The 72089-nt window shown below is 43.8% G+C and overlaps 2 long non-coding RNA genes across 2 annotated transcripts; one reads left to right on the top strand and one right to left on the bottom strand.

Moving 5' to 3' along the window:
• Nucleotides 1-31635: 31635 nt before the first annotated feature.
• LOC143514645 (uncharacterized) lies at nt 31636-34748 on the top strand. The gene is made up of 2 exons (XR_013130934.1): nt 31636-31789; nt 32768-34748. It is a non-coding gene; the product is annotated as an uncharacterized LOC143514645 (long non-coding RNA).
• Nucleotides 34749-48443: 13695 nt separating this feature from the next.
• LOC143514644 (uncharacterized) lies at nt 48444-53818 on the bottom strand. The gene is made up of 3 exons (XR_013130933.1): nt 53625-53818; nt 50436-50651; nt 48444-50084 (listed from the first exon to the last, which is right to left on the bottom strand). It is a non-coding gene; the product is annotated as an uncharacterized LOC143514644 (long non-coding RNA).
• Nucleotides 53819-72089: the final 18271 nt, after the last annotated feature.

Here is a 72089-nt window from a genome sequence, read left to right as displayed (position 1 = left end):
TATGGTCCTGGGTTATATGGTCTGTTCTTACCTCTGAGTGAGGTGTGAATTAAATTATGTGTGTGTGTGTGTGTGTGTGTGTGTGTGTGTGTGTGTGTGTGTGTGTTGCATATCCTGTCTGCATGCACCATTTGAGGTCACCTAAATACAGACCAAAGCACATAATGAATTTATTGACACAACCCAACTCTTACCTACAGTGGGCCCACCATCCTATGCTGGTCATGTTAACCTGCACAGCTGCTACTTGCTCAGTCCTATCGTCCACCTGTCTGTTTACCTCCACCCCTCTTCCCACACTGGAGACTGGTGGAGTCATAGTGGAGTCTGTCTGCAGTCCACTGTCAGAGCACAGACTCAGAGCGCAGCTGCAGGAAGACATGGTGGGCAAGAACGGCAGCCATGTTGCAGGAGGAGCTGCAACTTTCTCCCTCTCTCTCTTGCATTCTCTCTTTCTCTCCTTCTCTCTCTCTCTTTTGCATTCTCTTTTTCTCCCTCTCTCTAGCATTCTTTCTCTCTCTCTCTCTCTCTCTCTCTTGCATTCTCTCTCTCTCTTTTGCATTCTCTCTTTCTCTCTCTCTCTCTCTCTCTCTTCGCTCTCTCTAGCATGTTTTCTATCCTCCAAGCTTTTACAAATTCAAAAAATATGAAAAAGAAAAAAAAATATGTAAATAGTCCAATATATTTAAATATACGTTTTTTTAATAATCAGTGGCATATCAAGCTGAAAGACCATTAAATCTCTCCATTTTACTTGTTTTGATGCCAACCAATGTATCGAGGTAATCTATGTCATCTAAAGTTTCTTCATATAATCATAGTCAATGGAAACACAACTTAAGTTGCATTTATTTCTGCTGAAATTTTACAGAGCAATTGAATGGAAACCTTCCTATCTCTGTACAATGTTTTTTAAAGAACTGGTTATAGTGCAAACTCTTATTGTGGGTCCTGAGGAAGTATGGAATAGTAAAGAAGCCCTTCTTGCTTTCAGTGATGGGGAAATAACATTGGCTACACAATGAAACATGAAATCAGCATTATTAGTGTCACGTAGGGCTACGCCCCCCTCTCCTTGCTGTCACTCTGGTGTCTCTGTTCCCTGTGTCTGTGTTATTCCTTGCCAGTTTATCCCGCCCTGCTTGTCTGTTGCCCTGGTTTCCCTCTATCTGCCACGCCTGTGTCGTTATCATCCTCAGCTGTGTCTTGTTAGTTCCGTGTACTTGTAGTCCCTGTGTTTTCCTAGCCCCTGGTCGGTTATTCGTTCTCTAGTGGTTCGTTCTCTGTAATAAATCTCGCTCTTCTCAGCATTTGTGTCCGTCTCCATGCTCCGCAGCGCGTGCTGCATTACAGTCAGTAATCAAATGTACCTGACGAAATTAAATTTACTATAAAGAAGGAACATTACAATGCAAAACAGTCTCTCGCCAAATGCCCGATGATGAAAGGATAAAAGGAAAAGCCCATTTCTGCTTATTTGTTTTCTTTGCTCACTTTGCAGTCTATTACACATTAAGCAGGATAGTCTCTAGTATCTATTGGAAGAGGTGTGATCAGTTTTACATGGAGGAAGCCAAAGGAGCCAAAGAGACTTTTCTCACTGTTTCACTGAACACCACCAGACCATCAGAATGAAGGATTTGTCATTTGCAGGCTCAAGGCATTTGAGTGCTAATGGACATTACATTAATCTAGAACAGCGGATTGCTATAGCAGCAATGAAAGCAGGAAACTTAAAGCTTTTGATGACCTTCCCCATGAACACTGGGATCTTTGGGCTGACTAATGTGGTAGTGTGAGAGTTAACAGAAGAAGAAGTGACCAGGACAGAAGGAACAAAGTGAACTACCAGAGGGGCATTAACAGAGCTTCACAAGAACCGTGAAGCATGTATACCATGGAACCAGAGTAGGTGCCACAGTACATAGCAGGACAAGCCAATTCCCCCCCCCCCCCCCCCCCCCCCCAAGGAACGTACCATCTGCTATTAGCCAAATAGCAGAGGTCACTGACCAAACTGCCAGTGGCTAGAAGAGTCAGGCTTGAAGGACAGAGAATAGAAATAGCAGCACAAGACCTCACACGGAGACCAGGGGGATATCACCCCAGACAACCCTGAAGATGGAAACTGAGCAAAGGAGCCCTTGTGAGAATCCAGCACCTAGTATCAGGGTGCCAAACGCTGGCAGGAAAAGCAACCAGCATGTGTCAGAGATCATGTACAGACACACATCCAGACGAGCTACACACCCTCAAGTCCAAATAGAAGAGGCCTCAAAGAGGGTTGGAAAACAGAGAGCTCTGATCCTGGGGGACCTCCATATCCAGACAGGTAAACAAGTTCTGACAAACACACCAGACACAGTGATTGTAAATAAATATAAATGACAGTGTTATTAGCTGTGGCAGTCCCATGCGATGGAAAAGTCCCCAGGAATACAAGGGGCTAGAGAAATACCAGCAACTGAAAAAGACAAGGAAAGGAAATGTGAGAATAAAAGAATGTAGAGGGGGAAGATCTTGGGTGGTGATAGGAGCACTTGGAGAGATGTGGAGATGGAGACATGGAGAGATGGAGAAATGGAGTGATGGAGAGATGGAGTGATAGAGAGATAGGGAGATGTGGAGATGGACTGATGGAGATATGGACAGATGGACTGATGGGTAGATGGAGTGATGAAGTGATGGAGAGATGGGGAGATGGAGAGATGTAGAGAAGGGAAGACGGCTTCCCAGGAACACTGACCTCAGTCTAGAAGAACACCATCACAGGCACAGTGAAAATATTGAAATACTGCACAGACCTCTGATAGACTGTGATACACACACACACACACACACACACACACACACAAACACACACATACACACGCTTACCTCTGTAACATGATTGAAAATTGCAAGTCACTCTGGATAACAGTGTCTAGCAAATGCAGTAAAGGTGTGTGTAAGGGTGTTTGAAACTGTGGTCTTTTTATATTCTCTCTGAAATCCTTTAACGAGCTGTGGCTGTCAGCAGCACTGTCAGAACTGCACCTGTTTTACTGTGTATGAAAATATTTTAGAAAAGAGTATTCAATTGTATAATATTTATAGTATAGAAGCAAATTAATGCTTTCTCAAATTTGAGCTTTAGCAAAATATCCTGATACCATGTGTCACTTTCTGTTCACAACCTTTCTTTACTTTTTTCCCTCTTCCTCTCTTTTAGGTGGTTGTGTGAGTTTAAAGTAACCTCTGTCTTTCAGATCTCTCTGTGCCGACTGGAGTTAATTGCAGTAGGCGATGTTCTGGGAGTCTGGTTAATAAGGCTGTGTAAAGTGAGCTGAAGGTGCAGGTGCGTATTTGCAGATCTGGATGGAGGGATTATTACATTAACATCTCCAACCAAACCATGGGACTGAAACCTTCCATGGGATCGCGGACTGGTAAAGCACCGATAACAATAATATGACATGATACATAAAACCCCACCTGGCGCCTCTACAGAAAGAGATGTGTGGCACAGCAAGAAGAGTCCCCACCCGGGAGCAGGACACACACACAGTCTAACTGCAACTCCACACTTCTGTCCACTATACAAGACCTCGGGGCTCTGGGGCATGATGGCAATTCAGTTTCATTTGCATTTGTCTGTCAGAAAGCGACGTCGCATACGTGTAACGGCTGGACAGTGAGGCTTAAGGACCTGACACCAAAGAATTACAGATTGAGTGCATGAATAGACTGAGCCTGTGTGGATGGATGTGGGTAGATCATTTCACATATGGAGTGAAGACCAACACTGGTTAAAACCCGATAAGCTGAATACTCATATGACAGCAGCCAGTGCAGCTTTGCAAATCGTATATGTGTAAAACATGTGCAACTTTCACCCTGTGCAGTCTGTTCTTCCAATAACCAGTTCTTTCTGCAGTATTAGCTATGCCATTATAATTAACATTACAACTGTTTGTTTGCAACTGGCTGTACAGGAAACAGGTGCACTGATGAATAGGAAATGAAGTAAATTTATCCAAACTGAAAGTGTGTTGTATCACAGTAAAATGCACTGCGTAAGAAGTGTTAATCTCATAATTGGGGATGAGGAGTGGGGGTTCAGTGGGTTATCTGAGATGGTTTAATGAGGTGTTGTGGAACTCCATGGAGACAGGTGGAAGGAGGCCACAGAACTGCTGCGGGCAGTGAATGCTTCTGTAATTGCATGATTCACAGGAGAAATGAAATCTGTCAAATCAATGTCCTGTAGAGACAGACAGAAAGATCATTACAGGAGGAGCTCACCTGACAAGGAGTGATGTGAATGTGTCAAACCACACACTCACTCACACACACACACACACACACACACACACACACACACACACACACACACACACACACACACACACACACACAGGTTCACGGAGATGTGGTTGCCAGCAGTTATTGATCAGCGTTATCAGGGTCATCTTACTGCAGGAGTGTATTGCTATAACACCCTCCTCTCAATGTAGTCACACCAAATTACACACAGTCTGTGTCCTGCCTGCTTTCCCCTCCTGCCCCACTGCACACTGAAACCAGTGTGTTTCACAGTAATAATACTTTAATATGAATATTCTATCATACTGAAACCAGTGTGTTTCACAGTAATAATACTTTAATATGAATATTCTAACATACTGAAACCAGTGTGTTTCACAGTAATAATACTTTAATATGAATATTCTAACATACTGAAACCAGTGTGTTTCACAGTAATAATACTTTAATATGAATATTCTAACATACTGAAACCAGTGTGTTTCACAGTAATAATACTTTAATATAAATATTCTATCATACTGAAGCCAGTCCCAAAACTCTCTTAGCTATTATGTGTTTTCTTAACATGTACTGAAAGTTCTTGATCATGGCAGCATAAGCAGAGATGTTGAGGTGTGGAATAACCTCGCGCTTTCTGAACCTCCATTGACCTGTTGGGGTGCGAGGCCATCTCTGTCACCTCCTGAGGTTCACACTGGTGGTGTCCCAGTGTGAAGGAGACCTCTGATTCCAAACTCATCCCTTGCATCCTGACAGCATGGCATGTTCCTGGGGGTTTTTGTTTTTCCACACTGCATTTGAAGAAGTTTCTTCTCATCCGCTTTATGTTAGATGACGTCTTCTGGCTGCAGAGTAGTCTGAAGGTTTAGAGTTATTTTTCTCAGCTGCTACAGACACAAGGCTATTTGTAACCACATGGAAACACAGAGATAATTCACAGAATTGAAAGAAAACATCATAATAAACGTTTTGTGTGGGACATGACAAAGCCTAATAGATACTGTTGATAGCTGTCAAACCAGGTCAATATGGTCTACAATCTATAATCCAACCTAAATTTTCTGGTCATGTTCATGATTACCAAACCGTTTGAGAAAGCTGTTTGTAAATGTACCTAAGGGTAATTTTAGATGATTGACCTTGCTGTGTATGGTAATGTGAAATGTCTGAAAACAAACGTAGCACATAAAGATAGTGCCAGTGCCCCCAGCAGGTGGCGCCTCCCAGGTGAAATGCTCCTTTAGCTGAGGGTGTTATTCCTGTCAGCACCAACCGCAGTGTTAAAAGAGCGAGCAGGAGAGATCTGAGGCAGTGTTGTCCTCTGCATACCCCCCCCCCCCCCCCCCCAAAGTGCTCCAGGGTGGAGAAGACCACTGCAGTTGAGTGTCCAATCTGTGACATGGGAAGGAAATTGTGGGAACTAGGATAAAGTCCATAATGGAGAGTTCTGTGCCTGTGTAGTCAATGGATGATGTGTTGTCATAGTTACCAGAAGTTTTGTTGAAGGTAATGGTGTAGTTACAGGCACGACGTTGTAGACATGGGTGTAGAACTGGAACAATGGACATGGTGTTGCTGTGCAGATATTTACATTCATCAGCATGGCGTTCATGAGTATGACTGTTCATCTGATCCTGACAAAAGACATTTTGAACACTGCCCTGACAATTAGAGTGGGTAGTCAACATCTGATGTAACATCATTATGCTACTTGGACAAAGTAAGCCAAGCAGATGTGTCTGTGTGTGTGTGTGTGTGTGTGTGTGTGTGTGTGTGTGTGTGTGTGTGTGTGTGTGTGTGTGTGTGTGCGTGTGTGTGTGTGTGTGTGTGTGTGTAACTCTTCTCTGTGCTGTTGTTTTAGGTGATGAGTTATAGCCTAAATGTCAAGGCTTCCAGTGAGGCTCCCATGTAATAAATAACCTTTACAAAGGCATCCACACACACACACACACACACACACACACTCACAGAGCGAACCACACACACTCACAGAAGTGTGAATTCGATGTTGAACAGAGCAACTCTCTCAGGCAGAGTAAGGCGCAGGTATCTGCACACTGGGCTGTTTTGTGGAGTTAACGCTAATTGAGGTCTTGGCATTGCTATGACAGCAACAGAGACCATGATATCCATTAGCGCTGATCCTTTTCATTCTCGGTAGCGCGGAGCACAGAAATGAGCAGGACCTCCCACAACCACTACCTTTCCCTCCTCTCATACTCTTCCATTTCTCTCTCTATCTCTCTCTCTCTCTCTCTCTCATTTCTCTCTCGTCTGTTTCTCTTTGTCTCTGTTCTACAGCCCCTTGGCCCAGCCTCAGGTTTGTCTCCCTTCTCGTGAGGTCTGCAGGGTCCTCTTGGGTAACATGAACACCTTATCTGCCCTTCAGAAAATAAAGTCAGGGGGACTTCCTCACTGTTCCTGCCCCCCCCTCTCCCCCACCCCCCTCCCGCTCGATGGGCATCGATTGCCCCTCAAGCCTGACGCCAGCACCAGGAGAGCAGTGGTAAGAGGAAACCCTGGCCCTGTTGGGACAGCAGCGGAGACATGAATAGCCTCTTTTAACCAGTAGATATGGTTAATGTATTCACTATTGATGGAGTGAGAGAACACGAGTAGCTTCAGCTTTACTTAACACAAAACATCAATCCAGGAGGGCACAGGGGAGAGGACAGAGACAGACAGACAAGTAGATAGACAGATAGGTGGAATGGTAAAGGTAGACATGTTTTCTTCTGTTAAAAAATATTCTGTTATATATATTTTTTGTTATATTTTTAACTTGATTTACTGTAAATGAAAGATGTTTAAACTCAATTTAATGAATTATAGTTCATTATAGTACGTTTATCTGTGTAGACAGCATGTGAAGGATAAACAAATGAAGATCAGCACAGTCGTTAGTGCTGTAGTAGGCTCGTCCTGCCTTAGGCCTCACGCCTTAGGCTCGGATCTCACGCAAGGGCCTGAAAGAGCTTTGTCTCAGTGAACTTCTCACCACCGGGTCCCTTCCAGCTCAGAGCCATGCTGATGAAGGACTCAGAGATAAGATCATCGCCACACAGCCCTGTGATGAAGAAAGTTCATTGTGAAAACGTAAGCAAATCACCAGCTGCAGTTGAATTTCTCAAGTTGAAGTTCTCACAGTCAATGCCCAAAAATCACAGCGTAAAAGATAATGCCATTGTCACGGTAGGTCGGCCAGGAGGCCGCCTACACACACTCCCTCGGTCACACGCACGCCCACAACCACACGAAGCACACCCACTCAGTCTCAGTCACTCCCACCTTCCCGATCACCAGAATACTGACAGGTGTCACTAATCAACTGGGGTGTATATATTTCCACAGGTTGCGCCATTCAGTGCTGCGCATTCACCGTGCTACCCAGCCTCGCTACGTGGGAGAATCAGACCTGCTTCGTGTCTTTGCATTCGTTCTCGTTATCATTTATTCTGCCTCTTTCGTTGCTCTTTTGTTCATGTTTATTCTGCCATGTGGCCTGAGTTTTTCAGTTTAATCATGGATAATAAAACCGATCACCCTCAGCCTCTGCCTCCTGCTGCATCTGTCCCAACGTCACAGAATGTGCAGCCGGTTGCAGCAGGAGCAGAAGAGCTATCTCAGGAGCAGAAGAGATATTGGCTTTACAGGGCAGAACAATCGGCAAGCAACAGCAGGAGATAGAGGAGTGCGGAATCTGATGCATATGATGTCGAGCTGTTTGCAGAGCCTCACATCCCAGGCAAGGACACCCTCATCCTTGGAGCTAGAGGAAGAGAGGGTCCACTATGCACCACCGGAGCCCTACAACGGTGACCCCAAGTGTGAGGGCTTCCTAATACAGTGCGGACTCTATTTCACATACCGTCCGAGGCTGAGCGATAAGCAGAGGGTAGCCTACCTTGTTTCCCGTCTGACCGGTAAGGCGTTGGACTGGGGAGCTGCTATGATGAAAAGCGAGTCGCCCCTCCTGTCTACTTACGACTCCTTCGTCGCAGCGTTGCGGGAGGTGTTCCATCATCCGCAGCAAGGCAGCACCTGCGGGCAGAGCCTGCTAAAACTCCAGTAGGGTACACGTCCTGTTGCGGAGTACGCCCTGGACTTCCGCATGCTGGCAGCCAGCACAGGCTGGAACGACGTAGCGTTGGTGGACGTCTTTATAGCCAGCCTGCGACCGGAGTTGCGGGCTGAGCTAGCGTGCAGACAGGAGGGGCAGAGCTTCAATCAGGTGGTCCGGTTGGCGATCACCTAAGACCATCTCATCCAAGAGAGAGGCGGTCACATGCTGCAAGGTCCAGCTCCAGGGAGCCCCTCACAGGAGAGTCCGAAAGAAAGCCAGAAGACGGAGCTCATGCAGATCGGGGAGACGACAGCAGCCAGGGAGCCCGCTCACCCGAGCGGTGGCAGAGCCCGGGTGAGTAACTCCTTGGTTGGGAAATTGCTCTCCATCTGCGCCGTGGTTTCTTACAAGGGCTGTTCTGTGGGGGTTTCTGCCCTAGTGGACTCGGGAGCGTCGGGGAACCTAATGGACCGGACCCTGGCGGAGTGTCTCGGCGTGCCCCTCAAACCTCTGGAGGAACCGAGGCGTGTGCATGCACTGGATGGCCAGCCTGTGGGCGGGGGGTTAATACAGTATCGCACAGCATCCCTTCGTCTCACTATCCAAGGTCACACAGAGCACATTTCGTTTCATGTTTTGTCTCATTTACGCTATTCCATCACACTCGGTTTGCCCTGGCTCCGTTTGCACAACCCTCATATAAGGTGGTCCTCTGGTCGTATACTCCGCTGGTCTGCCCCGGTTAGGCGCGCCTACCGTAGAGCCCCTGTTAGGCTGTTGACCACCAGTGTTGAGAGCCCTAACATCGCTAGCCCCCAAGCGATCCCCAGCCAATACCAGGACCTCCAGGAGGTGTTCAGCGCCGAAAGGGCAGCCAAGCTACCACCCCACCGTCCCTGGGATTGCACCATCACCCTTAAGGAAGGCACGACTCCCCCTAAAGGCAGAGTGTATCCGTTATCTCAGGAGGAGAACAAGATCATGGAGCAGTATGTCAGGGAGGCCTTAGCGCAGGGCTACATCACTCCGTCCACCTCGCCCGCCAGTGTTTTCTTCGTAAAGAAGAAAGACGGTGGCCTGAGGCCATGCGTGGATTATCGAGGGCTCAATTCCCTCTTAGTGGGCTACTCCTACCCTCTGCCTCTGGTGCCATTGGCGCTGGAGCAGCAGCGGTCTGCGAGTGTGTTCACTAAGCTTGATCTGCGCAGCGCCTACAACCTCATACGCGTGCGCGAGGAGGATGAATGAAAGACGGCGTTTAGCACGACCACTGGTCATTACCAGTACCGGGTCTTGCCTTACGGCTTGGCTTCGGCACCGTCGTTCTTCCAGGCGTACATCAACGAGGTCCTACGCGAGTACTTGAATAAATGCGTCGTCGCTTATATCAATGACATCCTCGTTTATTCACCCTCTATGAACCAACATCGCTTTAAAAAGCACAGCTCTCCTAAGCCGATCGCTTTCTTTTCAAAGAAGCTGAGCTCCGTGGAGAGGAATTACGGGGTAGGTGACCGTGAGCTACTGGCGATGAAACTAGCCTTCGAGGAGTGGAGGCATTGGTTAGAGGGAGCGAGACATCCCTTCAGCGTTATCACGGAGCATAAAAATCTGGAATACCTGAAAACCACCAAGAGAATGAACGCGCGTCAGGCCCGCTGGTCTTTATTCTTCTCGAGGTTTCGTTTTCAGGTCACCTACCTCCCCGGGGAGAAGAACACACGAGCCAATGCCCTCTCTCGGTCCTTTCCCGAGAGCAAGGAGTCCACGGAGGAGGAACCCATACTCCCTGCGGAGTGCTTCCTCAGTGCTGTGGAGTGGGAGATCGACAGGGCGATCTCTGCGGCCAACCCGCATGTTCCCCCGGCACAACGCACTCCCCTCATCAGCTGGGCTCATTCGTCTCTAGGCACAGGACATCCCCGGTCCACCCGTACATCATAGGTGCTGGGAGCCCGCTATTGGTGGCCCGGTATGCATCGAGACGTTGTGCTTCACGTCGCGATGTGCGCGGAGTGCGCACGAAGCAAGGTGCCGTGCACTCCTCCTGCTGGCAAGCTACTGCCGCTCCCTGTCCCCAAGCAGCCCTGGACGCACATAGCTGTGGACTTCGTCACAGACCTGCCTGTGTCGGAAGGTAACAACACCATCCTTGCCATCATAGACAGGTTTTCCAAGATGGTGAGGTTCGTAGCACTTCCAGGATTGCCAACAGCGTGGGAGACAGCGGAGGTGCTGCTCCGCGAGGTGTTTCGGCTGTATGGACTCCCCGAAGACATCGTCTCCGATCGAGGACCACAATTCACCTCTCGGGTCTGGAAGGAGTTCCTCGCGAAGCTGAACATCACAGTTAGTCTGATGTCGGGCTACCACCCACAGGCTAATGGGCAAGTAAAGAGCGCAAACCAAGAGCTGGGACGGTTTCTGCATGCCTATTGCAGTGAGTATCCTGACACCTGGAGTTCACTGCTCATGTGGGCTGAGTATGTGCAAGACTCCTTGGTTCAGTCCAGCACCGGAGTAACACCCTTTGAGTGCGTTCTAGGTAGACAGCCGGCTCTGTATCCCTGGAATGCTGCCACATCCGACCAACCGATTGTGGAGGACTGGTGCAGGAGAAGCGAGCTAGTGTGGGCTGATACTCACCGTAAGCTCCAGGCGGCCGTGAGATGCTTCAAAGCGTCTTCAGACCGACGGAGGAGCGAAGCCCCGGAGTACCGTGCAGGGCATAAGGTGTGGGTGTCAACCAGCGATGGTCGTCTCGGACCGCGGGGTAAGCTGGCTGACCGCTATGTGGGGCCCTACGTCATTGTCCGACGCATTAACCCCGTTACCTACCAGCTTCGTCTGCCGGGGGACAGAAGAGTGTCCAGAGCTTTCCATGTGTCAGCCCTGAAGCCATACCAGGAGGGTCCTCTGAGTGCTGAGGCGAGACCGAGACCGCCGTCTCCGTTACAGCTGTCCGACGGACCTGCGCACCACGTCTGGAGGTTGCTGAACTCTTGGCACCAGGGTGGAGCACTGCAATATCTGGTTGACTGGGAGGGCTACGGTCCTGAGGAGTGGTCGTGGGTTCCGGCTTCTCAGGTATTGGACCCCTCCATGCTCGCCTCCTTCCATCGAGAGCATCCCAGTCTTCCCGCTCCGCGCCGTCCGGGACGCCCGAGGGAAGTCCGGCTGGAGGGACCCTTGGGAGGGGTTCTGTCACGGTAGGTCGGCCGCCTACACACACTCCCTCGGTCACACGCACGGCCACAACCACATGAAGCACACCCTCTCAGTCTCAGTCACTCCCACCTTCCCGATCACCAGAATACTGACAGGTGTCACTAATCAACTGGGTTGTATTTATTTCCACAGGTCGCGCCGTTCAGTGCTGCGCATTCACTGTGCTACCCAGCCTCGCTACGTGGGAGAAACAGACCTGCTTCGTGTCTTTGCATTCGTTCTCGTTATCTTTTATTCTGCCTCTTTCGTTGCTCTTTTGTTCATGTTTATTCTGCCGTGTGGCCTGAGTTTTTCAGTTTAATCATGGATAATAAAACCGATCACCCTCAGCCTCTGCTGCATCTGTCCCAACGTCACAGCCATGTAACATTACATCATTAAAATGACAGTGTAACAGAAGATAATGCCATGTAACATTACATCATTATAATGACACACAGTGTTATAGAAGACAATGCCATGTAACATTACATCATTAAAATTATACAGTGTAACAAAAGATAATGCCATGTAACATTACATCATTAAAATGACACATCGTGTTATAGAAGACAATGCCATGTAACATTACATCATTAAAAATATACAGTGTATAATTATAATTATACAAATTATACACCATAGTATCACACACTACCATACATGTATATACACCAACACCTACACAGCACTTGGGGTGGAGGGGTGGGAAGGCCTTCCTTCACCCGTTTCCTGCTCCGTGCCGGGGCGGGGGTGGGTCGCTAGCGCTGGGCTGGGCTGGGGGCATCCTGGGGCTGCTGCCGATCCTTGCTGGTCCAGCCATTTGCCCCCGCCGCAGAGAGTGTGTTAGTTTGGATGAATGTGTGTTTTTGTCCTTGTCTCTGTTTGTATAGGTAGATGAATGAGTATGTGATGGGGGGGGGGGGGGGGGTATGGGGACCTGTGTATATATTGGGGTGAATGTGTGAGTACATGTGTGGGGGTATATATGTCCGCAAGAGTGTATATAGGTGTGGGTGAATGTGTGGGGAAATGTATGTTGAAGTGAATGTACATGTGTGTGTAGGTGTATATATGTGAGGGTCTACATGAGGGTGAGTTTGGGTGTGTGTGTGTGTGTATACGTATGTGTATAAGGATGGGTGTAGGTCAGGGGTGGGCAATTAATTTTTACAAGGGGCCACATGAGAAACCTGAATTGTGTCAGAGGACCACACAAACGAAAATGACATAATTGCGGTGGCTCCGCCCACCTCGCGCGAACTTCAGCAAACGACGGAGCCGTTTATACTTGCCACATTCCTTCTGCACTTGTCACATTCTGTGCAATGTTGTCCGAAACGATATGATTCCCCTCAAAAACAGGGGAAGGAACATTTACCTGACCAATTTTAATGTTGCTTTGTGTTTCATGTTTGAAAAATGTTTGAAATTGTAACTACTTCGTTTCACAACAAATATCTGTCTGACTGAACAGTTCTCTTGTATTATGTTAACAAATACGAGCCTCTTGTAATTCCAGGACGAAACATGAGAGAACAAGAAGACGTTAAGTTCGGGAGTTTTGAAAATAAACAACCATTAAATAATGTGATTAAAAACGAATCATTTCGAGTATATGTATAAATATTTAACTTAATTTAACTTAGATTTAACGTGCTGGGAAATATTGAAATGGACCTTGAAAGTGACGTTCAAGTGCTTTAATTCTACCTTATAAAGGTGTATGAACCCTGCAAACATGACTTTGTTCATTGCGCTGAGGCGCGGCACACGCGCGCGAAGTTACAAAATTCAAGAGGTGCACGACCTCGCGAATCGACAGCACGCGAGGCCACCGTAATTACGTCATTTTCGCCGCACGGACCCTCGCACCGCGTCAAGTATAAACCAGGCTTAAACCTAGCTTTAAAGCACTTCTACGGCACTTTCAAGGTCCATTTCAATATTTCCCAGCTGACTCAGGTTTTCTCTAAGCTCGGGATCTGGAACGGAAAACCCTGAGTTTTCGTTAGCTCTGAGTTTACTTACCCGATTTCGTCACTGAATCCGCTTTCTGGAATACCCCCCTGTTCAGTCAGCTATTAGTTGTGAATCGAAATACACTTACAATTTCAAGCATTTTCAAGTACTTTAGCTTAAATTCCAGCACTTTTCAAACCTGGAACACAATGCAACATCAAAATTCGTCACGTAAATGTTCCGCTGTTAGTGCAGGTTCGCACAAGGTGGGCGGAGTCGAGCGCTACGGTCAATCACGAAAGTATAACTTTACAGTTTAACTTGTCGCTGATCACCTACAGTGTTTCTCGCATCCTGGGGGGGGGGCTCTGTTTCCTCTGGTTCCCCTGGACCTGCAGTCCTTGGCTGGGGGGCGCTGTCCGGGGTCTCCCTTTCCCGCCTGCTGGGGCGGGCATGCGGGGGTCACTGGGAAGTGCGGCCCTGGGATTCCACAGCTCCTGGGGGGATTCCCAGGTCTTTCTCTGCCTGCCTCTGGCCTCTGGGGGAATGTTGTCACAGCTTTCTATCCTTGCTGGCAAGTACATTCTGTACATGTATCCTATGTTGCACTTTTGTGTTGCACATAAACACACATTCATACATACATATACATCACAGTCATTTGTGTCTTGGGTACACCTTCTGCTCTACTTTGCAGTGGTCATTTGAGTTGGTTGTTTTTTTATATATATTTACTTTTTTAAATAAATTTTTTATTTTTTATATGTATATGTGTATATGTGTGTGTATATACTGTATATGTATATATTTGTATATATGTATATATGTATGTATATGTATTTTTTCCCCGCCCTTCTGTCTTTTCCCTTTTTATTCTCTCTATCCCTCTTTTTTCCCCTCTTTTCTATATTCTATCCTCTCATGGTCCACCTAACCCCAATAATTGTCATCACTTGGCACTATATGTGACGGGCAGGGTGAGCGAAAATAAATGGAAGCGATCACGCCAAGTCTCAGGGAAATAGGATGGTTTAATATGTAAAGTGCGCAAACCAAAACCCGTGAACTGATCCGAATTAAGGATATAATAACCAGCAGTCAACTGGTACAAAGACAAGACATATATAGACGAACAAACGACCCTCAGGTGAGACGGATCGCGGGCTCCGCCCACCTGAGGGACGAACACAACGCCACACCCACAGGACAAGCTGCTGCTGTAGACGGGGGCGACCAGTAGGGGGCCACCGTACCGTGACAGATCCCCCCTCCAAGCCGCACTCCCCTCCACCGGCTGTGCGGCCTACAGCAGCAGCACACAAAACAAAGGGGCAGGCAGGCAGGGACAAGGGACACACCCCCTGTAGTCCCGGAGCTGAAACACAAAACACAAACAGGTTAGCTCACCTACCTGGGCGGGACCTTGGACCGACTGGGCCGTCAACAAGACAAAACCACGCCCCGGTCGGTCACAGGGCCCTCACGCCCTAACCGGCCTTAAGCCGCATAGCCCCACAGGTGCGAGGACGGCGGGCCACGGCTCCGTGTCCGTCCGGGGTGTATGTGTGCAGGTTACCTCCCTGGGGCGTGGCCAAGTCACCTCCTGGACCTACCTCCTCCCGGAGCTGACCCCTGCCTTCTGCTAGGGGCCACCCCAGCCTCCTGGGGAGTCAGCCCCAGCCGGGGCCTGACTTTACGAGGTGGACTCCTCCACCAAACCCAGGAGCGCCAGAGACCGAGGCCCAGAGCGCCCTTATCGCGGGCTGGGGAACAGCCCCCAAGGGCCTCCTGGTCACCCCGAGCAGGAGGGAGGGTCTCCATCTTCAGCAGGAGCTCTTCGGACCAGAGCCCTATCGTCCCCAAACATCCGGGGGCCCCAGCCCTCTAGGGAGGGGCTCTTTCCGACCGGGCTCCGGTCACCCCACGACATAAGGGGGCTCCTGCCAGTTGGAGACCCCCACAAGGTCCAGGACTGCCACGATCCACCGCCAGGGAGAAGCACCTGCACATAACACACAAAATGCACACACACACCCACACACACCAACACAAAACACATACGCGCACTTACCCTGACCATCTCGGCACCCCGCATCCGGGGGGAGGGGTCTCCATCTCAGCAGGAGGGGACACCAAACAACTCACCTGATGCATCAGGAGAGGGGCCCCTACCGGCTCCGGAGAACACCCTCGACTCCCTGGTCAGGGCCTCCCTTAGGAGCTACGCCCTCCGTGCCATATTCCGTGGCACGGGACCACCACTGGTCCACCCCCAACACACATTCAGGGGGAGGAGCATGTGTGGAATTACACACAACATAATCACGGGCACGCAAGAACAACACACACGCAAAGACTAGACAAACAAAAAACAGTGTACAAACAACGAATGAACGGAACTCTTACATGCGCGCTCGGTATGTTGTGACGTGCCGCTCAGATTCGCAGTCGCTCCCCCACACAAAACACAAGACGACAGGGGAGCGAGGCAACAGTGACGAGCGGCACCCGGGTCACACACGAAACACTAAACACAAAACGCCACGAGCACGCACACAGGTCCACACGCCCGTTCACATGTACACTTCACCCACACAACATGAAGAGTTTTACAGGGAAGACGCCCTGGTCCTCGCCGTGCAACACACAAAACAAACGCACGGCGAAACTCTTCAGACAGACAAACGACGGACATGAAGAGCTGTTTCAGGGCAGACTGCCCTGGTCCTCGCCGTGCTACGCACACACAAAACACAACACAAAAGCACGGCGGAGCTCTTCAAACAAAACACCACGCAGACAAACACTTACCACGAGACATGACCACGAACGAAGGAGAAAGCAAAGGAGACTGGCGGCTTCCGAAGGTGGCTGGTTATTCTGTGACGGGCAGGGTGAGCGAAAATAAATGGAAGCGATCACGCCAAGTCTCAGGGAAATAGGATGGTTTAATATGTAAAGTGCGCAAACCAAAACCCGTGAACTGATCCGAATTAAGGATATAATAACCAGCAGTCAACTGGTACAAAGACAAGACATATATAGACGAACAAACGACCCTCAGGTGAGACGGATCGCGGGCTCCGCCCACCTGAGGGACGAACACAACGCCACACCCACAGGACAAGCTGCTGCTGTAGACGGGGGCGACCAGTAGGGGGCCGCCGTACCGTGACACTATATATATATATATTATACACTATATATAATATATATTATACAGAATTGTTATTATTTGATTTATTATTTGATATAAAAACAAAGTTGTCCTCCAAAGATGGGAGGGGGGGGGGGGGTAGAGGTGGGACCAATAAAAATAAAAAAAATTATACAGTGTAACAAAAGATAATGCCATGTAACATTACATCAATTCTTGGACCGTTACTATTCAACCTATATATGCTTCCGTTACCACACATCATTAATAAACATGGTATTAGTTATCATCAATATGCAGATGACACTCAACTTTATATTTCGCTAGAACCTAAAGCCCTAAAATCAATTTGCTCACTGTTTGACTGCATAGATGATATACAGACATGGATGTCTGACAATTTTCTGCAGTTAAATAAACAGAAGACAGAGGTTCTTGTCCTTGGCAGTGATTCACAAAGGAATGATGTCCAGACTTATTTAAATCAAATGAATCTGAATGCCAGACAATGTGTTAAGAACCTGGGCGTCACCTTTGATAATGAGCTCAGCTTCAAATCACACATCATGACTACATGCAAGACAACTTACTTTCATCTTCGAAACATCGCTAAGGTCCGAGATATGCTCTCTCCTGCTGACAGTGAAAAATTTGTCCATGCATTTATCACATCAAGGCTAGATTATTGTAACGCTGTTCTATCTGCTCTTCCAAAGAGCTCTATTTCGCACCTACAGCGAGTTCAGAACGCGGCTGCAAGGGTTCTGACCCGCAGGAGAAAGAGGGATCATATTACACCTGCACTCCACTCACTGCACTGGTTACCTGTCAGCTTTAGAATAGATTTTAAAGTTCTAGTCATGGTTTTTAAATGTCTTCATGGTCTTGCCCCTCTTTACCTGAGTGAAATGATGGTTAGGTATGTTCCAGTCAGGTCTCTCAGGTCTTCAAATAGTAATCTACTGGTGATTCCTAAAAGTCGATTAAAGATTGGTGAGGGTGCTTTTAGCCACTATGGCCCAAAGCTCTTGAATTCTCTTTCTGAAGAGCTCAGAGGCATTTCATCCCTGCATAGTTTTAAGAGCAGTCTCAAAACATTCCTGTTTAGATCTGCTTTTAGTTAAGAAACTCTATCTTAATAGTTTTATCTTATTTACTTTACTTTTTATTATCTTATTTACTTTACTTTTTTACTTTTTATGTTATTTTAATGTTTTTATCTTTAATTTCCTTTAACATTTTCTTTTTGTCTTTTTGTCTTATCTCCTTTTAATGTTTCTTTGTATTTATACTGTAAAGCACTGAGTTGTCAGGGTTGGACCCAGGACCGTTCCTCCGGTCGCCACAAGGAGGAGCCCGCGAGCTAGACCTGGGGGCAATCAGGCACAATAGGCTGCAGGTGTTTGCAGCCTACTTAAGGCGAGCAACTTCAGCAGTCCTTTGCAGAAGTTGTTAGTTGTATTCACGCTCGCAGCCTAAGCCAGTTACTCTTGCCTTTGTGCAGTGGATACGTTTCTCTGTTTACTTCTGTTTCTCCCCTGAGTGTTCTCAGGTTTTGTCTCTCGTACGTTCTGTTTGTTTCTTCCCTCTCTGTTCTATGTCGGTTTGTCTACCAGTGTTCTGGTGGACAGGCTGACAGGTAACCTGGTAGAAGCTTAGGTCTTGCCTACCTAAGCTTCATCTATTTTATTTCTCCTTTTGACACGTTGAGCCGTTCTCCGTGTGATTTTCGTTTTCCCGTTTTTCCTTAGACGCGTTGTATTCCGTTCCGTGTGTTTTTGTTTGTTTACTTACCTGGTCTATACACACGTCGAGTTTCTCCGTGTAGTTCTTCTGTTCTCTCTGGGTTTTTTGTTTTCGTTTTCCCGCAGTCGCGGAGGTTTCAGTTTGGCTGTTTTTTGCCGTTTTGCTTTTCGTGGGTTTGCACTTGAGTCCTACACTCCTCGAAACCAGCGCGACACCACCGTGTTCGGGGGTGCCTCGTTACAGAACAACTTCAGCCAGTTATGGACTCAGCTAACCCAGCTGCCGACGAGATGCGGAATGCCCTCGCCATACAAGGGCAGGCTATCGGCAGGCACGAGCTAGCATTACAAGAGATACACACGCAGCTCCAGGCTATCGCCCTCGCAGTTCAAAAGCCCGATCAGCCTGTTGCGGCTCCCAGCCCTCTCGTTTCCTCTGGGGCTGTCGGGCTGCCTGCCGACTCCCGTGCTGAACACGCTTTGCCCGCTCCGGCGCGTTACAGCGGGGATCCCGACGAATGTAGGGGGTTTTTATTGCAGTGCTCCCTGATCTTTGAGCAGCAGCCATCCCGTTTTCCCACCGAACGTGCCAAGGTGGCCTATGTCATGGCGTTGCTGTCAGGGAAAGCGCTGCGGTGGGCTACACCGGTGTGGGAGAACCAACCGGACATCTGTTCCTCTTTTGAGTGATTCTCTCGGGCTATGCGGCAGATGTTCTTTCATCCGGCTTGTGGGGGTATGGTCGCGTCTAAACTGTTGCGTTTACGGCAGGGCAGATAAACGGTGGCAGAATACTCTCTAGACTTCCGCACACTGGTGGCAGAGAGTGATTGGGGTTCAGAGGCGCTGGGGGCTATTTTACATAGAGGGATTGAGTGAAGAGATAAAGGACGAACTGTCCCTCAGAGAGCCACCCAGTGGTCTGGACGATGCTATAGAACTCACCATTAGGTTGGATAACCGGTTACGGGATCGTAAACAACACCGCCGATTGTTCGCACCACCCAGCACTAAGTCAGTGTCTCCTGTGCGCAACGTAACACTCAAATGGGTGGTGAACGTAACACTCGTCTGAAAATAAATTCTCCGGTTTACAATATAGTCTCCCGTTAAAATTTTTTTGGCATTTGGGTCCGTATCCAGTTAATCAGGAATGTGATTGGGTCCGGACAGGACGGCGTCCATTTGATGATACCTGCTCTAGAAAAACCCCTCTCGGTGTCCGCTGTGGATGGCAGGTTGCTCACTTCAGGGGATATAACCCACCAAACCGTCCCTCTAACAGTGACTATAGGGAACCATCATGAAACCCTCACCCCTTATGTCATCGCTGCGCCCAAACTGCAGCTGATTTTGGGGTTTCCCTGGCTCCAACGCCACAACCCTGACATTGATTGGCTCAATTTATCTATCAACCGTTGGAGCAAAGTGTGCGAACAGTCGTGCTTGGCGCCCCACTGCAGTAAACCCGGGGAAAGCCAAGAAAAAATAGCAGGCTTGGAGAAAGTCCCTGCTGTTTACCACGACCTTAAAAACGTTTTTAGCAAGCGCAAAGCAGGCTTCCTACCCCCGCATAGAGCCTGCGACATTGCCATCAACCTCTTACCTGGTACCACTCCCCCTAGGGGTCGTTTGTTTTCCTTGGCGTTGCCTGAACGCAAGGCTATGGAGTCCTACATTCAGGAAGCGCTCGCTGCTGGTACCATCCGTCCCTCTACCTCTCCCGCAGGTGCCGGGTTCTTCTTTGTAGGGAAAAAGGATGGGGGCGTCCGCCCTTGCATAGATTACAGGGGACTAAATAAGATCACCATCAAAGACCGCCACCCCTTGCCGCTCATGTCCTCCGCCTTCGAGGCCCTTCAACGGGCGACGGTCTTCACTAAGTTAGACCTTAGAAGTGCGTACAATCTGTTGCGAGTCAGAGAAGGCGACGAATGGAAAACCGCCTTCAATACACCCTCTGGGCATTACGAGTATTTAGTCAGACCCTCCAGAAAGTTGCGATGTTGCGATTTGCAACTTCAACGCAACTTCAAGCAAACCCCACGAATTCAGGGCAGTGTTGCAACTTCAGCCAATCACCGCAACTTTCCCGCAAATTTGACCAATCACTGATGTCGTCTTGATGTGACGTCGACAAACTCCCGCCTTACTTCCGTATATACGTTCAAGAGGAGCAGACTGAAAGCAGCATGAGCGACGAAAATAACGGCAAAAAGATCGGGAAAAGCAGTATCCCGGTACACTACATGAAAGCGGGGATAAACTGTCCAGATCCGACCCGCGAATTGATTATCTATGACCCCCTGGATGATATTTAATTACTATTAGAACCTGCCCGCATGCCACAGCCGCCCGATGGTGTTTTGCACGCATAAACACTACATTCCCCACAATGCAACGGTAGCCCGCGAAGTCACTGCAGCGCACGCAAGCGGCGAGGGTCTGAGATAAAGTTTATAAGTTTAAACTTTAAACTGAGATAAAGTTTAAAGTCAGAGATAAAGTTTATTTATCTCTGATCCATATCTATGAGTTACTAGTTCGCTCTGGCGCCAACCACTGGCGATCGATCTCGATATAATACTTAATTTGTGTCCATTTTACAGGCCGCCCGGTAACAACTTATGTTCGCTAACCCCGCCCGTCAACAATTAATGTTCGCCACGCCCTCCAGGTTCAAATCTCACTCCAAGCGATCTTGAAAAGTTGCCAACCCTGAATAAATAGGTAAATAGATCATTAAAATGGACTACTAAATAGAGGAAACCATACAACATTTACTCCCTATTGTAATGTACTCACAAAAAAGCAAAAACACACCGCAACTTCCATCGCAATTTTTTTGAAAAACACCCGCAACATCAAACATTTTAGCCCGCAACAATCACAAAAAAGGCCCGCGAAATCCTGGTGGGACTGATTTAGTCATGCCGTTTGGGCTCATGAACGCACCCGCGGCTTTCCAGCGGTTTGTAAACGGTGTCCTTAGAGAGGCTCTGGATGATTACGCCTACGTCTACCTTTACGATATTTTAATATATAGCTATACCGTCCAAGAACACCAGCAACACGTACGCCGCGTCCTCCAGTTGTTACTAGAGAACCATCTCTATGTAAAACTGGAGAAGTCCCTGTTCCACGTCTCCGAGGTAGCCTTCTTGGGGTTCATCGTTGCCAAGGGTCAACTGGCTATGGAACCCGCCAAAATCAAAGCTGTAACTCAATGGCCCGTGCCCACGTCCGTTCGTTTAGTCCAACGCTTCCTGGGATTTGCCCATTTTTACAGGCGGTTTATTAGGGGTTTTGGCTCTCTTGCTGCTCCGCTCTCTGCCCTCACTAGCAAGAAATTGGGGAAGTTCACCTGGACCCCGGAAGCCCAGAAGGCGTTTGAGACACTGAAGGGTCTTTTTACCAGTGCTCCGGTGCTACGGGTTCCTGATCCTGAGCTCCCTTTCATTGTCGAAACCGACGCCTCTGATTTGGGCGCTGGGGCTGTTCTCTCACAGAGGGTCGGGGACCCTCCTAAGCTGCATCCCTGCGCCTATTTTTCACACCGGTTCACCCCTACGGAGAGGCGGTATGACGTAGGGGACAAAGAACTCCTGGCCGTTAAAATGGCTTTAGAGGAGTGGCGGCACTGGTTGGAGGGAGCCCGCCACCCTTTCCTGGTTTGGTCGGCCCACAAAAACCTGACATATCTCCAGCAGGCCAAGCGCCTCAACGCCAGACAGGCCAGATGGGCTCTGTTTTTTAGTCGCTTTGATTTTACTTTGTCATACCGTCCTGGCTCTAAGAACACAAAGCCCGACGCTTTGTCTCGTCAGTGGGAGCCGCCTCTCATTGACTGTCCGCCTGAAACTGTGCTTCCCCCAGGAGTAGTTGTTGCACCCATCCGGTGGGGAATCGAAAAGACAGTTCAGGACGAACTCGCCAACGAACCCGGCCCTAGCGGTGTTCCTCCTGGCTGTCTCTATGTTCCCTCGACCGCCCGGCGTAAGGTTCTCTTGTGGGGACACACCGAACGTTACGCGGCACACCCCGGTGCTAGGCGGACCACCGAACTAATAAAGAGAAGGTTTTGGTGGCCCGCAATGGATCAGGAGATCCGTGACTTCGTGGCCTCCTGCGAGGTGTGTAACCGAAGCAAGGCGCCTCATAGCAAGCCCAGGGGGCTGTTGCATCCTTTACCCACGCCCTCCAGACCGTGGTCTCATATCGCCTTAGACTTCGTCACCGGGCGTCCGTCCTCTAAGGGGTTAACCACCATTCTAGTAGTTGTCGACAGCCCGGGAGACCGCGTCTCTCTTGCTGCTTCACATCGTCCGCAACTATGGGTTTCCTCAAGACGTGGTGTCCGATAGAGGACCCCAGTTCGCTAGCAGCTTCTGGAAGGCGTTCCTGACCCTCCTCGGCGCTTCCGCTAGCCTGTCTTCAGGTTTCCACCCCCAGTCTAACGGTCAGACCGAGCGTGTTAACCAGGACCTGGAGCAGACCCTCAGGTGCCTGGCATCCGCTAACCCTGCGTCCTGGGCCGACCACCTGTTGTGGGCTGAGTACGCCCACAACACGCTGTGGCATTCGGCTCTGGGCATGTCGCCCTTTGAGTGCTTATTCGGGTATGCCCCTCCGCTGTTTGCTGATCACGAGCAGGCCGTGGCTGTGCCTTCCGCTAGGGCTCAGTTCCGGCGCTGCCGCAAGGCTTGGTCGCGTGCCCGCTCGGCCCTGTTGAAGGCCTCCTCTGCCTATTGCCGCAGCGCCAACAGGCATCGTCTCCCGGCGCTGTCTTTCCGTCCTGGTCAGTGGGTGTGGTTGGCGGCGGGTAACTTGCCGGTTCGGGGTGGCACCAAGAAACTGGCTCCTCGCTTCCTGGGCCCGTTTAAGGTCGACCGTCACATCAACCCGGTCACCTACCGTTTGGTCCTCCCTCCGTCCATGCGTGTCCACCCGGTGTTTCACGTGTCCCATCTCCGGCCGTACTTGTGTGGTTCTTCTCCCGCCCCGGCTCCTCCTGCGCCTCGTATGGTTGGTGGGGGTCCGGTTTATACGGTGCGGCGTCTTTTGGACGTCCGTCGGGTCAGGGGGCGGGACCAATTCCTGGTGGATTGGGAGGGTTACGGGCCTGAAGAGCGGTCTTGGGTTCCCAGGGCACGCATCCTGGATCCTTCCCTGATAGCTGCCTTCTATCGCGACAGGGCTGTTGCCCTGGGCCCGCGGGGTCTCGGGCCTAGGGGGGGGGGGGGGGGGGGGGGGTTCTGTCAGGGTTGGACCCAGGACCGTTCCTCCGGTCGCCACAAGGAGGAGCCCGCGAGCTAGACCTGGGGGCAATCAGGCACAATAGGCTGCAGGTGTTTGCAGCCTACTTAAGGCGAGCAGTGGATACGTTTCTCTGTTTACTTCTGTTTCTCCCCTGAGTGTTCTCAGGTTTTGTCTCTCGTACGTTCTGTTTGTTTCTTCCCTCTCTGTTCTATGTCGGTTTGTCTACCAGTGTTCTGGTGGACAGGCTGACAGGTAACCTGGTAGAAGCTTAGGTCTTGCCTACCTAAGCTTTATCTATTTTATTTCTCCTTTTGACTCGTTGAGCCGTTCTCCGTGTGATTTTCGTTTTCCCGTTTTTCCTTAGACGCGTTGTATTCCGTTCCGCGTGTTTTTGTTTGTTTACTTACCTGGTCTATACACACGTCGAGTTTCTCCGTGTAGTTCTTCTGTTCCCTCTGGGTTTTTTGTTTTCGTTTTCCCGCAGTCGCGGAGGTTTCAGTTTGGCTGTTTTTTGCCGTTTTGCTTTTCGTGGGTTTGCACTTGAGTCCTACACTCCTCGAAACCAGCGTGACACCACCGTGTTCGGGGGTGCCTCGTTACATGAGTTACATGTATGTATGAAAGGTGCTATACAAATAAAGATTATTATTATTATCATTAAAATTATACAGTGTAACAAGACAATGCCATGTAAAATTACATCATTATAATGACACACAGTGTTACAGAAGACAATGTCATGTAACCATGAATATGACACACAGTGTTACAGGAGACAATGCCATGTAACATTGCAACATTATGACACAGTGTCACATGGTGTAACAGAAAACCATCACCGTGGCTGCTTACACACAGTGGCCCAGTTACCTATTCTCTTTCCTCCTGCCAGTTACAAGTGGCAAGTGTTCTGTTCCCTAGTGTGTGTTTCCTCTCTCCCAAAACTTTATTGTCTCACGGTAATGACCATCTTATTAACTCTCTTCTCTTTTATGGCCAAGGTTCCTGCAGAGATGTTAAAGGGTCTTCTCTGAATTAGCTGGGAGCTGAAAAGTTTCTCTTATTGAGAGAAACTCTTCTATGCTTATTGCACTGTCTACATATACTGGATTGAAAATGTGACATCTCATTCGAGATTCTGCCAGCTGCTTGTGTGTGTGTGTGTGTGTGTGTGTGTGTGTGTGTGTGTGTGTGTGTGTGTGTGTGTGTGTGTGTGTGTGTGTGTTTTATGTCCCCAGCCTTGGATGCAAGTCACTGTGACACCGGCAGGCACATCACTGAGCCAAGGAAGTGATGTAACTGCTGACTGTATTAACAAATTCTTAGGCAAACTAGAGACTGCCCACAGGGGTCGGATCCATGTGACAGACAGGTGAATGGATGATGGCTGGTGTAAGAGACTTTGCTGACTGAGCGACAGAGAAAAACACGCAACCAAGTCATGCTAATGTGCTGCTAATATACTTTTCTTTCCTTTATTTAATATTAAATTCTTTTTGGACAGTTTTTGCCATAGTAGCCATATGCACAACTTGATCCCAAACTTTCTTAAAATTACCAGTTCAGCCCATTACGCAGATTGAAACAGGCCTAAGGAATGTACATCTCCAGACCAGAGTGAGACAGGCCTAAGGAACGCACACCTCCAGACCAGAGTGAGACAGGCCTAAGGGACACACACCTCCAGACCAGAGTGAGACAGGCCTAAGGAACACACACCTCCAGACCAGAGTGAGACAGGCCTAAGGAACACACACCTCCAGACCAGAGTGAGACAGGCCTAAGGAACACACACCTCCAGACCAGAGTAAGTGAAATGGCTGAAACTCTGAATGAGACTGTGTGTGTGTGTGTGTGTGTGTGTGTGTGTGTGAGAGAGAGAGAGAGAGAGAGAGAGAGACTGAACTGAGGGTTTTTGTTTTTTAAATATCATGTCCACTTGAATTGTTCCTAGAAGATGATAAACTACAGACATAATCAAATACCAGCCTTTATGTACTGCAATGGAAGGGTTAGGCTTTAAATGTTAGCTCATTGTTTTAGATACAGTTAGCTCACAGTTCTGTGCTGTGTGGACAATACTTTTCCACCTCAAACATATTTGGAAACGACTGACTGCTTCATCCTCAAACTGTAATATCTCTAATCAGTGTAAAAACTAATGAACTGTACATATTTATATTTGGACATATTTAGAAAATATGTTTATTGAATATGAAATCAAATAAGGTTCTTAAATGTGTGTGTGTGTGTGTGTGTGTGTGTGTGTGTGTGTGTGTGTGTGTGTGTGTGTGTGTGTGTATTTGTATTTGGATCTGGTGCATGGCTACCCCATAATAAAACAGATCTGCTTCCTATAATGACAGGGGTGCTCATTAACAGCAGGGAAGGCACAACAAACCCCAACGTCTAATTGAATGTCTATCAGAGATAAATGAAATTTCAAATGGAATAAGTTATAGCTTTTTTCAAAAGCCCACCAGGCATTATTTGACATCAAATCCATGTTCTGAAGATGATTAAGAAAATTATTAGGAAAGTAATTTCCATAAAATAAAATCAAAGTACAGCTGCGATGATTGGAAAGGATGCAGTGGTGCTAACAGAACAGGATTTATAATGTAGACGCTCCGTAGTTTATCAGTAATTTTAACTTTAAACGCAACCGTGTACGCGTTTGTGTGTGTATGTGTGACTGGAGGTGGGAAATGGTAAGTGCAATGGCTATTAACGTGTGTTTGTGTGTGGCTCATCCTTCCAGTTGTGGAATTTGTCCACCTGGAACGTTCCACTCCAGTGAATGCCCACACAGTCACTCTGCCGATGGCCAAGACAATTACTGACCACCTCCATATGGCAATGAAATCAATCTCAAGGTTTCATTCCATTACAGTTTAAATTGATCTCCTTTAAAACACCCACCCTGTCTCTCCTCTGTGTGATGTAGGACATGGAAGGTATCTGTGGCTTCATTCAACATTTTTACGATTATGAAAATGACAGATGCCTCTAAGAAGCCAAACCATTGTTTTTCAGTTCCGCTCGTTCGTCAAACTCCGACTGGCTCATATGTTTTAGGAACGAATTGTGTGCCAAACCAAAGCGTCTCTCTGACATATGGGGAGGGGGTTTGGTTGTCTTGGTGATTTCATTGTCCGTTTAAATCCCCAAAAGGACCTTTAAGCAGTTTGTGCTCCGTCAGAAGAGATTCACTACATATGTAGTGATGTGACATCACTTCTAGTGACACGTTCAGTTGAGCTGTTTACTATTTTAGGAAGGATTCATGCACAGAGTTTGATGTTTGTCCCTGCATTTCAATGAACAGTGTGTGCAAAAAATAGAACACGGGAATAAATACGACGGGTCTTCCTTCTAGGGCTGAAAGAGCAGGCATGCACAGTAACCTGTAAAATATTGTCAGAGGCTATAAAGAAGCTATTGTTACAAACTACTGTTAGTACTGACATTCTGCCCTGGTGACCCCATCCCGTCCCCCCAGCGAAGATGAAGGCGGTGAACGATGGCGCTTCTGCGTTGCCTGCAGTTCTAATAACGTAAACCACAAGGCAGAGGTCAGCATCCACTAATCTGTAGCGTGGGCACCGAGAGTTATCCCTACTTGTGCCTATCTTCACGAGCTCCAGGAAAACGTCCCTGACGCGTTGATAGACGGAGGCTTATTTGGTTTCACGGCGCGCGCAGATGCGGACTTATTATCGGAAGCCTTTAACGTCAGAGAAGCCCGAGCCCATCGACGTTTCTGAATGGTTTCCTTTTCAATAATGCACGCGTTCGCCGCTGGAAAAAAGCACCTGCTCCTTCACTTTCTGACCTGAGGGTCGCGTGTTACTGTCATAGAGCTCACTTCCCCCCCTTCACTGCTTGTCCGATGCTGTAATCAAAAACTGATTTCATGTGACATTCTCAAGTGCGTTACTGGACGCCAATCGCAAATATATATATGTGAGCCGCTCGTGTTAGGTAGGAATAGAGTAAATCGGGGGACTGGACCAGACAAAGAAAGATCCCAGTCCAAGCGATCCCGATGTGTCGACGTTCATAGCTATGTCCTGAAAGATGATTTGTTGGTTATAAGCAGCGTGTTGAGGTTAATCATGATTACTCTTGTCATGAAGAAGAGAAGAAACTATAGTGTATTTTTTATGTAAACAATACATTCTTCTTCAAGAACAACAAAATATCCTTCTAAAACGAATCTGGTATTATTCAGAAGGCGGAGAAGATAAGCACACGCATTGAGACTGACAGAAGCACGCTATCTGCAGAACGGCCCCGATTGCTTTGTGTTTTTTTTTTTTCATTTTTTTAATAGCTTCTGTTCTCTCTGTCTCTGTCTCTGTCTCTCTCTCTCTCTCTCTCTCTCTCTCTGTCTCCCTCTCTCTTGAATAATTCGTTTTTGCCTGCACATTAACATCCCTCTCCCTCCCCTTACCCTTACTGAAGGCCGTGCTGAACAGAGTGATTCCTCTCCAACCCTAATGATCACCCCGATTCGCAGCATGCTGATTACGGCTGGTTGTGAAAACTCCTCCACTCCTGTGTTCTTCCTGGACAACGTAGCACAAGGTCAAAGCCCAATGTGAGACAATGGCGTGTTTACAGAAGCAATACTGCACACAGTATGTTGCTGATATTGTCCTAGAATGAGTTCAACTGCACCATCTGCCTCCGTCCATCGACAGTACATCTGCTCAGTTAAAAGTAAGGGCCTATTAATATACCCCCCTCACTCCCTTAATAGACAATCACTTTTAGGACTCCAATCTCCTGATATGTTGCCGAGCAACATGGGCATTCCCAGACAGTGAGCTATGGTGTTGTTTCTCTAGTCAGCACTCCTGTGCATGCAGAGGACCACGAGTGTTTTCCCTCGCATCCCTTGTGTTTTTCCCTCCCTCCCTCGCGTCTCTCGTACGCCGCAGGACACGGTGGCTGGGCCGCTCACACACCACCGCACGTCTGAAATGCCATTGGTAAAGGACGTGGGAGGATGTTCTGTTTCAGGGCAGATGCAAAATGACTTCTACAATCAGCAGAATTACTGCGTTCACTCAGCCCAAACATAACTATCATGGTAAGTTGACTTTTTTTTTCTTTAACATGTTTTAATTATTGTATTTTTTTTGAGGCAGTCAAACAACCAATAAATGTGTAAATACATAAAAAGTTCAAAACACCAGTGTCCAATATGCAGGAGATCTCACAGCTACACATTAGGATACACAACCAACTGTCTGCTCCAAACACAGCAACCACTGATGAGCATGGTCCACCAAACTAGAGCACATGAAGACCACGTCACTGATGAGCATGGTCCACCAAACGACAGCACATGAAGACCACGTCACTGATGAGCATGGTCCACCAAACGACAGCACATGAAGACCACGTCACTGATGAGCATGGTCCACCAAAAGAGAGCATGTGAAGGCCACTGTCTTACTGGATGAAAGCCAAACTCTATAATCCAAATGAGAACATATTTGTGGTTGGATCAAGGATTTGGGCTTTTCTGGGGGTACAGCTGAATGCTTAATACGGCAATTGTGATAAAATTATGCTAATCTATGCCCCAATTCCCCAAACACACACACATACACACACACACACATCATTAACTTTTTACCTGGTATTCCTGAGGGTCATTGTGATTTTCTTTTTCTTTACTTTACTTCACACGCACACACACACACACACACACACATTCTGTTTTACAGTTAACTTTTACAGTTAACAGTTACTTGCTCTGAAATAAATGAAATGAAAAGTGTGAGCAAAAATAGCACTAAAACTAAAGTCTAATAACTAGCATGGATGGAATTTCTCATTAACTACCATTAGGCTCTTGTTACATCTCTACCAACTTATTTTTCAAACTTAATAGCAAGCAGTAAGAACAATATTAGGCTTTTATTTAATACAGTATCTGGATTAACAGATAATCAGAACATTCACAAGTCTCAACTTTCTGTGGCCTATAGTGGTAATAATGTCTTCAATTTCTTCCATGAGAACATGGAGAGCATGTGGGCTAAAGCTCTAGAGGACGTTGCCAGTAGCCTGTTGGGTCTATTACAGCTCCAGATGATAAACACTCAGGAGGCATCATATTACACCTCCAGATGATAAACACTCATCTCACCAAACCAGAAATGTCTTCAGGAGCTTCTTATACTGCTTACAAACAAGGTGATCTCTAGACCATCAACTTCTCGATTTGATTCCAGACCATCGAAGATGCTTCAGGAATTGTTAATTGTGGGCTTTTTCATAAATATGCATCATTTGTCCCTCAGCCTGGGCCTGGCCCCTGTTTATCCTGCTATTTCCAACCCCAGTACAACTAATATCAATCCACCATCAGTCCTTTCCTTCACAAATGCGTCTTGAATACATGTCAAGAAGACACTGGATCTTCCTCTTCTGGGACTGATGGATTGTAACGTCACTATCAACAGTGACATTATAATATAATCATTATAAAAGCTTAAAACAATGTGAAAATAATGGTGAGGTAATTGTTATAACCTAAAAGTGCATTATGGTGATGTAAAAGTACAATATGGAGATTACAATGTTCCGTTTAAGGCCATTTTTCTTCCGTTAAATATTGCCTCTTGGGCTTTTAACCTCTTAAATTCCCAATTTATTATTTAGTTAATAATCTTAGGGCATATTACTTGGTAATTGCAGTGAATTATTCAGTAACCACATTAATATGAAAGATATGTAGTTACAATATTGAACAATGACATTCTGAACCCTGTACCAGGTCCTGCAAATAAAGGTTTTAATTTTGAGACAAAATGTTGTCTTTTTGTTCTAATATAGTCACACTTCGCAGCGTTTTCACGTCGAAAAACTTCACTTGTTTAGATTGAGCTATGCAAATTGACCGGCTGTTTACTTAATAATTGTCAGTATTGTATAATTTAACCTTTGAGATGCCGGACCTTTAATGCAATGTGATATATGAGTAAAGTGTATAATGTGTATGTATAATTAATGGAGCACTGCCCCCTAGTGGAACATTTTGAATTTTTTCATTTTATTTCTGGCTCCTGTATGCTTTTAGTATCATGTGCATAAAACAACATAGCAACGGTTCTACGTGCTGCGTATTTGCACATCGGTCTGCTTGCTGATTAAATTAATGTATATGAATTCTTTCATTTGAGTGAGACGAAAATATTGATGATTTATGATTTTCAGTTGCATTTCTTTAGGGTAAGTGTGACTTTTCATGCTGACAATCTACCTTTCCAGGTGAGATGCGCATACTGACTGCCCGTGGACGCCTCCGGTTCCTGGGTTAATCAAGGCCTTTCTTACAGTGACAACAGCGTCTCTCCGAGCGCCACAGTGACAGGATCAATAACAGTGTACCGCACAAACAAGCTGTTTTGCTGCCGAGCTGTCCAATGACTTCCGGAGAGTTACACAGCGCTACCGAGGCTTGTCACGGCTGACAAAACCACTTCTCTCCTGTTTTACAAGGTGCAACTGAGTTTCAGTGTAGGAGGTTTAAGTTGTATTTTTGTCATTTTCATTTCATACATCAAAAGCATCAAAGTTGCGTAATTAAAACTGTAAAATATTGTTAAATGTTGTGGCGTTTTCACGTTTGTTTAACTTGTTTTGCAGTCAAAAAGAAACTTCTTCGTACCTGCATCTACACAGCGGACATCGGACACCGAACGAGACCCCTTCTTCAGAAAGGTCTGCCTTGTCTGAAACAAAAACATTTCAGCAGAACAACATCTGAAACCAAAAAGTATTAGTTTCAGCGATGCTTAGTTAAAACACAACGAAATCAGCAACATCTGGCTGATTGTACCAGATGCGAACACAGGCGAGACAACATAATAGACATCAAACTGTATTCAGAGGCGAACACCTGGTGGGCGGGGCTGCGTTACCATGACAGTGACGTCAATGTCAGTGTCGAGTAACCGAGGTCGAGTTTTAGAGACGAGCTTCACAAAACGGCCAGTTTAAAGTTAAATAACTCCGACCCGAGTGGACGTGGACGGTTTCCTCCGTCACGAGAAGATCCGTCTAACCGTAAGACTGCGACGTTTAATACAGGGGGAAAGTGTCCGATTGAGATTTGGGTTATTCCCTTTGGCGAGTTAGCATAGTACTAGAAGGCGAGTAAGCCTTCTGGGAATGTTTCAGGGACGCACGGTTTAAGTTAGCATTAGCGTTAGCATTATCATTAGCCAACGGCAGTAACGATGGGTTGTTAGTTAGCTAACTGGCGTTAACTAGAGTTTTTGTAAATGACGGACGTATCTTAAACGGTTCATCCTGTAGGATAATTGACGGCTACACAATTCAATTAAAAACAACTTCCAGCGTTGTGTATAAATGCTATGTTTAAAAGAGCAGTTAGATAATAGAATTAAGCTGGATGTCTCACTTTACTTTCTAGCTAACGAGCTAGCAAAAAGACAAGAAACAGTGGCCAGCTAACTGGCTAACGCTAGTGTCAACGTTACAAATAAGCTTCAATCAATAAAGTTGACTACATGGCTAGTTAACTAGCAAATGTAATGTAGTCCTAGAAAGACCGAAACGCAACTAGTTGGCATTGGTTTAATGTTTCTGGTTTTACTTTATGGACGGAGTGACGACATTTATTTACAAAAACCATACATTAAATACAGTTGTTCTAACTAAAGTAGTTAGAATACACCTAATAATTTTCGTTGCGTTGGTAAACAAGTTTTCTCGATTTGACTGGTCTTCGTCATAAAACAAAATTTTGTCCCTTAGTATTTTGTGGTTGAAACAAAACAAAAAAAATCGGTTTTAACTGTTATAACTAGCTATACATATATATAGCTATAATATATGTGTTTTAAAGGTAAGTTTTGCAACTTTTAACTATTGTAATGAATCTAACATTAATGCAATTTTTACTTTTTAAAAGATTGCAGAGGTGAAAATGTTTATTTGACTTTTAAATCTAGACTTGCCAAGCCTCTACACTTAAGACATGCACATTTATGCTGTGTTTCCCTTTGTATTTTCACACAGTAAGTCTTGATGGGACATATAATTGGGTGAATTTTTCTACCAGTGCTGGACCTAACTCTGCACACGAGGCGAGTGTGTAGTCCTTGACCCAGGCAGATGTTACTACAACAACGAGCACATTCCTGGTAGTGGTCAGAGAACGAGGCCAAAGCTTCCATCTGTCAGGCAGAGTGACTGTCGGAGACAGAAAGGCAGAGAACACGAGCTTTGTGATGTAATAGTTGTGTTGACCGCTGTGACCTAGTAGCAGCGTCCAGCCCCCCTTAGCTCGGTGCAGGACAAAGGTTATGGGAACTGGACACTACTGGCATCTGTTCGCTCCCTGCAGAAGTCGTGGCTAACGTACATTGGTCAGCAGGACAAATCTACTTGGGCGTTTAGTCCTGGCAAACACCTGTCAAATAAGTCAAGATAATTTGTGAAGCCAGCATCCAGTGCTGATGCGTCCTTGAAATTGTCAGTTTGGGTGAAAATCACTTGAATATTTATGTGATTTATAATTTGACTCTTAAATTAGTTGAATGCTGAACACCAGTGTAATACATTAAAATTACTTTGTTTTTTTTCTCTTAAAAACAGGAAAACGTGGGTGCGATAGATTAGAATCCTGCATGAGGTTTATTTTATAGAAAAAATTAGTGTCATAAAACATTTATGAATGGTCATGAAGTTCCTTTTGTGGATAGTGATTTGATGTAACTACAGTGGATGTCACATGGTACACACATTCTTATATCTTGCCTTATCAAGCTACAGACTTTTCATAACCCAGCCTTATTTAACTGTGATCTGGCAACTCATGAAATGATACTGTGTCATGATTTATTTGCATAGTATTTTAGTAAATTATAAAAAATGGGAACATGTGTTTATGCACTGGTCTCCCTTCGGGAACACTTGGAGAAGCGCTGGTCTCACATCAGAGTATCCCAGTAAATTATTAGTTTTATCAAATACTCTCAACTTGGAATCTATCTCTATTTGTTTTTAATCATTTTAGGACGATGCTTATACCTGGGTTTGGTTTTAGTCTGCGCCTAATGGAGATTGCGGGTTTCCTTTTGAGATCCCCAGTCTCGGCCAAAAGAGTAAGTCCTGGGTACCTTAGGGCCTTCTGGGTTAGCTTCAATGATTCTGCCTGATACTCTTTGCTAGCAGTGTGTAAATCCAGCTGCACTCATTGTCTGCTATTATCCACACAGCTGTGTTTATAGCCCATAGCAAGGAATGTTCAGATGCTGATTACCTCTGTATTAGGTGTGTACAGTTAAAGCTCTTTTGGCAGGGTTCCTAATGGTGCGTGTTGCATACATGAACTGAGAATGGTGTGTGGTTGTTGGGGCAGGGAGGGTTGAGGCCAAATTCATATGTCTGATGTCTAATGTGTGTGGTTGGTTGAAAATGTGTATATGCAGGCTACAATTTGTGTTTTCAGGCCATGTCTTGTTTATATATGCATGCAGATATTAGGAGTGTGTGTGTGTGTGTGTGTGTGTGTGTGTGTGTGTGAGAGATAGAGATCAAAATTGGTAGCTCGCGGCTGTAAACATCCCCGACTGGAAGCTGTTGAACATCACCTGAGCTTTCAGTCTGATGTTTGCTACTGCTGGCTCACCCCAGGCACCTCAAACAAAAAACTCTCTCTCTCTCTCTCTCTCTCTCTCTCTCTCTCTCTCTCTCTCTCATATCTGCAGCTTCTCAAACACCTGACAACACCATATTTAGTTTTACTGAAATAATGGACAAAGTATTATGATTATTTCCTGACCATGATGAACTACATCATGATGAGCTTCCTCAGAACTGCTCGCTGGCTTCCAAGAGGTCATGTGACTCATGATTTATCCTGTCACATCCTACTGCTCTATTGAAGTACTTCCAGTGTGGCTCTCCTGCTTCTTTGGTCTGCTTTCCTAGAAAGTGGGTTAAATGTTTTAATGCTGTATCTGCTCCGAATAAAACATTAAACGTTAAAACATAACGTCTCAATAAAATATTTCTGGGTAATTTCTTATAGACTAAATCATAAAATATTCAGAGATCTACTTGCAAACACAGGATTGTAACTTGTATAATGTGTTTTAAAAAAGTACACTTACAAATGAGCTAAAGTCTAAAAAATGAATGCTGTTGGCATAAAGGGTTAAGCCAAGGCTATAATACAATATATATTACTATGATACAATTTGGTTAAAAATATTGTATAAAAAGTTTAACATGTAGAATGTCATTCACCTGTTTTAACCCTGCTTTGGATTTCTGGGAGAATGAACTAAATTACATTGTTTTATATAAGGGGCATAGCATTATGCTAACTACAACCCATTATTCCACATGCACTATAAAAAAAGGTCAAATCAATTAAATGATAATTGATTAAATATAAGTTGTTTTATTGAATTAATAAAAGATGAATAACAATTAGTAATTGAAATTTGATATGCAAATTTGCTCTAGCTGTCAGGTTGTTTATCTACTGTAGCAGGGTTTGTCATTGCTGTTATAGATGAGGCAGTTGAGCACTGTGGTCCTATTGCCTGTTGTCTTCACTAGAATGTACACATTATGTTGAGATACTGAGTGTAAATGATTCATTTTGCAATGTATGTTGCAGAGCAAAATACATTAAGAAAAGATGATGCAGCACTCAAATTGGTTCATAAATACACACTGCATGTACAAATTTAAAGTGCACTGTCATTATTTTAAAGCCTGCTGCAGGTGTGTGTTTAATGGTGAGTTTCCACTGGGGCACTACGACTCGTTCCTGGTATCGGTTGCCAGGTCTGGAGATATGACTGAGCTGTGTAGGGTCAGTTGACGAATATTACCCAGGTGTGCACTACCTTTTCAGGTTCAAGAGCTAATGGAGATTCAGCATTACTGGTGAACATTTAAACCAGTTACAGAGTAAAATTCTGGAACTAAATTATTTGTCTTACTTAATACAGCTGTTGGGTAAGTACCCATTAAGCCAACCAATAGGCCTATCTAAGTTTTGCAAGTTTGTCTAGATATTGACATAATTTGTAAGTGACATCATTTGTTAAAGGTAACTCTCATTTGAATATTTATTAATTACTATAACTATTGAAATACATAAGGTGGGCTTAAATGGTTCCGCAGAGAAGAATGCTAAAAAAAGACAATGATTTCCTTTCAAAATGTAAGATATGCTCACAAACCCGATGCATGAAGCTTAAACATAGTTTGCATCAAACATTAAAGCAGTTACTACTGTGCCCACATTCAGAAATGTAACGTTTTTGTCATTTAATATTAACATGTGCTCGCTGCAGTTTGCATGCATTTTGATGGGATGTACCATTTAAGCCCACCTGTTAAAAAAAGCTAATTTATTAATCAGCTTTACAGAACAATTTATGATGCATTTATCCAAATATCAATGTTAAATGTATAACAAAATGCTTACTAGTTGTAGCTGACAACCTTAATTCTTGTGGAAGTATAGCATTAACAGGGCTAGGGGTGTTAGCATGAGATTAGCTATGTTTGCTTGCTTATGAAACTCATATTTCCATTTGAAGGGAAGTAGTATCATTAGGCAAAAGTACTACATTTAGCTCTTATTTTACATAATATTAATGTACTTACCAAAGATGTGGCTGAAAATGGATGATTCGTGACAGGTCTTAAAACACCAAAGTTTTTAAGAGTCTTTTTGTCAAGGGTCCCAAAACTGTATACACATGAGCTAGGCTCAACAATGGAAAATGTGATTTGTATGCAATAAAAAATGTTATGGAAGTAACAAACCATTTGATTGGATGAAGTAATGTATGCCAAAATCAGGGTTGCCAACTTTTTTTTTAGGATGTATGGCGTGTGAGCGTGTGAAGACGGTCAAATGCATGTAAGCACTAATCTACTGAAGCATTGGTATAAATCGTAATTGCACTTTATCTCTGGGAACACTTGCTAATTATTGCACTCACACTGCATGTAGTCTTGTAGGTATTTCAGTCTTGCTAGGTATTGCTCTGTGTCTAGTCTTATATTTTGTTGTCTTCTTTCTAGGTATCGGCACTGGCAACTGTTTATGGCAGTGCTTGAGCTCGTGTAGTTTGGACTTAAACCTGTTTATACTAGATAGAGATGCATATTCTGACTAATTCTGACACTTAGCACTTTTGTGTAAGTCGCTCTGGATAAGAGCGTCTGCTAAATGCCGTAAATGTGTGTCTCACGCTCATTGCGTGATAGTTGGCAACCCTGCAAAATGTGTTTTTCTTTGTTTGTAAATTGACATCAAAGTTGAAAGTGGGCTTAAAGGGTGCATGGGCTTAATGGGTACACTTACCCTCTTTTGTTGTTAGGGTTTGGGAATAAGTATTCTGCGTCACGCAAGTTCTGGGTGCAGTTATCCTTATTGCTTGACTAGCTTTAATTTTAAGTGTCAGTCTATATTAGATACCGTGGCTCCTGTTAAAGTAAGACACTCCAAACCAAGTACTGAACCATGGCTGAATGATGACACTCGTGCTGCTAGACGGGAGTGTAGAAAAGCTGAGCGAAAGTGGAAAAATGACAAACTTGTAGTTTCCCTTCAGATATTAAAAGGCAAATGGCGTCTTTTTCAGAAAACAGTGAAAGCTGCAAAATTATTTTTCTGATATTATTCTGGCAAATAAAAACAAACCTTGTGTATTGTTTGAAACACTGAATAAGGTTCTTAATGTCCCATATGCAGCCTGTCCGGAAGCTTCTGTTGAATTGTGTGAGAGGTTCCTGCATGTCTTTGTTGGTAAGATCGAGAGCATTAGGGCCCTTATTGGTCCACCTTTGTCTGACCTACCTGTAGCTGCCACATTCTCTGCTGTTCTTGATAACTTTGAGCCTGTCAGTTTGAAGTTATTGGAACAAATTATTGGTCACATGAAGCCCTCCGGCTCACCTAATGACCCACTTCCACCTCGTTTGTTTAAAGAACTTTTTCCAATTTTAGCCCCTGAGGTCCTTAATATTATAAATAGCAGCTTGGCAAATGGTGTTGTACCTGATAGTTTTAAACATGCTGTGGTACAACCACTTATCAAGAAGTCTGGACTGGACACCTCTGTCCTCTCTAATTTCAGGCCTATTTCTAAACTTCCATTCATTTCTAAGATTTTAGAAAAGGTTGTTCATCAGCAGCTAACCGTGTTCTTAGATGAGCACAAAATTCTTGAACAATTCCAGTCTGGTTTTAAATCTCTGCATAGCACGGAAACGGCATTACTGAGAGTTTTTAATGATGTCCTTTTAGCCATTGATAAGGGTCAAGGGGTCATAGTTATTTTGCTGGATTTAACCGCAGCTTTCGATACAGTGGACCATAAAATTCTATTATCTCATCTTTATAACTGTGTGGGTATCCAGGGCCTTGCCCTAGAGTGGTTTAAGTCCTACCTGACACGTAGAAGCTTTTGTGTTCGTTTGGGGGCCACTGAGTCTTCCATAGCCCCTCTCACATGTGGAGTGGCCCAGGGCTCTATTCTTGGGCCTCTTCTTTTCTCATTGTATCTGCTCCCTCTTGGCTCTATATTAAGAAGGCATGGTGTCTCTTTTCATTTTTATGCAGATGACTCACAAATTTATATGCCACTAAAGCGACAGGATACCCACTCTTTGGAAGTACTTTTACAATGTGTTGAGGAAATTAGGGCGTGGATGACTTTTAATTTTTTAAATTTTAATGAAAAGAAGACTGAGGTAATAGTGTTTGGCCCAAATGACACTGGAGTTAATGACTGTGATCTAGGTGCCTTGACACAATATGTTAAACCTACTGTGACAAACCTTGGTGTGAAGTTCGACAGTAATCTGAGGTTTGACTCGCAGATTAGTACTGTTGTTAAAGCAAGCTTTTTTCAAATTAGACAGTTGGCCAAAATTAAATCAGTCCTCCCCCGTCACCATTTTGAGATTTTAATTCATACTTTTATTACTAATCGCTTGGACTACTGTAATGCGCTTTACTTTGGTCTTGACCAGAAATCCATTGCCAGACTCCAGCTTGTGCAAAATGCTGCTGCACAGCTGTTAACAAATACAAAAAAACGAGAGCACATCACCCCAATTTTAAAATCATTGCATTGGCTTCCGGTCCTTTTTCGAATTCAGTTTAAAATTATTTTATTTGTTTTTAAATCTCTTCATGGTCTCGCCCCTCAGTATCTGTCCGACCTATTACAACACTATAGCCCAGCACGCTCGCTTAGGTCAACAGATCAGTGCCTCCTTACTGTTCCGAGGACACTGAGAAAGTGCAGAGGTGATCGCTCCTTTTCAGCTGCGGGTCCAAAATTGTGGAATGACCTTCCTTTGCACATTAGGCAGATTGAGTCACTCGCCGTTTTTAAATCTCATTTAAAAACACATCTTTTTTCATTGGCTTTTGATTTAGTTTGATTTTCTTAGTGCTTTATTTGTTTCTATAGCTTTGGGTTTTGTGTGTTTTCTTCCTAAATTTGGTGTTTTTATTTAAACACAAAATTTAAATTTTTTATTTGTGCTGTTCTATGTTTCTTATTCTTTCAGTATGTGTACAGCACTTTGGTATACATTTGTTGTTTTTAAAGTGCTATATAAATAAAATGGATTGGATTGGATTGCTTGTACTCCATTGAAGCCCTAGTGTGATCATGACGGAGGAGGACTGTGAACTTTGGCTGCTGAGTAGAGAACTTGAGTCTCTGGAGAGGCAAATTAAGGCGCTGTTGTATCGGCAAAGCCAACTTTTTGAAAAGAAAACTCAACTAGAAGCGGGCCGGGATGTGTCCTGCTCTGCTGGTGTGATCGAGTTACCCGAACCTGGAGATGGTCGCAGGAGGAGTGGGTTGCAGGGCTGCAGGAGCACTGGTGTCGTGGTGACGTCGACGCCAGCTAAAGATCTCCGCAACCCGCGTCCTCTGCAGCGGCTGAGGCCGAGGATCATCTCGTTCACCCCTATGCCCGATGGAGTTTGGGAACGGCCGTGCCGAAAAGGAAGACGAAGCTCACCGTCACCACCACAGCCAGAGCTCACTACCAGTAACATGTATGAAGCCCTTAGCTCCATGGCCTCTCCAGAATCAACATGCATATCAGCAGAAAATGTTTGTCATGGGAGATTCCATTGCAAAGCACTTGGAACTGGCTTTGCCAAAAGGTACTGCATGTATTTCTTGTTTTCCAGGCGCTCGTGTTTTAGACATTGTCAGAGAGGTTCCTGTTGTTTTTAATAAAAATACATAGGAGTGGTTGTGGTACACGCAGGAGTAAATGACGTACCCACCCGCCAGAGCGAATTACTTAAGGACCATTTCTCCTCACTACTGCATAGTCTAAGGAAGACAACAAAAGCAAAGATTGCCATTTCCGGTCCTTTGCCGACTTACAGAAAAGGATGTGAAATGTTTAGCAGAATGTTTGCATTGAACTGTTAGTTAAAAGACTGGTGCAACAATAACAATGTGGGTTTTATTGACAACTGGGATGCCTTCTGGGGAAGACCCGCTTTCTACCGCAGAGATGGTTTGCATCCAAGTCGCAACGGATCAAGGATCTTATCAGAACATTTTAATGTTTTTAAGTATGACTTGAAAAGAGGGGGGTAAACTATAGTACTGCCAACAAACAATGTTACTCCCCTCTGCCATATTCATCTATGGCCATCCCACGGTTAATGACTAGCTGCAAAATGGAACCATCCAAAGACCTTAGCGGTAGAACATTGTCCAACTTAGATTCTAGTGTAATATTAATCAAGTCTCAGAGAACAGAAAGCCCAAAAAAATGTATCAGGATGGCGTTTTTAAATGTAAGATCGCTGACCAGTAAAACTTTTGTCATAAATGATCTTATAAGTGAGCGCAAATTAGATTTATTTGCGCTCAAATTAGAGCGCACAATAACCAAGCGTTATCTCAGTGATGGCAGTGCCGTGGCCTTCACAGACATTATACAGTCCCTCCCTCCCCTCTCAGAAAATGGGAATGAGCTAGTTGAAACATTCACACACAGAGTTAGGAACTGTATTGATGCTGTGGCACCAAAGGTAACTAAAATAATCTCTGGTAAAATTAAGATGCCCTGGAGAAACACTCCATCTGTTGTAAAATTTAGGCAAGATTGTAGGCAGGCTGAGAGACGTTGGCAAAAGTCAAAATTGCAAGTACATTTTGATATTTATAAAACAACATTGCAGAATTATAACAGTGAAGTGAACTCGGCAAGGAAAAACTATTTCTCTACCTTAATCAATTCATCCAATAATAACTCAGCTGTCTTGTTCAGAAGCATAGATCAGCTAGTAAACCCCACCTCCTGTGGCTTCCCTGAGACTGTTTCAGTTGAAAAATGTGAGGAGTTTGCTATATTTTTTAGGGACAAGATTACTAGTATAAGGCAGAACATAGCAACAAGCACTAATAGACCATCAACCCTTACATCAGTTACTCAGCCTAACTTTAATATGTCTTATTTCCAAGAAGTTGACATGGTAACACTACTTGATGTCATCTCATCACTAAAATCCTCTACTTGTGAACTGGACCCTTTACCAACAAGCTTTTTCAAGCAGGTTCTGAGCTCATTAGCAAATGAAGTTCTAACGATTGTTAATCAGTCTCTGCAATTGGGTGAATTCCTTAAAATCTTTAAAACTGCAATGGTTAAACCACTATTAAAGAACAGAAATCTTGATCCCACAATTCTTAATAATTATCGACCTATATCTAACCTTTCCTTTCTTAGCAAAATAATAGAAAAAGTAGTGTCAATCCAGTTGAATGACTATGTCGAAGTAAATCAAATAAATGACACTTTTCAATCTGGTTTCAGAGCTCTCCACAGCACTGAAACAGCCCTAGTTAAGGTAGTAAATGACTTGAGATTGAATAAGGATGCAGGCAAACTCTCAGTCTTTTTTCTGCTAGATTTAAGCGCCGCTTTTGACACCGTTGATCATGAAATACTTCTTGATCGACTACAGAGCTGGGTAGGCCTTAGTGGCTTAGTCTTAGACTGGTTTAGATCATACCTAACTGGGCGTGATTACTATGTAGCATTAGGTACCTCTTCCTCCACACGTCAAAAAATAACTTGTGGCGTCCCCCAAGGATCAATTCTTGGGCCGTTACTATTCAACCTATATATGCTTCCATTACCACACATCATTAATAAACATGGTATTAGTTATCATCAATATGCAGATGACACTCAACTTTATATTTCGCTAGAACCTAAAGCCCTAAAATCAATTTGCTCACTGTTTGACTGCATAGATGATATACAGACATGGATGTCTGACAATTTTCTACAGTTAAACAGAAGACAGAGGTTCTTGTTCTTGGCAGTGATTCACAAAGGAATGATGTCCAGACTTATTTAAATCATATGAATCTGAATGCCAGACAATGTGTTAAAAACCTGGGCGTCACCTTTGATAATGAGCTCCGCTTCAAATCACACATCATGACTACATGCAAGACAGCTTACTTTCACCTTCGAAACATCGCTAAGGTACGAGATATGCTCTCTCCTGCTGACAGTGAAAAACTTGTCCATGCATTTATCACATCAAGGCTAGATTATTGTAACGCTGTTCTATCTGCTCTTCCAAAGAGCTCTTATTTTGCACCTACAGCGAGTTCAGAACGCGGCTGCAAGGGTTCTGACCCGCAGGAGAAAGAGAGATCATATTACACCTGCACTCCACTCACTGCACTGGTTACCTGTCAGCTTTAGAATAGATTTTGAGGTTCTAGTCATGGTTTTTAAATGTCTTCATGGTCTTGCCCCTCTTTACCTCAGTGAAATGATGGTTAGATATGTTCCAGTCAGGTCTCTCAGGTCTTCAAACAGTAATCTACTGGTGATTCCTAAAAGCCGATTAAAGATTGGCGAGGGTGCTTTTAGCCACTATGGCCCAAAGCTCTGGAATTCTCTTCCTGAAGAGCTCAGAGGCATTTCATCCCTGCATAGTTTTAAGAACAGTCTCAAAACATTCCTGTTTAGATCCGCTTTTAGTTAAGAAATTCTCAATCTTATTTACTTTATTACATTATGTTGTCTATTATTTTCTAAATCTAATTATCTTAATAGTTTTATCTTATTTACTTTACTTATTATGATCTTATTTACTTTACTTTTTTACTTTTGATGTTATTTTAATATTTTTATCTTTAATTTCTTTTAACATTTTCTTTTTGTCTTATCTCCTTTTAATGTTTATTTTATTTATACTGTAAAGCACTTTGAGTTGCATGTATGTATGAAAGGTGCTATACAAATAAAGATTATTATTATTATTTAATGTTTATGGCGGAAACATGGCTTGACGAAAATGGGGCAGCCTCACTTATTGAACTGCCCCACAGAATTACAACTTTTATTATTCTGTACGTGAAGGGAAGAAAGGGGGTGGATTAGCAGCTATTTTTAATGCCTCTTTCAACTGCCAGAAGACATTGTTTGGTTTTTTTCCATCTTTTGAATATTTAGCCATTTTATTAAAAGCTCTAGAGCCAGTCCTGTTGCTGATAGTTTATTGTCCACCAAAACACACACCCTCCTTCTTGCCTGAAATTTTGGAATTGCTATCTATCTGTTACTTATTATGATAAGATTCTTCTTTTTGGCGATTTGAATCTTCACATTGACAATGCCTCAGGTAGAAGAGCCATGGATTTTATACAACTCTTAAAAACATTCAGTTTTAACCAGCACATTACAAACCCCACACATATCCGAGGACACACTCTAGACCAGGGGTCACCAACGTGGTGCCCGCGGGCACCATGTCGCCCGCGAGGACGCTATAATTTAATTTATATATAATATATATAATTTAATTCCCATCCTAAGGGTCGAAAATACTTTGTCAGCATAGCTGACCACCACTCTAAGGAATATGATCTACTATATGGTGTTCCACAGGGTTCTGTGTTGGGTCCACTTATTTTCTCCTTGTATATGCTTCCGCTAGGTCAGGGGTGCCCACAGTTTTCAGCTTGCGAGCTACTTATAAGGTGACCAAGTCAGAAAGATCTACCGGGGTGGCGGCGAACGTAATTTGTTGAGTGGATTGCAGATTGGCTACCGTGAATGTCAATCAAAATACAACCATCAGTGCAGATGTGCGATTCATCTACTACTATTTTATGTGACGCGATCTACGCACATTCCTTCGCGATCGATCGCGATCGACGTAATGAGCACCCCTGCGCTAGGTCATGTAATTAAAAAACATGGAGTCGGCTATTAGAGCTATGCTGACGATACACAATTATATATTTCTGTAGAGCCAAAAGATGCAAGTGTCTTAAATAAATTAACAACCTGCTTATCAAGTATAATTAACTGGATGAATAATAATTTTTTTTTATTAAATGAAGATAAAACTGAAATTCTTATAATTGGTAATGAAGCAGAGAGAACTCAAGTTTTAAATAAATTGGGAAATTTGGCTCCAAAATCGAAAGATCAAATTAGAAATCTTGGTGTAATTTTAGATTCTACATTGACTTTTAAGCCTCACATTGATAATGTCACCAAAACAGCTTTCTTCCATTTAAGAAATGTAACGAGAGGGAGATCTTCTTAAACTGCAAGATGCTGAAAAACTGATCCATGCTTTTGTTTTTTCACGATTAGACTACTGTAATGCATTATTCACTGGACTACCCAAAACCACAATTGACAGACTACAACTGGTCCAAAACGCTGCAGCCAGAGTCTTAACACGTATTAAAAAAGAGGGAGCATATAACACCTGTTTTAGCTTCACTTCATTGGCTACCTGTATCATTTAGGATTGATTTCTCTTATTGGTTTAGAAATCTCCAAATGGGTTAGCACCTACATACATCTCAGAGTATCTGATGGACTATGTTCCAAATTGTGCACTAAGATCATCGGGAGCTAGCTTACTTAAAATTCCCAGGATGAAGCACAAAAAGACTGGTGAAGCAGCTTTCTGTTTTTACGCTCCAAAAATCTGGAACTCTTTACCAGTTAACATTCGTCAGGCACAGAGCCTTACTAGCTTTAAAAAGCAGCTAAAAACCTTTCTTTTTAACCTAGCTTTCTATTAGCTGTTACAATTGATTGACTGTTGTTCTTTTTTTTATTATTTTTTATACATTGTTATAATTTAATGATTTGATATCTTATTAAATATCTACTTTTAATTGTTTTAGTTGTTCTGTATTACTTATTGTGTTTTTCTGTTTTATCTAATTTTATTGTGAAGCACTTTGAGCTGCATTTATGTATGAAAGGTGCTATATAAATAAAGTTGTTGTTGTTATTATTATTATTATTAAGTATCAGAACAAAGATGAGTGACTGCTCTTCCCACATTTGTCAATAGAAGACATTTTATATTACCAACCTCAGAATATTATAGCATCCACACTTATCTAACACTAACAAGGTTATTACACAGGGTACATGTGGTAGTGTGCCTTTGCCTCTGGAAATGTAATGGGTAAAAGGGGCTTCTTTATGGCCACTAGGGGTCAGTATAGAATAACAAAAGCAGTGGTGGCATTTTGCTTTACAGTAGGGTTTTAGAGGTCATTTATATTTGCAATATTTTGCAGACACTCATGTGTAAATCATTAGGCCCATTCTTATGTGTGTTTTCCCTCAGGTCATTCTGTGTCTGTTTACCAAGACCACGCAGTTCATGTCTGGGATTTTCATGTGAAGTTCACAGAACCATGCAAATCTTATAGCTCTACTCCAGATAATTTTACTGTTTTTGAAGTTTGGCTCTCTGAGCAAAATGTCATCACTTTTGCAGTTCTTTGTGTATTCAAAGTCTTCACAATTACTTATTTTTAACTGGATTGGGTTGAAATTTGGACAGAACATCCAAGAAGCTGCGAGGATCATTTGCAACATGTAAATATGCTCAGATATATGCTCAGTGCATTAGTAGTTTCTGTCGTGTTGCCATTTGTTTAAATAGTCCTGTGCAGCACATGTGCATGTGTTGTTTATGCCAGAGGTCCCAGCATCCATTGGCTGATCTGATATCCTATCCGTGCTTCAGGCCTGACATGTTCATCTCTTCTACGCTACTGCTAACCAGAGAGACAGTCTCCTAGCAGTTCTCTTGGTGAAGCATCACTGCAGAAGCAGTGACCCTGAGTTACCTTGTTACTACTGCACCTGAATAAATTGTGAGTGTGAGTAAAGCGTGTGTGTGTGAGTACTTGTGCAACCGTTACAGTATTTAAAATCCTTCCAAATTTCATCATCAGATTCTACTGAAAAAAATGCGTCAAATGAAACCAGCAGCATTAGAAAGTAGAAAGAGTAAAGAGAATTGGACACCCTAAAGTTACAATATATAGCACAATGGTTACACTCAAACTCAGAAAACCAGTAGATGGTAAGTAAATATTTGTCAATATCATTTACTGGCAAATGTGTATGACACATTTGATCTTTTGAACTAAATAATAGCAACAATATCTGTATTGTCACGTTGAGGACCCCGGCCCTCAACGTGACAATGGGCGTGTGTTTACGTTGTCCACGTGCAATCGTCTGCGGATCTGTGTGGGGGTGGTTGTGTCTTGTGATAATCTGTTTCACCTGTGGCTCGTCTCGTAATCACATGGGGCTAATGTGGTTTGTCTATTTAATGTGCGCTCGTGCAGTGTCCTGTGCTCGTTGTTGTCTAAAGTCTACACGTTGCCGTGTCTGTTTAAATGTTCTACGTGCGCTATTGCGCAATTTCTGTAAAAATAAAAGTGACGTCTGTCGCAGCCAGGGATTCTGTGTCTCGTCCTTCGCTCCACCCCGAACGTCACATGTATCCTGGACGAGAGCCAATAAAAACCCAGCAATGCCACAATGCTAATTCACACCAGTCTAGCAAAACTCATATTTTGCAATAAAAAAGTCAGTTTCCTAGAATGGAAAAAAGAATCAACAAACTACAAGTCATTTTTGAGAGTGAAATTTGTGAAATTGCAGAATTAGGATCTTAAAATATGGCATTTTATATATATTTCTTCAACTGAACACACCAAGGCTAAGATCAGTATGAGATAAAACTGTTCAAGGTCATATGACAACCAAGCTTAGTCCACAAGGAAATCCGCTTTCAAAATAGACAAAACATTTATACACCTGATAGAGATCTGTTTAGATTAGGGCAGGGAAGGTTTAGCTCCAATTACACCATTTAAACCAGCCCTGCTTCATGGCCTATTGACTTTATCCTGTGTCCTGTTAGTCCCGTGTCCTGTTAGTATGTCCAATAATTATAGGCCACTGTTGCAGGGTTGCTAACTTTTCAAGATCACTTGGAGTGAGATTTGAACCTGGAGGGGGTGGCGAGTGTAAATTGTTCCGGGGGGGGGGACAAACGTAAATTGTTACCGGGCGGGGTGTAAAATGGACACAAATTAAGTATTATCGCAATTGATCGATCGCCAGTGGTTGGTGCAAGAGCAAACTAGTAACTCATTGAATCATAGATGTGGATCAGAGGTAAATAAACTAGATTTTTTTTTCGGCATGAGAAATCGGATGTGTGGAGTGAGAGCGTGTGAAGACCATCAAATGCGTGTGTCTCACGCTCAATGCGTGAGAGTTGGCAACCCTGCTGTTGCAATAACCTTCTACTTTTTTTCCAGCATTTCTTTCAGCTCTTGGTATTGTCGAGCTTCTCGTGTTCCTTGTGCCTGATGTTGCTATCACGGGTTTATCACATGCATCATTACAGCCTTATTCTGCTGTTTGTCCATCACTACGGTGTTCAGTTGTTTCTCCATTACCATTTTATCAGTCTGTATGTGGATGTCCCACAGGATCTTAGCTCGGTCATTCTCCACCACCTTCGGAGGAGCGTCTCTCTTTGACATTGGAACATCCAGCCCATATTTGGCACAGATGTTTCTGTATACTAAACTTGGTTATGATGTTCCATATATACTGCTAGCATCTTGTTTCTTACTGTTCTGTGCTGGACTGTCTCGGGTATCTTTGCACTGCATCTGTGGTCCTACCTGGTGTGGTAGATCCAGCCTCTATTGATCTCATATTGAGAGCTTGTTCCTGTGCTGCCATGATTAGTGCCTCTGTGCTGTCTTTCAGTCCAGCCCTTTTGCAGCCATTGGTAGGATTTCTCCACATCACAATCTCCAACTGTTAGCTTAGTGCAGGGGTGTCTCAAACTCAAAAACACAGTGGGCCAAAATTTAAAACCTGAACAAAGTCGCGGGCCAACATTGAACAAATGAACCTTTTAATATGGACCAAAACAAATTTTGCTTCAACATTGAATATGGAACAAGCAACGCTTATTACCGTACATTATATATACAAATTTCAATTAAAAAAAACACATCAATGGCATTCATTTATTAAATAAAATTTTTCTTTTCTATTTGCAGCCTTCTGAATTTAATATCAAAATTAAAATTTTCCACTGGCTAATATTTAAAAAAATAAAATAAATCAATCAACCATTCAAGCCAATGCCTTGGAATAGCAAGAAAAAGTGCATTAAAAAATGTTAATTATTGCTCAGTTGCTACACGCTGATCTACTCTGATGTGCCCAAGCCAGATGCCTGGCATCTCTTCTTGGATGCTATTTCATCAATGTCTGGGCTCAAGCTCTGAGTTGAAGAAATCCTCAGTATCGAGCAAAGGTGTTCATCAGTCAGACGTCTCCTGAGAGATGTTTTGGTCATCTTCATAGAGGAGAAAAGTTGCTCACATAGATAAGTGCTGCCGAACATAGAGAGCATCTGAGCAACTTGGGTGCGGAGCTGAGGCATTGTGTCAGGGATGAACTGTGGAAACTGTGCGGCGCCTACAGCATCATACTTTGCTTTCAGCGTGTCCTTGCACTGGAGTTCAATCAGCTCCATTTGCATGTTGGTTGCTGCATTTTCGACATCAACTGCGAAGGGATTACTAAGCAGTTCAAACCTCCATTTCTGGACGTCAAAGTCGGCAAATCGTCGGCTAAAGTCAGCGCTGAGTACGCTGAGTTTTTCAACAAACTGTGCGCATGTTTTCTGCCTTTCTTTTCACCATTTTTGGGAAGGGGTAGCACCATTGACAGTCAATGGGTAGCACAGTGACAGTTGTAGTGTGAAGTTACTATGCCTACTGTCCTACTGATTGACGCGCCAAAACAACAGCAGGGCATTATGGGATTTGTAGTATTAGCGGTGAATGCGCTGTACAGTATAATACCAGGGGCAAGCTCTAGTAGTCATTTGGTATTGTCTCGCGGGCCAAATATAATTACAACGTGGGCCAAATTTGGCCCGCGGGCCAGAGTTTGACACCCCTGGCTTAGTGCATAACGTGCAGGGCTTTATCCTCCTATGACATTCCATTTCCTCCTCGTTCCCATCTTCTTCAGGTTATTGTTGATTTATGTATGCATGTCAGTGTGTATGTCAATGTTTTTTGTCTTATTATTATATTTGCCTTCTGAGTTATCGGACAATCATACAACCTTATTGATTGTTTTATGCTTCAGTAATCTTCTGCAAATATTGACCTATGCAGTCCTGCCAACAAAGTCTTACGTATCCTCTGAAGAGAGGTGGTAATGGCAGCTGACTGTGTACATCGTCATGGCGGGGCTGTGGCTGGCTGTAGTTGTCTCTTCTGTGTACATCGTCATGGCAGGGCTGTGGCTGGCTGTAGTTGTCTCTTCTGTGTACATCGTCATGGTGGGGCTGTGACTGGCTGTAGTTGTCTCTTCTGTGTACATCGTCATGGCGGGCTGTAACTGGCTGTAGTCATCTCTTCTGTGTACATCGTCATGGTGGGCTGTAACTGGCTGTAGTCATCTCTTCTGTGTACATCGTCATGGTGGGCTGTAACTGGCTGTAGTCATCTCTTCTGTGTACATCGTCATGGTGGGCTGTAACTGGCTGTAGTTGTCTCTTCTGTGTACATCGTCATGGCGGGGCTGTGACTGGCTGTAGTTGTCTCTTCTGTGTACATCGTCATGGCGGGCTGTAACTGGCTGTAGTGATCTCTTCTGTGTACATCGTCATGGCGGGCTGTAACTGGCTGTAGTGATCTCTTCTATGTACATCGTCATGGCGGGGCTGTAATTGGCTCTTTGTCTCTTCTGTGTACATCGTCATCCTTCACTGACCTCTTTCATAAATGCCTTGTTTTGATTTTGATCAAATGATTTTGATTTGATCAAATCAGAAACATGCTTACAAGATATAGTCTTTCCTATGTTTCCCAAGGCCTGTCACTTCAAACGGACATTTAATCCTCATGTTTGCTCATTTCAAATGAATATAATCAATCTTGTGGCAGATGTGATGCTCCTGGAAAGAGAAGTTACATGCAAACAAACAGTGTCTGGTTCTTTACCTGACCTTCATGCACATTCATAACCCTGAACGCTGGCTGACCTTAGCTGACCTTGGCTACAACTTGGACATTGTTCCAGTGCTCTCAATTCATCCAATAACATTTCAGTGTCATTTTTATTTCAAGACTACATTCAGGCTGTATATCCATATTTTTCATTTAGCTGTCCAGGTGGTTGGAACTGAATAATCCAAGATAATCTTGCATCAGGAAGAAATTAATATGGAACTAAATTGTGTTTTGTTATCAACTTGCCTACAGCAGCTGTTGGTGTTTGGCAGTGGGCCACTTTTGACATGGCATACCTTGATCTAAGTGAACCGTAGCCGCATGCAGATGTCAGACGTCTGGTCCACGTGCCTGACGTGTCCGGCAGTGGAACAGGGGTGCCAGGTGAATGCTGGTGTTGGCTGCGGGCTATCTCGGGAATCTCAGATGTCATGGTATGCAGATGAGATGATGGAGGCTTGCAGTTGACGATGTGGGCTGGGGAATGAACTCTCGTCACCTAGGAAATGGAGCTGTCAAAATACAGTTTTACATTGTAAATCATTTCAATTCTGTACTTATTCATTGTTTATGCTCTAGTCCTTTTAAAGTGATGGCAAAATGTAAACTCATTTTAAACTATAAAGAAGAGTGCTTTTCATGTCTAGACTTGCAGCAGCATAGCATCAGATACTTATGGTGTACTTATTATACACCTTATGGTAGCGTCTGTTAGTGAGACGAAGATCTCAGATACTCCAGGGCTCAGTTCTTTAGGCCCTTTGATGAAATAGCCCTCAGATAAATAAATAAAACCTCTTTGATCTGGCGTGGCCGGCTCTAATCCAGCTTTGAGAGATTCTCCCTGGTTTGATACTGGGGGTGATGGATGTAACCCCAGGGCTTATGGGAAATGTCTGTGAGAGCTGATTGAGGAGTCATGGGACTTGTGTTTCCACTGGCTTCTGTGCACATCTGTAACCAGGTACCACTCACAGTGGAGAAGTCCAGACAACTGATTTCATTTTTTCTTTTCTCATTTTGATTTGGAAGTTATTAGGAATACAGAATAAAATAAAATAGTGAAACCAGCCATGTCTGAGTTCAAAACACCCTGGAGCAGTGTTTTGTTTACAGCCTAGCTATAAAAACGTAATACTCTGATGAGGAAGTAGGAATGGATTCCCTCAGCTCTGAATGCACATTTAAGGATTTATTGTAAGAGACCAGGTTTGTGTGCAATGATTTGTATATGCATGCACATGGAAAAACCTTGTTTGGTAACACCATGTAGCTTTTTCCTACTGATGCAAGGAAACTGATGTCTCAATATTTTGAGTGCATTTTAAGCATCATGGGCTAACATAGATCTAATGAGTGAATTCTTATACTTAAAATATTGCTTATAAAAGTTCATTTCATTTTAAATGATAAAAAATACTCTATTTCAGTTAGACACATTTTTCCTCGGCTCCTTCTCCTGTCTCACACACAAATATAAAAATAAACCTCAGATAGTGTTGAGCTCAGAGCTAACGTGTTAGGAGAAAATCCCCACGTTTGACCAGCAGAGGCTAGCACTAGCTCACAGAGTCCAACGTGTGCTTCAGTACAAATTTATGATCATCAGAAAGAACACAGGTAACTGGAAAAACAGGAAATCAACAGAAGTAGAAACAAAACCAGAAAGTTCTCCTCATACTGGAAACTGTTCCCCACCCCTGTGTTCCCCACAATCACAGGTACAGTGAGGAGAACAAGTATTTGATACGCTGCCGATTTAGCTGGTTTTCACACTTGCAATGCATGTAGAAATGTGTAATTTTTATCATAGGTGCTCTTCAAGTGTGAGTGATGGAATCTAAAAACAAAATCCAGAAAATCACATTGAATGACTTTTAAATCATTAATTTGCATTTTATTGCAGGAAATAAGTATTTGATACCTTACCAAACAGTATGAATTCTGGCTCTCACAGACCTGTTAGTTGCTCTTTAAGAGGCCCTCCTCTTCTCCACTCGTTACCTGTATTACCTGCACCTGTTGGAACTAAATAGAATAAAAAGACACCTGTCCACACTCACACACAAACAAACTCCAACCTCACCACAATGGCCAAGACCAGAGAGCTGTGCAAGGACATCAGGGACAAAATTGTAGCCCTGCACAAGGCCGGAATGGGCTACAGGAAGATAGGGAAACAGGTTAATGAGAAGACAACTGTAGGCACAATAATCAGAAAATGGAAGAAGACAAAGAACAGTCATCCTCTCTCGGTCTGGAGCTCCCTGCAAGATCTCACCTCGTGGGGTTGCACTGATAGTGAGGAAGGTAAGGAAAGAGCCCAAACCTACTCTGCAGTACCTGGTGAATGACCTGCAGCAAGCTGGAACCACTGTTTCCAAAAAAACTGTTAGTAATACATTGCGCCATCATGGCTTAAAATCCTGCAGCGCACGCAAGGTCCCCCGGCTTAAGCCAACACATGTCCAGGCCCGTCTGAAGTTTGCCTATGACCATATAGATCATCCAGATGAGGTGTGGGAGAAGGTAATGTGGTCAGATGAGATGAAAATAGAGCTTTATGGTCTAAACTCCTCTCGTCGTGTTTGGAGGAAAAAGAAGGAAGAGTACAAACCCAAGAACACCATTCCTACAGTGAAACACAGAGGTGGACGCATCATGGTTTGGGGATGCTTTTCTGCAAAGGGGACAGGGGGCGACTGCACTGCATTGAGGGGAGGATGAATGGAGCCATGTATCGCGAGATACTGACCGACAACCTTCTTCCCTCAGTAAAAACACTGAAGATGGGTCGCGGTTGGCTCTATCAACATGACAATGACCCGAAGCACACCGCCCGGGCAACTAAGGAATGGCTACATAAGAAGCATCTCCAGGTCATGGAGTGGCCTAGCCAGTCTCCAGATCTGAACCCGATCGAAAATCTCTGGAGACACCTGAAACTCTGTGTTGCCCAACAACAGCCTAGAAACCTCAAGGATCTGGAGAAGATCTGTATGGAGGAGTGGGCCAAAATCCCTGCTGCAGTGTGTGCAAACCTTGTAAAGAACTACAGGAAATGTCTTACTTCTGTAATCGCAAACAAGGATTTCTGTACCAAGTATTAAGTTTTGTTTTTCTGATGTAGCAAATACTTATTTCCTGCAATAAAATGCAAATTAATGATGTAAAAGTCATTCAGTGTGATTTTCTGGATTTAGTTTTTAGATTCCATCACTCACACTTGAAGAGCACCTATGATAAAAATTACAGATTTCTACATGCATTGCAAGTGTGAAAACCAGCAAAATATGCAGCATATCAAATAAGAAAATTTCTCACTGTACCTTACCCTCAGAATAAATTCTACACAGGGTTAAAATGAGGAATATGAGTATGTTTCACAGGTTTTGTCCTTTTCTGGCCTGGCCCACTGTCCAAACTTATTTCGTTCCAGATTTATCAAAAGTGTCCAAGCGATGCATGTGTATGTTGTATCTTACCTTCTATGCAGACAATTTGCAGACCTTTCATGAAGTCCTTTCGAGCCACCAGGTCTGACATGGTATACGTGTCACTTCCCCACTGCTAGCAACATTTTGCACAGTCCGTTACAAAAATGCATTCCAAACGTCTCCCACGCGCTTTTACTGTGTGTGTGTGTATGTTTTCCCCCCACGGGTATGCACATGCGTGTACACAGGTGTGTCACCTTCCTCGTGTGTGCTAATCACAGTGCACAAGAGCACACAATACACTAAACATGCCTTGAAGTCCAAATACCACATCAAAGAGTCATGGAGTTAAATGCATATGCCACAGTTCAGTGTGATGGTGACATCTGCAGAATTTCTCAAACGTAGCAGGGCGAAAGGTTTCTCAATGTCATATCTTTTATATGTAGATAAATGTAGTTGTGTAGATATCTTTTATATCTACAAGGCAGTATCTCACTGCATGGAGATTTATTTAAATATGACCATTATGATTACTCTAAATTACTGTAAATATTCTGTAGAGTTTCTGATCATACATTGAGGACACAAGTGAGATGATCAACAATTGCAATAGATTAGTTTTACAGCACTACCTTGGTCTAGTAACGGTATCCTCTCCACTTCAACCTGATCACTAGGCTCAACTCCTGCTACGATGTTACAGCAAACCAGACCTGAAGCTGCTCCAGTTGGCTGAAATGATACTGATGCTTAATGAGACCAGACACTATATACGGTGGCTTGGTGGTTAGCACGTTTGCCTCTCAGCACTGGGGTCTTGGGTTCAAATCCCTATCTGAGTGGAGTTTCCATGTTCTCCCCGTGTCTGCGTGGGTTTCCTCCGGGATCTCCGGTTTCCTCCCACAGTCCAAAGACATGGAGGTTAGGTAAATTGGCCCTCCCTGATTCCCTGACAAATTCTCCCTGAGTGTGTCTGTGTGTCTTCATGTTCAATAAAAAAGCAGTTGTCTGAATGTGTGTGTGCTTGTGTGCCCAGTGGTGGATGGTGCTCCGCCACTAGGGTCTGTCCTCTCTCCCCTTCCTGCACCCCATTCAGTCCCCCAGGGGGCTGTGGATCCCGGTTGAGAGTACGCTGTGCGCAATTGGCTGCCGCTTCTCGCCGGTGTGTGATTGGTCGTGTACGAGTTGTATCCGTGTTAAAATTGTAAAGCGTCCTTGGGTATATAGAAAGGCGCTATATAAGTTGAACATTCATTCATTCATTCATATATGAGTTTTGGTTGTAATACCTGAGGTTTACTGATTGCCATGACTTGACTGATGTGATAATTAATGCCATGTTAGGAGAGCGCATCAATTGCATTGCAAAAGGTTTAATGGTGTGATGACCACCTATGGCCTAAATAAATACCTCTTAATGGTTTTCATTTGGGTCAAAGGTGCATTTGATGCAGTCCCCAAGTTTTATGAATTACCCATGATCCATTATACTGGTCTAATTACACTGGTCACCAGTGTAAAAATGGCTGTTTATTATGTAGTTTTTGCACATTGAATCCACATGATTTCAGGATGTTTTCATCACCCTTTGCTTTTCTGTTCGGGTGTACTCACATGTCGTTGTGTGTAACATTGCAAAGTGATCCAGTGAAAGAGGATCCTCTCTGTGTTGGCAGAGCACTGCTGGACACTGAAGGATGTTCCTGATGCCAAATACAGGCAAAACTCACACGTTGTACCCTTCTGAAACATTTATATATGCCCTAAGAGTATTAACACTTGTTGATGAAAACTTGACACATGCAAAACCATGCCAAATTTGAAAAATGGAAAAAAAAAACCCATATTCAAATTCAGCATAAAACATACAATAATGTCCACCTAGTTTGGTTTGTGAAGCAGACTTTGTTGCCTGGGATAATTTAACTAGAACCTACAGTTCTAGGAAGACTGGTATTATGTTTTTCCTTTAATGGAAATTATTACATCTCCTTCCTTAGAAAGAGCTTTAATTGGCCTTTGTGTGTGGTCCATCTTTTATACTGCATAGACACAGTCTGTTAACTTGCTATTCCATGGTACTAACATACAACAGATCATGTAGCATATGTGAAGACACAACTGTGCTGTTGTGTGTGTGTGTGTGTGGCCTCAATTGAAATTGTACATGCACAATTCCACCCCAACTAGAAAATAACCTTTTTATAAAGAAATTATTGGAATTTCCCAAAGGTCTCTGATCCTGATGTATACATACAGCACAATTAATGTTCTAGTGCCCATTTCAATCAGTCGCTCCCACCTGGCCATGGAAAAGAATGATGCTTGTGTGGAAAACCCTTCTAAAGACCTGACACTAGCTTGAACACACCTGCAGGTGAGCAGAAGCTATAGTATCATATCCAGTGATCCAATCCAGTTAATCTAATCTGTGTAATTTTGAGTTGTGCATAACCAGCACGATCAGTATGTGCCATTCGCATATTCGTAGGGGTGGAAGTTGTCTGGTTTATGGAGATGAATTCCTCACCTCCATAAACCACACATCACATGATGATCTTAAAAGATTAGTTCAGACCATGTTCAGACCAACATGACATGGGAACATATATTTCATTTGTCAGAAAGTGGTCAGAGTTTACCTGATTGTCTGTCTAGTACAGAATGTCCTTTTGTATGGTCCCCAGGTGTTTTTACTTGTTTTAAAGTCTTGCTTGCCTGTGCTTTCAATGTGTCATAGAAAACCTAACTAGAGTCAAGTCCCATCAGCAAGCTAGCACCTAAAGCTCCTCCTCATTATAGTAGAAGCGCAACAGACTTACTGAGCACTAACTGTAGCAAAATGGGACTCTAAACAAGCTTGTTAACAAGGAGCAGGTGCAGGTGATAATGAGGAGAAGGTGTCAGGGCAGAGTGGAGTCAATGTGGACCAAAAGAATTAGAGGAACCCAAGCAGGGTCTCCCAATGTGGAGATTTCCTGACACTTTCTCTCTACCACGACGACTGTAATCAATTCATCAGCTCAGAACTTTAGGCCTGAGCGGTCCGTCTCTCACAAAAATTTTAACATTACGCAGATAAAAGCCCTTTTGTTACTTTATTGTGGCTTCATCATTCATTTAGTTTGTTATTGTTTTGCTCACTGTTAATGAAACTGGTGCAAACAAAGGTTTAATGTGAAACCTTTACCTTCATTCAGTTCATAAATATCAAATATGACATTCTGCACTATGCCTCAGCGTAAATGAGAACATGTGTAACTGGTTTTAGAGAAGATGCAGAATTTATTAGCATAATAGAAGCCAATTAGTTACACATTTGGTTAATTGGTTAGATATTGTAATGAGGCAATACACATACTATAAAAACTAGAAATGTTCCATACAAAATGCTACCTGAATGTTACCTGTAGAGTAAGAGAGGTAGAGAGAAAGGGAGATGAAAGAGGGAGAGAGAGTGAAATGGAGAGAATAAGCCCATTGGAGAGATTTCTCCAACTCCACTCCTTACTCCACCAGCACCAACCCCACTCTCCAGTTCAAGCTTTTGGACATATTTACAGTGTTACATTGTTTATCTGGGGTAATATACTGAGACCATGCAGGTTCTATCCTTGTTTTTGATTAGAATAAATCTCCACAAGGTCTGACAGGATTATGTTGGATAACACTGTTCATTAAATAAGCAATTAAGCTCTAAAAATACAGCTGCTTCAGAAGCTTTCAGAGGTCATGATTGAAGTTCTGTACAAAAGGTTCATTAGCCTGTTTTGACACAGTCTAACAAAGAATAATTTATGGAAAATAAGTAATTACTCAGGCATTTATTGATTGCATTGGTTTTCTTTCGTTGTTACTATTTATCTTAATATAGTATTAGTGTCCTCACAGATGAACATCGATTGAATATCAGGTCCTTGGGCCTTAACTCGTGGCAAGAATCACCTAGAAGTGACTTGGCTAACAGCATGGTTGGAGAGGCACTGTGTTGGGGGCCACGGTCTGTTCCTTCACCAGTGTCTGTTGTAATGAAGATGGATGTGTGTGTCAAAAGCGTGCGCTGCTGTAGTGCAGCTGGTCACTGTTCAGTCACTACATCGATCCCAGACACGATTCTTCTGCATACATCACTGCTTATGAAGAAAATTCACAAAATGAGAGGCTATCAGTCTGGCTGGTGAACATGAGAATAAGAAATAATAGCTTGTTTGAGATCTTTACTGATGCCATGTAATTTGGACATATTATGTAGAAATAGAGCTGCATTGAGAAAACAATGAAAGATGAATTACATAATGTTTTTAATCTGCTAATTTTTACATTTATACATTTTATACTTTTACATTATAGTACATTCTTTGCACATCCACTTTACCCTGTTTAAGGTCCTACGTGCTGATGTGATTTATTAGTCTTGTATTTCGTATGTATTGATTACATTTGTGGGGGTTTTGTGCCGTTATTTTATGCTATTATAAAAAATCGTGATATGTTCATACAGTGATTTAAATAATCAGCTTTTGATTTGAGTAAAGGACTGTCAGGACTGTCGGCTTAGGGGGAACATAAAGGCCTGATGTATTTGATATTGGCTGAATTCACTGAGGTGGTGTCACGTTCCAACCCTTGTCAGTTCAGAGGTGAAGCCATAGATATTTGAGCAGGAATTTGAGAATTTGGGGAAAGTGTTGATGAGTTTTATAAATTATTCTGAAGAAACTGGTTGAATTTATAGATATACAATACTGTGCAAATTATTAGGCCACCATTAGATTTCTTGTTTTTTGCAATAGTGTCATTACAATATATGATTTTTTTCTCAGTCCGTTCCTTGAGACACCTTGAGGCTCTTTTCCGGCTCAATTGTAAGAGGTAGTGGTCACACTAAGTACTTGCCACTGCCTTTTTATCTTTTCTTCTCTCTTTTTTTGTAGTACATACACATTTCCTGTATTTTTCGTTGTATTCTAATAATGAGATATTATATATGGTCATTTCACCACTGCTAAAACAACAGACCTAATGGTGGCATTAGATTTTTACACATTACCATGGAACAAGATCATCTGCACATAGACTCATTTCCTGCAGCTCCTGTTGACTTGTATTCTCTTGTCCATTTTGGCGTTCTGTGGTAGTGAGTGGCTCAGTAAGATGTCAAAGAGCCATGGAGATGTTGGACCTTTTCTGTCTTCCCTTTGTAATTCAAAATGTGGTGATGTTAATCCTTTAGCCACTGGTGAGTTGTATAATGTGCTAACCCAGCTGATGAATGGATGCAAAATAGTAAAAGTGTGACCACTACCCCTAACTGACTATCAGATGTTTTCACTGTGTCCAGTGATACAATTATTTGTTTCTGCTTTTTGAGTATTAGATTTATTAAACAAAATTATCTGTGTGTGCTGTGAATGCATTCCTTTAATTATACCAGTTTGATCTGGCTGTATTATGAGAAGTGATTCAATTCTACTGGCTAATGTTTTACTAATAATTTTGATGTCTGTGTTCATTAATGTCATGCAGCCCAACCTCCAGAACTCCAACACCCAGAATTAACCCGATCCTCCTCCCCTCACTATTAAACACACCTGCTACTCATTATTCTGTCTGCTTTGTATACCTGTACATTCACACACACCTTCTGCAAAGTATTGCCAAACCTGGTAAGCATCCTGAACATTTCTACATGATTTGGGAATTGTATAGTACTGGTTTGTCTTTCGTTTCTGGAGCAGTCTCCTTGAGTGGCAGCATCTCCACTGCAGATAGGAACAATTAAAATCATGAAGAAGGCCGTTGCTATCCTGGGCGGTCTCTGTCCTGGGTGGTCCTGGGTCCCTTAGACCTAGTGCAGGTGGTGGGAGAAAGGTGAGTGTTACCATAGTCTTGACCAGTATCTCTCATGGAGAATTTATCCCACCCCATGTATGATACTCTAGTCACACTGGGCCGCTCTGTGACTGACGCTTCATCCCCAGTGTGTGCAGTAATGGTTTAATGTGCGGGTCCCTCTCTGCTGCTGTTAGACTGTATAACCACACTGCACTCACAGACTTCCCACTTCCACCTTGCCCAGTCAGCAGATCTTACAGCCACACATCACAACTGTAAACATACACCTTGGTGCAAAACTCATTCTTATGCAGCTTCATCCTTCACCCTGTTGTGTAATCGTGTCCACATGCAGTTGTGTATACAATTTTTATAACTTTTATAGCACTTCTACGGCACTTTCAAGGTCCATTTCAATATTTCCCAGCTGACTCAGGTTCTCTTTAAGCTCGGTTTCTGGAACGGAAAACCCTGAGTTTTCGTTAACTCTGAGTTTACTTACCCGGTTTCGTCACTAAATCCGCTTTCTGGAATACCTCCCTGTTCAGTCAGCTATTTGTTGTGAATCGAAATACAGTCACAATTTCAAGCATTTTCAAGTACTTTAGCCTAAATTCCAGTACATTTCAACATTAAAATTCGTCACGTAAATGTTCTGCCGTTCGTGGAGGTTCGCGCGCTACGTTCATTCGCGAAAGTATAAATTCAGCCTTAATTTGTCGCTGATCACCTACCTAACCCTACTGTTTCTCGCACAGCTCACACACGCGCACGTATGTCCACACGGAATTAACACAAACGTAGCGATTTCAAAATAAAAGCATCACAGTTGTATTGCACGCACGACATAGATATTTGTTTAATTTATGATTGGCCTCTCGCGGGCCGGACAGGGACGCACAACGGGCCGGATGTGGCCCGCGGGCCGTAGTTTGCCCAGGTCTGGCGTACTCACACTAGGCACGGTTTGCTCGTTCCATGCTGGGGCCCGGTTATCCCCCCTCCCCACTCCCCCTCTGGCCTGCACTCACACTGGCTTCATCAAGCCGGCCCAAGCACGCTTACGTCATCACAACGCCACTTTATTTGGAAAAAAAGCGTGCTCGCACAACACTATGGAGTTCCCAATTCTCTTTTTATTGTATTTTTGGAGTCGTTTTGGGAGTGCAGAAACACGATGCAAGCACATTTTTTTTTTTATGTAAAAAAAAAATAAATGTGCCATATTTTGTCAATTGTGATTTTTACACCCCAATCGAAATTTGTCCTCCGCTTTTAACCCATCTGTGCAGTCAGAACACACACACACACTAGTGATTACTAGGGGGCTGTGGATCACACGTGCCCAGAGCGGTGGGCAGCCCTAGCCTGGCGCCCGGGGAGCAGTTGGGGTTAGGTGCCTTGCTCAAGGGCACCGCATCACTGACGTCATGTTTGAGTTCCGGCAAAATGAACCAATCAGATGAGGCACCAAGCGGGCCCAGGCACGGATAGCGCTCACACTAGAAGCGAACCGTGCCCGAGTCCAAGCCGGTTAACTGGGCCGGGCCCGGGCACGGTTCGGAGCGATCACACTAGTCAAATGAACCGTCATTTTTTGCCATGAAGGATGCCCACTCGTTATTCAGGAAAAAGCAGGATCCTTAACTAAAGACTAAAAAGCCATCTACTTGATGGTTATTACACACTTGTAATGAAATACGACTGTGATCGCTAATAAATTGGATGGATCTTTGTGTTTGCAACACTTGACTTCAATGAATTAGTTATGGGGAAGAAGTCGATATGGGAGTGGTGAAGCAGAGGAGGGTATGAATATTCTCTTCTAGAGGGATGAAACACCCACCAGCTATGAGACCAAAATCAATCATAGGTTGTTTTAATGCTTCTGTTGGCTGCCAAATTCCAGTCCTGTGTATCTTATACCCTGTGGTTTAGTTCCCATACCCTTGGCTATAATATAGAGATGCTACTGAGTTCATTATGGGAACCATGTGTGTTGAACAGCAGGACCAGAGCTGGGTGAAGTTGGACTGGAGTTTAAGTCATTATAGTTATGGGTAAATCATTAATTACTTGTTATTGTTATTTTGAATTATTTTTAATTATGCATTTTTAAATTGATTTATTTATTTGATTGTGTGTCTGTGTTTGAGAGAGAGAGATGGGAGAGGTTGTGGTTAAACACCTTGTTACAGGATTTCCAATAGCAAATGAGAGTATAGTAAATACAATCCCCCCCACCCCAATTCCTTAAGTTTTGTTCTATTTTGAAAGAGAATCCATATCTCAGCCTCATTAGCTGAGCAGTCTTAGAGCAGCAAACAGAGAATCTACATGTGGAAATAGGGCAGCAAATTGAAATCGATGTAATCAGATGACTGTGAACTACCCCATAGAGGGCAATCAGCAAGCATTTAACTCTATCAAGACCTCTCACAAGGGAGAGAGAGAGAGAGAGAGAGAGAGGGAGAGGGAGGTGGGAGGAAGAGAGGGAGAGGTAAGCATGAATACCTAATACAATGTAGCAGCAGAGGCCAAGAAATGGAGAATGAAATTGAGTTGGTGAAGATAAACACCTCCCTAAAGGACATCATTTATCATGCAGGCAAAATATAACAACGAATTGAAACTTTCAAACTGACTGTGTAGGTCAAACATAACTTACATTTCATTACATTTGTCTGTTAGACACCCAAACGTATTGGAATTTATGCTGATTTTTATGGGGAGAAGCACTTTAAACCTCACCTGGGTCCCATGAGATATACCAATTACTGCAACCTCCACTTAAAATTATAATCCACGTTCTGGAGGATTACGGCAGATCTTGAGCAGTAATTGGCTCTACATATCTGCCAACGGCCTGGTTTCCCAGAAGGTCTCAGTTTGACGTTTTTGTACATATCCGCTGTAGCAAGATAATTGCATGAAGGAGGCTCACATGGAATCAATGAATGTAATCACCTGCAGAGAACAAGCCTGCTTCCTCTGCTCTGGTGCCCTTCCTCTCTGTGTTTCTCCTGCTGAGTTGCACCGCGGGAACATGCAGGAACGTGCGGGAACGTGCAGGAACGTCCCCCAGAGGCTGCCTGTGCACGCCAGGTTAGTCATGTTGTCAGGCGGGAGGCTCTTCCTAAGCCTGCGCGTACCTTGGGGAAATTAGGGCTGGGCAAGAATCACACTTGATCTGCTTCAGCAGGTTTGTATCTCACAAACAACTCCAAAATGCTCTAACCAACACCGGAGGCCGCAGATGCCCTAGGACCAGGGGTGACGGCCTTGTGCTGCTGCTGGGTTATTCTGGAGCTCTCTTCTGATTGAGCAGTTGCTACTGGGACCGTTTCACATGGCAGACGTTACAGCTCATCCTTGTGTGACATCACAGCACACTGTGTCCATGTGTGTCTTTTTCCACTTTGGTAATTCCACACCCACAGAGCGTGTTTGTGTCTTCGCTGAGATGGATGTGCCAATGAGCACACATAGTGCGTGGACAAAAGTGTGTGTTTTAGCTAAGCTCTTTGCTAATAATTGTACAAAAGCAAGCACGTAGTCACACAAAAGACAGACAAATTGTAGCAGTAGGATTGATTATACTTTAAACATAGCAGCGTCACCTTTGCCCCACGGTTTATGTCGCAATCGACTGTAAGCACCAATTTTTTTAAAGCAACATCAAAGGAGTTAATCCATGAAGTGGCCGACTACATAAACTCACCACATGACACACACACGTCACTTGTGCTCCAGTGCATCACTCACTACTGTGCAGTTCCAGACTGCCTCTGTAAGCAATTACAGCACAAGGCCTGTGTGTCAGGAGCTTCAGGAAATGGGTTCCCATGACCACGCAGCTGTACACAAGCCTGTCCTCGCTGTTTTAATGCCGGGCACTGGCTGGAGTGATGTAAGGTGCAGCTGGAGTCTGGAGCAATGGAGACGTGCTTTCTGGAGTGACGAATCTCATAATGCCAAGAATAAAATGATGTGGAGGAAAGATTATCCTCTAGTTCCAGTGAGCAGTGATGCTAAAAGCATTTTAGATAACTATGTGAACTTTTGTATCATTGGTTTAGAAAAGGAGCTTTCCAGCATGTAGAAGGTCCATTGAGAGTCTGCTGGAGTTTGATGTGTGTGGCCCTCCCTTCAACCCTCAAACACTGACATGAAACAGGCTCTTCATTCAACACCAGTACTTGACCTTGCAATCATTCTTTCAACTAAATGAGCAGAACGTTTCACAGATGCACTACAGAATCTTGTGGGACGCCTTCCCAGAGGAGAAGAGACTGTTGTGAAGGATGCCAACTCCATAGCAATGCCCTCGGTTACGGAAAGATTTGGTCCTATGAGCTCATAAAAGGTGGGATGTTCAGATATCCACTTACATTTGACCTCATGGTGTGTGGCTGTTATAGTAGGTGGGTTTGACAGAAGCAGGGGGCCACACACATTTGACTTTGCGAGTGTCATAGTAGATTGGACTGACACAACTTAATTAGTCACAGTGTTTGTCTCTACACATCCTGCCCTCACCCCTTCTCCTCGTTTATAACAGTAACAAGCCAATTATCATCAGTGTAGAACAGGCCAGAGGGATCTAGTTGGGGGTGGCTGGATGGATTACTTAGTGCCCAGACTTTGGTTTGGTTGATTATTGTGACACCTTTATCCTCACATTAGCACCAGCAGGAAGCTTTGCTGCTAGATTAGAGGCCCGATGCTAATTGCATGGTTAAAAATAACAGCGTTTTTAATGTGAGAAAAACAGGCTGGATTTGGCTGCCTGGCACCTCCATTACAGTCTTCTCTGCGTGCATCTCAGCTTTATGTATTTCAAGGGGCTCGTTTCAATGAAAATGTCAAAAGATTTGTAGAATGTTTCAGAAAAGCAGTAAGAGGTCATCACATGGCTCAATCTGGTAAGACCCTTCAGTGCCAGTCTAGGATTTTATTACCATTTATACTTTAATGGTTTTCTTTCTACATTTCTTCATTAATTGGCCATCCCTTGCTACCATGCATTACAGGTTTTATTTGTGTGTGTGTTTTCTCTTCTCTCACACTCCTGATTCACCTGAGGGTAAATATAGAGAACCTCATGAGCTGCATCAGGTGTGTGTGAGGTTGATAACACTACAAAGCCTGCAGTGAGAAGCACTGCGTTAGGATGTTTCGGGATTCCCTTATGTCAGCATTGCAGGGTATCACCACGGTGCAGCACACACCCCTCAGAGAGCTGGGAACATGCTAACTCAGACCTCCATCGCCTTCATGCTTCATGAAGCTAGGAGAGTTTGGGAGGATCTCCTGGGAGAAACCTAGATAATGCTAACATTTCCACCTCTTTGACCCATTGAAGTCTCCTTACTGCACACCCATGGCCTCCAGTCTCATGGACTTTGGATGTCCTGAGATGAAGTGGCCAGCATCGCCGTGTGGGATCTGAGAAGCCAAGTGAAGAACCACTAGTGGACTTCAGCTTGATGTTTATCTATGATAAACACTGGGTGAACATGTGATCCCATACATGCACAGTTATCACTGCATTTAATACCAGCCAAAGAACTAATATAATATATTAGTGAAAAATTTGGAAGTTATAAAATTAAATATTGTTAGGTATTGTTATTGTTATATATTGTCATATATTATATACTGTACATTATTTTATATAGTATATTGTCTACAGTATAGTGACAGTTATACTGTTATTGAGAACTAGTTGGGTTTATTGTTCTGTGTAGTATACTGTCTACAGTATAGTGATTGGCTATGTAAAGTATACTGTTATACTACACAGCAGTTAGGTGTATGGTACAGGGTAGGTGTACTGGTTAGGTGTACTGGTTAAGATTGTTAGATTGAGAGCTTATAGTCAAAAGTTTAACTGCATCGAATGTTCAGTGTGATGTTTGATATTTGTGAAGAATGAACATGAGTGCCATTGAACTTAACTAGACCACAGTGCATGCTCTAAACCCAAGCTTATGTTCATGAAAGACCCCTGGAAGAGCCCTGCTGAAATTACAGTGAGAGTGATGATAACTAATATGTGTACAATTTATAAAAGCCCCTAGTAGGTAGAATTCAAAACCTAAACAGTATTCCAGCTCCGAGAGCAAACAACGAAAGGTTAAGGCTGGATAATTCCACAGTGACCTTCCACTGTCGTTCTGGTTTGGGGGAGAAATTAAGTCCAGCAGCAGTGTGGCAGCACAGACAACCCAAAGGTCAGCTGTACATAATGCAGCAGTAAACACACAGACAGTGACCAATGGAAGCTGAGATTAAAGCTCTCCATCACGGTCTTCACTCTCTCTGCCTCGCAAATTGAGGTGATGAGGAGTCTCCTGCGCAAACAGCCTGATTAACTTATAAATCCTGCAGCCAATGCCTGCCAGCCCCCTGGCCCCCTGCTTAATCTCCACAGGGGAAAAAATTAAAGGGCTTTACTGCAAGTCATCCATTAAGGAAATTGCGGAGGTTTAATTCCTCAGCAGGGGACATGGAGAGTACATGACACAGTAGTGCATTAGACTGGAATGTTAGATAGACAACTGAGAATGGGAAATACACCAACAGAAAGAAATAAGACGGAAATGAACGTTTCTGCCCCAATTGAGGACTCGGGCAACAATCTGACACAACGCTGCCAACTCACAATACATGCTGATCAATCAACAGGAGAGATGGATGCATGGCAGTCTGATAGATAGGTCTGGGACTTAATTAGTCTAATTATTTTTCTTTGTGATTAATGAGAATTGTTGGTGTATATATATCAGAGCAGTAAGTCAGATTACCTCAGAAAATGGCATCTCATTCATATACAGTGCAGTTATGAGGATAAAAGACTGACAGACACTGTTGGATTGTTTTGTGGCTTATGTTTCGATGCTTTAGATTATAGTGTTTGTCTGTCCAACATTTCTCTGCATGGTACAGCCACAGTGAGGTCATGTCCCGGATGAGTCTAGCACACAGCTCCAGGGACTGTAGGAAACCAAGATCTGAAGACCGTTGTTCCCCCAGCGGCAAGCTTGAAATGCACTAGAGCTGCTCTGCCCATTAAGAAGCCCCCCCCCCCCCCCCCCCCCCCCCCTTCTGGAGACATGAGGCAGTTTGACACCTATTGGCTAGATTTAAGATGTTTAAGATGTTTTGATGTGTCTGAACAAAGCTTATATGATATTGTTTTAGGTTTCACAATGCTGACAGTTAGGTGGAATCATTAAAACAATCTTAATGGCAGAGTCAAGGGAACCGAGGGCCTTCATTCACAGTTGCAATACTGACGTTGCCATTCTCAAATTCATGAGCTAGAGAGCTAGATACACCCACCTGAGTTTTTGATGTTTTTGCTGGCCCAGCAGTCATGATTCATCTAATTGGTTACAAATCAAGTGTCCCTTGTTGTGGTGATTAGAAGAAGGAGAAACCTTTAGTGTTTGCACTGCTCTAGGACTGCAGTTTGGGGCACGAAGTGCATTATGGGAGAGTTTACTGCTGATCGGAAGTGTGGCAACTACCCTTTGACATACAACACAGATTTCTCAAAGGCACCAGATCAAATGGTCAGAAAGTTGTGGACTAATCTGGAATATATGAAACATCATAAGACTCAGCAACTTTTTTGATGATGAGACAAGGCCAAAACTCCTATACCTTTCAATTTCTTTTGTCTTTCTCTATACAGCTAAAAGCAGCCAGTATTCTAAGTTGCAGTTTTCAAGCAACCTTTACTCCCACCTGAAATGAAAACTGTCCAAGCTGTCTCATGATGCCTTCTGAGGTACCTGGTTTGACCAAGTTACAGAAGTATCCATGGAACACAATTCCATAATTCTGCTCACCAGAGCAGGGTTTCATGAAAGTTTGAAAAATATGGCAGACTGAACTGTTCTTCAGATATCACAGATCGTTATGCTACTTCTACAAAAGGTGTTTGTCTCAGTACAATTATTTAAAACCACTAATCATACTTGTGTTGCAAAATGCTATTTAAATTGTTAAATTGAGCCAGGTAAACAAATGAACCCTGAAGTTAATTACACAGGAACATCTCTCTGTATTGATGCTATAATGAAGGTGCTTAGACAGTTTAGCTTCTGGTGAATCAGGTAATTATGGCATTTGCTAATAGTTTCATTCCTTACTCATGGCATAAACAACTTGGCAGTTTGCATCAGTTTCACAATGAAACTGGGCTGTATTTGAAATCTACTGTAAAACTAGTGACAATATGATGACTCGTCTGGCAAAAAGGGGGTGTTCATCATTTTATTTGTTAAGGTTTTTGTTGTTGCTAGACATTTTTTTCTGACTAGGAATTCAGTGTAAGAACTTTTAAGAAATAAACTTTATTCCCATAATACACCAATAAATTTATAGCATGTGGAATGAATGTTTTAGATGGCCTAGAAACCAGATTCGTAAAGTTACCATAGCTATAGATTAGTGCTCCATTGTCAAAATAATGCTGCAGAAAATTCACCTGCGTGAAAAGCAATCAGAATTGACATGTAAATAAGGCGAAGGCATTTTAAAGACCTACACCTAAGTGCAGTCGTTCTCTTTATTTTTTTTATTATATTGATTTATTCATTATTGTTTCATTTTTATTGAAAGATAGATGATATAATGCTCTGACTTTTTTATATTGACAAGTGTCACAATGTCTGACCAAAAAGATCCACTAGTGGAAAATGTTCTCAAAACACACACCAGTGAAACAGAGTACTTGCAGAACTGGATGAGAATGCCAATCAAGTTATCAAATCAGGATGAAGAAGATGATGAGTATTTATGTGGATTTCCTTGTATTGTTATGAGTAATCACCTCAGGCAGTTTGTTTGGTTTCTTTTAGGGTGTCCACCCCATGATGAGGAACCTCTTCTCTCCTTAAATGCTTATCTCTTTAAAATCCTCTTTTAGTTGCTTTATTTATGATCATATACTGTGATATCTGTAGTTGAACACTACAGGACGTGAAGTCACAGAGAAATGTACAGTAGGCAAAATGCATGAATAGCTGTAACATGGAGGAATTAACTTTTGAGTTCTTCGGTAAACTAAGAAATAAGCAAAAATACAGTCTGTGTGTATTTTTTGAGCTATGAGACTACACATACTCTTTCTTGTACATTGTCAGGTAGTTTGGGTCTCTTCTTAAGTCCCTTTGGTTGATGAATGTAGCATTAGTTTGGGTGTCGAGCATTTTTTTTGGTTTTGCTCTGTTGGGCCCATACACACACAATCATGGAAGTGTTGGTAAACAACTCTTCACCTGCCACACTAAGAGCTGATTGGCATCTGTAGTTCCTTTCATAGAAGAATGGTGAGCTTAAGTCTTATTTTCCTAATCTGTCAATTCTATACACCACCATCATGACTTGAAAGATGTGGACTTATACAGAAGTCCTGCTGTTTCTCGGTGTGTTCATTTTTAGCATCCACAAAGTTGTTGGCTTTGTTTGATTTTATCCGCAGCACAGTTCTGCATATGGAGCTGAAACAGCACAGGCCATTGTCTGTCATCACATCACTGATCATACGGAGGTGAAACAGCACAGGCCATTGTCTGTCATCACCAGAGGTGTCAATTCCAGGTTCAGAAAGTAAGCTTGAGCAAAATCCTGGTGAGGACTTGAACTTTCTGAACCTGGAATTGACACCTCTGGTCATCCCATCACTGATCATTGGTGTGTGGATGGCACGAGAACAGAAACTGGTGAAAACGAGGTCACACCTTTGATGAATGCCATGACACTGTTTAGTTGGAAATTGTCCAAAGCAATCCACACTACAGTAGATTAATGAATGGCTATAGAAAGTGGGCAACCTAGTGAAGCATTAGCACTCATGGCTGGGAGAGCATGTGTTAATTCACTATAAACCATAATCAAAGACAATACTTTGACCATTTAAAGGTGCCAACATGGGCGTTGTCACCAGTCATTGGTCATCAGAGACAAAGAAGACTTTGACCACAAAGAGACAGACAATATGCCATTTACATTTTTGTCTAGTCACAAACAGGCAGGTGCTGCTTCTTTCAAAGGGTGTGAATCCTTGCATCATTTCTGTCCCACAGAGGTGACAGTCATGGCCTACCACAGCAGCAGTGGCATGGTCTACCACACCAGCAGTGCTCCATTGAGAAGACTGGAGCAGAGGTCCTCTTACACATAAAACCAGTGCATGAACTTTTCATAATATAACAGATTAATTGTGAACAAAAATGTAATACACAAAAAACTCTCTCTTCACAGTCTGTGAGCCCAGAGGATATAAGTCTGTGTTCCCGCTGGCTAAGTGATTAATTCCATAATTTACACAACCAAGGGATGAAGTGGCACTGAACAGATGCACCTTTATTCAGAATAAGGCTGTGCAGGGAAAGTAAGTATGTGAATGAAATATGTTTAGAGACAAATTTAAGAAAATATGTTTAAACAGAGAAAAGGCTCATAGACCTCAGAGGGTTCACTACACTTTCACTATTCCAAGGTAGAATAGATGACCCGCCAATAACTGTTGTCAACTCCAATGACCCAAATAGCTTGGTGCTTCACCTGGTTACTGTGAAGCATTCCACCACTCCTGCACCACCAAGCAAGTTTGGCAAGGAGGATTATGGATGCACAAAAAAGGTGCTGACATGTTCAGTACCTGGCTGAGAGTTTTGTCGGAAAGAATATCTTGAGAACATTGCTACTAGGCAATGCTGGAATGACCCAAGAAGAAATGTAATCACATAATGATGATGAAAGTTGATACTTTGCATAGAAATGAGTAAAGGCTTGTTAAAATAGAGTTAAAGTTCAGGTTTATGACAGGAAGCAAAAGGGTTGAGCAGCTCACCAAACCATCAGTAGTGGATCACCCTATCCCAAAATTGGTATTGTTGGTAGCTTTAATATTTTTGTCTCTATCTCTATCCACATTTAAACGTTAAGTGACTTGAATTACGCATTGTCATGGAGCGCCGGTCCCAGCCACACAAGGGCATGCCCCCACACACACAGCCACTGCCTCAATCATCACATTACTGATCACTTCTTTCATCTGTTCTCCATCTGGCACTCTCACTATTTAAAACCCACGGGTACCCATCATCTTTGCTGCACATTCAGCTGAGAGAGAGAGAGAGAGAGAGAGAAACAATCAGACAATGTGCCTGCCTTGCACATTCCCAGAGCTGTTACAAAGAGATATTATTTGCTGCATTGTCAGCTTGTTTGTGTTTATCTAAGATGGACAATAAAACCATTTCGCTGACCCCTCACCTCTGGTGCCTCCCCAGCTGCCGTTATAGAACATGCAGCCCCAGGGGGCCCAGGCAAGGAGCCCCGACTGGGGGGATGCTGTTGGTTCACCCAGTGGCGACGTTGAACCAGCAGCGTGGTGAGCTGGGCGAGCTCCATGGTGGACGGCTTAGCACGCTGCATCCAAGGTCTCTCCAGTGCAAGCTGTGCTTCGATTTCCAGTCCCACCTGTCTGACAGAGCCAAGGTGGCTCAGATCATCTCTCATCTCACGGGGTGTGTGAGATCCTGGGGCTCTGTTCTCCTTTCTGGCTCCTTGCCGCAACTGGCTAACTACCCAGTGTTTGTGCAGGAGCTCCAGGCTGTGTTTAACCACCCTCGCAAGGGGAGGGTGTGGCAGCAAGTCTTGTTGTGCCTGCATAAGGTCTCAAAGCCAGCAGCGGACTCTGCTATCGAGTTCCAGACACCAGCTGCTGGTGGCCGCTGGGACAACCCAGTGCTAGTGGATCTTCTCAGACGGCATGAGAGGTGATCTGCAGGCAGAAGTAGTCGTCAGGAGCAAGGTGACCTGAATGAAATAGTGCACTTTGCTATCACCTACGACCACCTGCTACATGGCGATGTACCCTCAGCAGGACATCGCCTCCAAGGACATTCTCTCCAAGGACATTTTCTCCAAGGACATCCCCTCCAAGGACATTCTCTCCAAGAACATTTTCTCCAAGGACATTCTCTCCAAGGACATCCCCTCCAAGGACATTTTCTCTAAGGACATTTTCTCCAAGGACATTTTCTTCAAGGGCATTCTCTCCAAGGACATTTTCTCCAAGAACATTCTCTCCAAGGACATTCTCTCCAAGGACATTTACTCCAAGAACATTTTCTCCAAGGACATTCTCTCCAAGGACATTTACTCCAAGGACATTCTCTCCAAGGACATTTTCTCCAAGGAAATTATCTCCAAGGACATCCTGTCCAGCGGTACTAACACATGCCCCAGAACAACTGATGTAGTTGGGCAGCACTGGGATTCGGAGATGACATGGAACAACAAAAGGAATACCACTATATCTACAAATAAAACCAAAAACAACCTCGCTGATAGCTTATCACTGGTGGCTGTTTGGTGGATGGCTGATTAGCAGCTGATAACTGGTTATCTTGCTGACCAGCTGACCCTCTCCCTTTACGTCCAGAACTTTGAACTTGTTGTAAATCCATAGATTGGAGATGCATAAATCCTCTAACAGTTTGTTTAAACCAATGAAACTACGTCCCTAAATGAATCCCATCAGGCTCTGGTGGTATCTTTCACAGATATCCCACAGCTTCACAAAGTAATAACGTTCCTTTTTAACCTACTATGATTGGAAATGGTAATCAGCCAGTAATGTATGATCTT

This window comes from Brachyhypopomus gauderio, chromosome 5 (genome assembly GCF_052324685.1).
Source record: "Brachyhypopomus gauderio isolate BG-103 chromosome 5, BGAUD_0.2, whole genome shotgun sequence".
In the NCBI taxonomy this organism is placed as follows: Eukaryota; Metazoa; Chordata; class Actinopteri; order Gymnotiformes; family Hypopomidae; genus Brachyhypopomus; species Brachyhypopomus gauderio.
This window is presented reverse-complemented; position numbering and strand designations above follow the sequence as displayed.